The sequence below is a fragment of the Schistocerca piceifrons genome, chromosome 8, assembly GCF_021461385.2.
Source record: "Schistocerca piceifrons isolate TAMUIC-IGC-003096 chromosome 8, iqSchPice1.1, whole genome shotgun sequence".
In the NCBI taxonomy this organism is placed as follows: Eukaryota; Metazoa; Arthropoda; class Insecta; order Orthoptera; family Acrididae; genus Schistocerca; species Schistocerca piceifrons.
In genome coordinates, this window is record NC_060145.1 from 347,222,415 (window position 1) to 347,294,503 (window position 72,089).

Sequence of the window (72,089 nt, forward strand, 5' to 3'; positions counted from 1 at the left end):
CGCTACAATTTGGAGCCCTCTAGTGGCAAAAGCCCGATAATATGTAAACATGAAGAATAAAGATATAGAATGTTAACAATGTTTCTTATATTCAAAAACCTGTAATAGCTTTCACATAAAAGATTCGGAAGCATTACTATTCAGCATACCGTCGTAGAATTATTAATATCAATATCCACGATCCTTGGAAGCCTTGCTTGTATAATACATCTTCTGTTATGTAATGATATAGGTGCTGAGTAAGAAGATGGAATGAAAATGCTAATAGGGAAGTGCATGTGTGAGTTTCGTATTACTACAACTTTTCTCTATATCCTGTACATAATTGTCCTTGCTGAAAAGAACTTCACGGTAACCGCCATCAGTTGTGTAGCAGAGGCTATTATTTTTGTACGCAACAATTAGTCTATGTTACAGAAACGTATGAGAATATTTAGCATTCTTTTATTTGTTTATTTTTATTTATTTTGTTATAAAACTGGATTGCTGAAAAGTTTCCCATCCATATGGCTTTGGGTTACGTGATTGTTAGTTGGGAAGATACTAAACTAAGGAGAGCATACTTAAATATTTCTTCGTCATTTGAAATTCTGCCCCTCCAGACAAGTATTTTGACTAGCAGAGTTGGCAGTCTTCAATTATTTATAAGGTGCCATTATAGCACGAACTGTGTTGATAATAAGTCGGTTACAATCAAGACATTTCACATCACAGCAGAATCAGTGGCTTATGTGATACATCGGAACTCTTTAAGTTACCTCTGTTGACAGTGTTAGAGACTGATGAAAGTCGCGGTGTTCTTTTCGCTGCATTTGGTGAAAAATACCTTACACTGTATGGTTTACTAGCCCAGAGGCACAGTAAGCCTACTCTGAATAATATCGGAAAATGACGACGAAGTAAGTCCAAAGTAAGAAGCGTACTGAATTTTCCGAAGTGTTTCATTCACAGAAACATAAAATCCCACTTCAATGAAATTATGTGATGGTAAAGTACAGAACCAAATTAGCGAGAAAGAATTAGCGATGCTAACATTACTTCAGTCAAGAACAAAGGAAAATGGTATTGAGCGTACTGAATTCTGAGGCATTATGCTATAGAAATTCGGTTACCTTAACTAGTGAAATGGGGCGTACTGAACGACAATTACTTCAGGAGTACGTGGAATGGTGTTACGGCGACAGCATGCTGAAATCATGTTTTTACGTCATCACAACATTTAAGTAATAACAAAACATCTTGGACGTTCAGTCTTAGGGACAACATGGTGGTACTAAACGACGTTCTATCCTCAGACATAGATTTTTGGTCGGAAGGTTGCATCGTAATTCGCAATAACTCTGGCACCGCAATGTCGTATTTATCCGACGACACAGGGCGAGAAAATTGCCTGTTTGGAAATATCCATACTTAAAGTACGAGTGCAGGTTGTATACACAGGCTTGACGACATATGGAAGTTTGGGTGGGCCGTGAACAGTGCTCGGCAGCGCAGGGCATCATCTCGGATTCCCTGTTTACGTTCCTGCAGCCTTAGCGCGCGGTGTTATTGTGATTTGCAGCTGTCTCCGTGTAGCCTGTTCCCATCGACGCACCATGACATTGTTGTTGTTGTGGTCTTCAGTCCTGAGACTGGTTTGATGCAGCTCTCCATGCTACTCTATCCTGTGGCAGCTTCTTCATCTCCCAGTACCTACTGCAGCCTACATCCTACAGAATCTGCTTAATGTATTCATCTCTTGGTCTCCCTCTACGATTTTTACCCTGCACGCTGCCCTCCAATACTAAATTTGTGATCCCTCGATGTCTCAGAATATGTACTACCAACCGGACCCTTCTTCTAGTCAAGTTGTGCCACAAGCTCATCTTCTCCCCAATTCTATTCAATACCTCCTCATTAGTTATGTGATCTACCCATCTAATCTTCATCATTTTTCTGTAGCACCACATTTCGAAAGCTTCTATTCTCTTCTTGTCTAAACTATTTATCGTCCACGTTTCACTTCCATACATGGCTACACTCCATACAAATGCTTGCAGAAATGACTTCCTGACATTTAAATCTATACTCGATGTTAACAAATTTTTCTTCTTCGGAAACGCTTTCCTTGCCATTGCCAGTCTACATTTAATATCCTCTCTATTTCAACCATCATCAGTTATTTTGCTCCCCAAATAGCAAAACTCCTTTACTTATTCAAGTATCTCATTTCCTAATCTATTTTCCTCAGCATCACCCGACTTAATTCCACTACATTCCATTATCCTCGTTTTGCTTTTGTTGATGTTCATCTTATACCCTCCTTTCAAGACACTGTCCATTCCGTTCAACTGCTCTTCCAAGTCCTTGCTGTCCCTGCCAGTATTACAATGTCATCGGCAAACCTCAAAGTTTTTATTTCTTCTCCATGGATTTTAATACGTACTCCGAACTTTTCTTTTGTTTCCTTCGCTGCTTGCTCAATATACAGATTGAATAACATCGGGGATAGGCTACAACCCTGTCTCACTCCCTTCCCAACCACTGCTTCCCTTTCATACCCCTCGATTCTTATAACTGCCATCTGGTTTCTGTAAAAATTGTAAATAGCCTTTCGCTCCCTGTATTTTACCCCTACCACCTTCAGAACTTGAAAGAGAGTATTCCAATCAACATTGTCAAAAGCTTTCTTTAAGTCTGCAAATGCTAGGAACGTAGGTTTGCCTTTCCTTAATCTTTCTTCTAAGATAAGACGTAGGGTCAGTATTGCCGCACGTGTTCCAACATTTCTACGGAATCCAAACTGATCTTCCCCGAGGTCGGCTTCTATCAGGTTTTCTATTCGTCTGTAAAGAATTCGCGTTAGTATTTTGCAGCTGTGACTTATTAAACTGATAGTTCTGTAATTTTCACATCTGTCAACACCTGCTACCTTTGGGATTGGAATTATTAAAAAATGGTTCAAATGGCTCTGAGCACTATGGGATTCAACTGCTGTGGTCATGTCCCCTAGAACTTAGAACTACTTAAACCTTAGGACATCACACACACCCATGCCCGAGGCAGGATTCGAACCTGCGACCGTAGCAGCAGCGCGGCTCCGGGTGGAGCGCCTAGAACCGCACGGACACCGCGGCCGGCTGGAATTATTATATTGTTCTTGAAGTCTGAGGGTATTTCACCTGTCTCATACATCTTGCCACCATGACATATTCACAACGAAAGTCGATATTGAAGTTCAGGTTTTCGACCGCGCATGAGCGACCGAAAGAATTGCAAAATGAACAGTTTTTACGAGATTACGTTCACATCGATTATTACGAACCAGCAGTGGCTCACCTCTCCATCGAGAGCAGCTTGGTCTGCGTCAAAATGGTGGACGACGCAGCTTGTCAAAGAATTCTCAAAAAGATGAGCGAATTCAGAACTTCGGATTGAAACATTAGCCTTTTCAACGTAGAACAGGCAGGTCTGGGACAGAGTAGGGTCCGTGTGTTCGAGCTGCGGTCTGAGGTGCCTGCGTTGAGACATTTTGGCATTGTGACGGGCCATACGCTGAAAGAATGGACACACTTTATCGCGTATGCAGTTCTGAATGGGGTGTGGGACGTGTGCACAGACAATACTACTGTACATCGACGGCCGGCCGGTGTGGCCGAGCGGTTTTAGGCGCTACAGTCTGGAACCACGCGACCACTACCGTCGCAGGTTCGAATCCGGCCTTGGGCATGGATGTGTGTGATGTCCTATGTCCTTAGGTTAGTTAGGTTTAAGTATTTCTAAGTTCTAGGGAACTGATGACCTCAGAAGTTAAGTCCCATAGTGCTCAGAGCCATTTTTTTTTTTTTTTTTTTTTTACATCGACGGATGCCGTGCCATCGTAATTTACGGCGGCCAGCCACAGACCAGTTCGGGATGTAGACAAGAGGGACATCTCAGGTTAACCTGCATGCAACGGCGCATCACACGACTGTCAATGGGGGAGAAGAAGATGTTGCCAGATCTAACGGTGCTTCCACTGACATATGTGGCGTCCCTTCAAACGTTCCTTCTGATCAGCTGTCAACAGAAGCGTCATCTTCAGCCTACGCTGAGCAGCCTCCGATGCGCTGGCATGGAACGACAGACGAACATTTTACACTGCCAGAGCAACCCATGGCATCAGTTTTCCTATGCGAAGGGGGAACGGCCCTGCAGGATAAGCTGGCCACTGCAGATCTGGTGGCGAGAACAGGCGCTTTTGTCCCTGATGGCAACCACCTCCAGTCATATCCGAAAGCACACGAAATGTTGACTGGCTCCATTCGATACTTGAAGAACAGTGCCATTCTTCAGGCGCCACGGCACCAAGGATACTGCCTCCTCGTATCACATCTACCGGATTGGCACCATTAACCTCAATACCATCAGTTCTGAAGTCAAGCTGCAGATATTTCGTGTGGGCGGCATATCTAAACGTCGCCCTCCTCCAGGAAATGCGCCTGGACCACTTCCCGTCTATTTATGGAGACAACGTTTATAAGGTGCCGTGCATGGATAACAGGAGCAGCACTGCCATTCTTGTGAAGGAAGGTATCATGATCGGTGGTGTGACCTACGTTCATCAGCATGAGGACTTGCTGTCACATATCGGGGTGTCAGGACTGTGAATGTGTATGTCCCCTCCCAGATGGAAAGGAGGAGAGACCGTTTGAGATGTGGAGGAGGTCACACTTTATTCAAGGGATGCTACGATCGCATCATCCCGGGGGCGAGTTCTTCTTCTTCTTCTTTCGATTTCGGCCATCTTTGGACCACGTTCAACAATTCACTTGCCCGGCTTTTTGATCTTTTTTTCTCTCTTCCCAATATTTCCTCATCATTTTCGAGTGGTTCCTCCTCCGCTCTTCCGACCATTTCCTGTTATTATTCTTTAGTTTCGTTTCTTCTGGAAAACACTTAATTTCGTTCACTATTTGTCTAAACTTTTCCCTGTCCCTGATTGACTCACGGGTGACATTAAAATAGGCCAAATCCTTTTTCACCATCTGTATCCATTTATTGTTGGTTTTTTCGTTCCTGTTACTATGTTCAAACACTTTTCTTGTTAGTCTGTTTCCATCCATCCTCGACAGGTGACCATAAAACGTTAGTCTGCGTTTACGCATTGCCTCACTCACTTTCTCAATAGTTTTGTATATTTCCTTATTACTCTTTAGCTTGTACTCTTCTCCAATCTTTCTCGGTCCTAATATTTTTCTCAAAATTTTCCTTTCTTTCTTTTCCATGTTTTCTATTTCCCCCTTTTTGTTAAGAGTTAGGCACTCCGATGCATACAGGCATTCTGGTCTAATGACAGTTTTATAATGTCTTAATTTAGCTTGAATCGAAATGTTTTTTTTGTTATATATGTCTTTGGTTTTTTGAAAAGCAAATTCCATTTTCCTTGCTCTCGCCTGGTTTGCACTCTTGTCTAAGCCATTCACTTGAATTATTTCACCTAAATACTTAAATTTTTCTACTCTCTTAATATTGCCGTATTTAGTAATAAGATTTTTCTTGTTATTTCTATGATTAGACATATACACGGTTTTTTCAAATGAAATCTGCAGTCCAGCTCTGGCCGAAACTTCTTGTAGTTTCTCCAGGTAGTTCTGAGCTATTTCTTCGTTTTCTGTAATTATTGCCAGATCGTCTGCAAAAGCTAAACAGTCCACTTCTATTTTTTCTTTTTTTGTTCCAATTCTGATGTCATTCTTGGTGCCTTTGAGTTCTTCTTTCCATATTCTCAATATCTTTTCCAGTACGCAGTTGAAGAGGATTGGGGATAAACCATCACCTTGTCTAACACCTGTTTTAATTTCGAACTTCCTTGAAATTTCACCCATAAATTTAACTTTGGCCTTACTGTTTGTTAGCGTCTGTTTGATAATTTGAATTGTTTTCGTATCGACCCCAAATTCTTCCAATACTTTCAGTAATGTTTCTCTATCTACCGAGTCGTATGCTTTTTTGAAATCTACAAATACTATTGCAAATCTCTGGCCTCTTGAGATTCTGTAACGAATTAGTGTTTTCAGGTTAAATATTTGTTCAACACAGGATCTACCTTGTCTAAAACCTGCTTGATATTCACCTATTTTTTTATCCAGAACTGGCTCCACGATTTGAAGTAATTTCCTTGACAAAATTTTGTATCCTACTGGTAGTAGCGAGATCCCTCTATAATTATTAACATTCATCTTATCCCCCTTTTTGTGTAGTGGGTGTATCAGGGCACACTGCCAGTCTTCAGGAATTCTTTCTTCGTCCCAGATCTTCTTAAACATATGTTCCAAAACTTGTGGGAGGTTGGTATCCATTATTTTTAGGATTTCTGGTACTATGGAGTCTTCACCTGGGGCTTTGTTGTTTTTTAGACTGTGTATTATGTGTTTTATTTCTTCAGCGTCTGGAGGTTTTGACTCGGTACCGGGGGCGACTTCAGTAGTGTATTTTACCACAGGATCGAATAACACACTGTAGCACATGCAACACCTGGTGCAAGGCCTTCGCCTCATCGAAACATGGCGGAGCATCCACCGCATCAGTCAGGGATGCACATACATTACTCGGGAATCGGTGACTCATGTTGCGCAGGTCTATGTCTCCCAGGGACCTGCATCACCGACGCTTGATTCTGAGATACGGCCAGAAGTCTTTATGGATCACGATGCCCAAGATCTCCCTTCCATGACGGAGGGTGTTGCGGAGAAGGAGCACATAGAAGATGAATTTAGCGCTCCTGGAGGGTCCAGGCTGCCGTCAGAGGATAGTGGAGACCTGTAGCAACTGTGAGCAGCGGAATCCGACGTTTCCTTCCACGATCCAATGATGGCTAGATTGTCCAACCTGAACTGGGGTCGAGAGGCAGTGTTCCACATTAAAGTGAACAACTCCATCACGTTGGTCCCATGCTACAGCGCTGACTCCTTGAAATGAGATGAACTCTCAGCGCGAGGGCGCTATTACGTTGAGCGGAGCGGCTTGCCTTCTGAAGCGCCTCTCATACGACGCTGCGGATTGCGGAAAGCTGATGTCTGTGGTATCGATTCGCGCTGTCACTTTTAGTGTGGCAGCACAATCTCTGTACTTTACCACAGGTTGTGAGGATCCTATATTGTCACAAGTCAACATATTTGCTACTACCAGCAACAGTTGAGAGGAAGTTTATCGAACTGGTTAATCACAGTGACTATGTTGCAGCTATACTTGTGGTCGAGATAAAATTTTAAAGTAATCGCTACCTGCTGTCAATGTTTTGAATAAATTCTGCCTGAGGTTGCTGAGCGCTAGCGCTTGGCAGCAGTCGGCAAGCAGAATCGTGTAGTGTGAACTAAGTCCAGCAATGGGTTGAGGCTATGGGTGGGCCACCATTGTTTGGTTGCTAACTCGTTTTCTAATAGAATTATTCGCATCATGATTGTTCATCGACGAGTTTCAATGCGAAAACGTCGATGTTGTATGGTGGCACACAGAATATTAATTAATTTTGAATTTTTAATGTATTTTCTATGAGTTGTGTTTTTGACAATAAATGGTACTGTTCGTGAACTGATAACAATAACTATTCTTAATCGGACCCAACATTATCCACTTCCTTAAATTATCAATCATTTGATGATCTTAGACCAATGGAGTGTTGTTACTGTCTAACTGCTAATTACTTGGTAAACTCATTATGTTCTTCACTGACGAAGCCACTGTCACTCGTTATCAACAACCCTCATAGCTCACACTGATAGTCTGACAAACACTGGCATGACATTGCGGAGGCACATTTTCAAGAACGATTCTTTATTAGTGTGTGGAGTGGTATGATAGGCAACTGGGTTTGTTGTATTCCTACATCATCTTGCAGACCACCTTTATCTTGAATAGTTACCGTAATTATAACTCGCTAAGTTGCAGCCAGGCCAAATCAAATGCCACTTACACGTCAGCCATCGGCCACAGTCTTCGACAGAAAAAAGAAATACACACCGTTCATCCAGACAATTTATCACACCTCGCACTCATGGTCACCAACACCAGCAGCTTGAGCCTGAATGCAACTATTGCGTGGGATGGTAGCAGTAGTCTGTAGGGGGTGTAGAGGAGGAAGACGAAGGGATAGCAGTGCACGCATGGGAGGAGAGAGAAACGCTGTACTGATGGAGGGACTAGAATGCCAACAGGAACAGCGACAGGACGTTGGGGGTCGGAAGGTGGGGAAAAAGAGAGCGAAAATGGAGAGAAGCAGAAGAAGATAGGCGGGTACATTGGCAGACGGTGCCAAACAACGAGTGTAAGAAAATGGAATAGGAAGGAGGTGATAGGACAGAGTGGAAACTGTTGGTTGCAGGTTGTGGGGACAGTATGTTATTGTAGGTTAAGGTCAAAATTATTACGAAAGCAGACAATGTGTTGTAAGGATAGTTCCCATCTATGCAGTTCAAGTCAAATAGCAGTCCCTAGAAGGAAGGCGATGCTCTTCTCGCAAGGCATTATACCGCAAATTTAGAGAACTGGCATTTGAGGTAGACTGCAGAACGATTCCACTGCGACCAAAATACATTTTTCGTAAGGACCATGAACATAAGATGCGAAAAATTAGGGCTCGTTTGGAGGCTTTTAGACAATCGTTCTTCCATCGCTGTATTTGCGAGTTGAACAGAAAACGAAATGACTGGTAGCGGTACAAGTTACCCTCCGACATGGTTTGCGAAACGTTGCAAGTAGATGTAAATCTGAAATTTTTTATTCGCATTATTCTAACCTACCACCTCCTAAAATATTTACATTTTTACTCAAAACATCTTCTATAAATATCGTCGATCGTTTCAGGGCAAAAATCCAACTGGCCGAGGGTTTATGAACATACAGCCACTTTTCATTCACGTTCTCAGTACGCCTATTAATCTAGAATGAGATTTTCACTTTGCAGGGGAGTGTGGGTTGATATGACACTTCCTAGCAAATTAAAACTGTGTACCGGACCAAGACTCGACCTCGGGACCTCTGTATTTCGCGGGCAAGTGCTCTGCCATTTTTTTAAACTACCTTCTCATTTAGACAAGTTTAATGTCCAAAAATAAAAGAAACAGTATCAATTCAACCCCTACTTGGCACCGCCACTTTAACTCTGCCATAAAAAAATAAATTAACTAACCCTTTGCAGGCGTTGCCCCTAACTATTCCCTAACATTTTTATAACTTTTCAATTTTTTTTTACATGATTACATTTAGGAAACGTGTACAAATGATAATTCTAGTAACTGAGTGTTACAACAACAAAGGTGGCATTCAAAGAGAAAACAAAAAATAAAAATGAAAATGTAAATCTCTAATGCAATTCTAACAAAAAACGTTCTTCAATAAACGTAACAGATTCCATTTGGTACTTCGCCATCTTTATGTGATATATCCAACAGCGCTTTTGAAGGGTATCTGCAACGGAGGCATTCTGCTTCGCTAGTGCCTCAAGGTAAACAGCAATCCTTGAAGTAGCTTGTCCATTCCTTCTCTCATCGCTGACGAGGCAGGACGTTCAGCCGATGCGGCACAGAACACGCAGCTTGGCACTCCCCAACTGAGTGGGGTGTTAACGAAAACACTGCGTAAATAACTTGCGAAGAGCGTACGGTATCTCGGTGTGCGTTCGAGGGCATTATGAGCATTTTGTAGGAACCACCAGTAATCAAGCTGCTCTTTCTCTCCGTCGCTAAATATATAGGCTACGGTAATTCCTTTGAATCATGTAAGCACTTGATATTTTGCTGCAGGAAAGTAAGATTCTCTGGACAGAGGAGGATCTGAGGGTCAATCACATCAGGCGTGACCCGGAGGTAACAAGCCAATAGCTTCTGTGTTAGTCGCCAATATACAGACGGCGATACTCATGTAAAACGATGTTCATCAGTATCTAAGAGGTGACAACGTGGGCAATAATGTGAGCCTGCCAGTCCAATAGCGTGAAGTCGCTGTCGTGTCGCATATTTTTTGTTGGCGATCTGATACCACTTCGAACGCACCGCGGACGACAGAAAGATGTGCTGTATCGTTTTCCACGTTCTTGGCCAATGAATCGTAGAGTACTTGTTTTCCACCACGTTATGAGGAACAGCCCTCAGAAGGTTGGTGTATAAACCTTCCGCCTTTGGTGGACGTGTGTCGGGGAGGTTCGAGCTGACATAGCTGTACTCAAGAATGAAGGCAGACACATGGAAGAACTGTGGTGCGATGTGCGCAACCATCACCGATGGGGCGTGAGAGACTGGCATCATAGCCTGTTGTAAACGACGCTTGAGAGAGGTATGTTGACATTTCCATCGTTAGCATCTGCTACCCAAGCACGATTCACGACCGGTCCCCACAGCTCCAATTCTGCCAGTACCTCGTTTCCTGCCTTCCAAACGTCACAGAAGCTCTTCTGCGACCCTTACGCCTATTAGTGTTTACCGTGGTGATTATTGCTCCGTTTAGAGATCTTACCACGGGAGAAAAGCTAGAGAATAAGTCTATCTATCTTTTGTTTTTTTGTATGAAGACGTCGTACATGACGGAGACTGCTCAAACGAGTTCATTACCCCATGGAATCGCGATAAAGGAAGAGCACAGCGCTATACAGACCGCTGCGCCCTTCGTGTGCATTGACCCTCACTTTTACTCAGCTCGGCGGAGTGAAGCGTGTAGCGTGTTCGGGCCTCGCAGTCTCTCTGCGGAGACGTTCGGCGCGGCCTGAATAATGCTTGTTTATAGAGTGCCCCGGGACCGCCGGGGGACAGGAAATGGAATTTTATTATTATCACCGCGCCAGCTCTGTCGCCGCCTCCTCCTTCTACACGTAATCAATATCTACTGCCGCAGTAAACATAATCCGTAAGAGCCGCGAATGTGTGGCCAAGGCAACCAGGACTCTCCCGCTTGGTAATTATCGATGCTTTTGGTGAACGCAGTGAGGAGGAAGAAAGTCTATGGGGAGTGGGTGAGGGGAGGGAGCGATCGTCACAGGTCTTGATCCTGCAATGAGTAATTAAAATGCGTAAGGACTCAAGTTTGTCCGCAGCTCGTGGTCGTGCGGTAGCGTTCTCGCTTCCCGCGCCCGGGTTCCCGGGTTCGATTCCCGGCGGGGTTAGGGATTTTCTCTGCCTCATGATGACTGGGTGTTGTGTCATGTCCTTAGGTTAGGTTTAAGTAGTTCTAAGTTATAGGGGACTGATGACCATAGATGTTAAGTCCCATAATGCTCAGAGCCATTTGCACCATTTGACTCAAGTTTGTTACAACTGAAAGTTCAAACAGATTCATATGGCTTACGGTTTTGTTCAAAACTATTTATAATTCGAACCTGGAAGGCCTGTGTGGCGTAGTCTCCAACGCTAACTGTCAATTGGAACCCATTTCATGCCTCCACCGAATCACGTTAACTCCGGTACGCACGTCGACCAACTTATCTCGAGCGACTTCCCTAGCTGTCAAGTCTTCCGCACGTAACGCGGTGTTGCGGACTGATCATTAGTCTTCGTGGCATGATGCATGTTCATTCCGTTGTTCCACAAACGTCTCTAATGCATCCTTACTGGTGCGTCACTTTCAATTGTAATACTGCGGTCCATTCGAATACGACTCATGTGTAGATTTTCAAACAACGTCAGGGGTGACCTTTCGATCTGAAACAGTCACTTTAGCAACACACCTGCAAGGCTTAACTAAGTAGTGCGAAACTTTTGTTTCTGTATGTATTCGTCGTGTTTTAGAGGGATGTTCGTGTTTCACGCCATGAGGGAATCAATTGCCTTCGTGATAGTAGTAACTACTCGTAGAGTTCTGTCAATTCATTCTGGCTGTGGAGACTTAAAATAACAATTATCTTTCATGTTTAATGTTTAGCGAACACGCTATATTCGATTTAAGTGGGGAAGTGGATCGTCATAACTTAGGACTTACGGGAAAATGGCATCCACTTATCACAGGGGAACACCAGTGTGGCTCTCCATATCTTGAGTGCCTTGCGCAGTTTCCCTACAGAGATTCACGGCATTGTTTTCTTTTTTTTTCATGGAAAATATGATTTCAGGGATCAGGTACCTGGGTATGTCGTACAGCTGGATTTTTACTCAGCTGTGAAAACAAAGGGAGCAACATCGCACTGGTACAAGGAAAAGCATTTTTAACTATCAGCTACCTCAACTATGTATCGGGAGTGAGGGACGTACAGATCTCGCACTGTACCATTGGCTTCCAAGGTTTATGAATGTCTCTTTTTGTTGGAGCCTGTGAAAAACTACATCTACGTGACTTTTCTGCCAACTTCTACGAACTAAAGCATTGCAGTAAAATCGGACATGGTCCCTAAAGTATGGGATGAGTTTGACAATCGTCTGGATGTTTGTCATGGGCCTGGTAGAGAGCACATTGACCATTTGTGAACGGCAAATGAAGACATTGATCCTAAACAACCCTAATAAATAACTCAACGTTGTATGGGCGTGAATGTGAAAGATATACGCTAAAGAGCCAAAACATTATGACCACCTGCTTAATAGCTTGTTTATACGCTTTTGGAACGAAATACATCACTAATCCTGCGTGTCGGGGATCCGGTAGTTTGTTTGTAGACTTTTGGAGGTATGTGTATTTACAAAAATTCAAATAGGTCGAGCACTATGGGACATAACATCTGAGGTTATCAGTCCCCTAGACTTAGAACTGCTTAAACCTAACTAACATAAGGACATCCCACACATCCATGCTCGAGGCAGGATTCGAACCTGCGACCGTAGCAACAGCGCAGTTCCGGACTGAAGCGCCCAGAACCGCTCGGTCACAGAGGCCGGCTGTGTAATTAGATGTTTAGCCACAGTTCATGTAATTCGCGTCAGTAACGCGTCGCTGTTTTGCGTACGTGTTGATGGCGAAGCAGATGGGTTCCATAGGATATACATCACGCGAATTAGGTCGCCGAGACATCAACTTGAGTTCACTATAATGCTCCTCCAACCACTGCAGCATAGTTGTGGCTCCGAGACACGGACAGTTGCACTGCTGATAGCTGACATCGATGTTGGAGAAGATATCGATTGAGAACGGATGTCAGTGTGTCTTAGATTTGTACTACTCGTCAGATGCAAGCGCAAGAGAGTACACTATGTGATCAAAAGTATCGGGACACCTGGATGAAAATGACTTACATTTTCGTGGTGCCCTCCATCGGTAATGCTGGAATTCAGTATGGTGTCGGCCCACCCTTAGCCTTAATGACAGCTTCCACTCTCGCAGGCATACGTTCAGTCAGGTGCTGGAAGATTTCTTGGGGAATGGCAGCCCATTCTTCTTCTGAGGAGAGGTATCGATGTCGGTGCGTGAGGAATCTCAGGAAGTCGTCGTTCCAAGACATCTCAAAGGTATTCTATAGGATTCAGGTCAGGACTCTGCGCAGGCCAATCCATTATAGGGACATAATTGTCGTGTAACCACTCCGCCACAGGCCGTGCACTATGAACAGATGCTCGATCGTGTTGAAAGGTGCAATTGCCATCCTCGAATTGCTCTTCAACAGTGGGAAGCAATAAGATGCTTAAAACATCAATGTAGACCTGTTCTGTGATAGTACCATACCAACCAACAAGGGGTGCAAGCCTCCTCAATGGAAAACACGACCACACCATAACACCATTGCCTCTGATTTTTACCGTTGGCACTACACAGGCTGGCAATGACGTTCATCGGCCATTCGCAATACCTACACCCTTCTATCGGATCGCCACATTGTGTACCGTGATTCGTCGCTCCACACAACGTTTTCCCACTGTTCAGTCGTCCAGTGTTTACTCTCCTTACACGAAGTGAGGCGTCGTTTGCATTTACCGGCGTGATGTGTGGCTCATGAGCAGCCGCTAGACCATGAAATCCAAGTTTTCTCATCTGCCCCCTAGCTGTCATAGTACTTGGAGTGGATCCTGATGCAGTTTGCAATCCCTGTGTGATGATCTAAACAGATGTCTGCCTATTACACATTACGACCCTCTTCGGCTGCCGGCGGTCTCTGTAAGTCAACAGACGAGGTAGGCCTGTGCGCTTTTGTGCTGTACGTGTCCCTTCACGTTTCCACTTCACTATCACATCGGAAACAGTGGACCTAGGGATGTTTAGGAGTGTGGAAACCTCTTTACAGACGTATGAAAAGTGACACCCAATCACCTGACCACGTTCGAAGTCCGTGAGTTCCTCAGAGCGCCCCATTCCGCTCTCTCACGGTTGCTAATGACTGCTGGAGTCGCTGATATGGAGTACCCGGCAGTAGTTGGGGCAAAATGCACCTAACACGAAAATCATGTTTTTGCAGGTATCCGAATACTTTTTATCCCCTGGTATAACAGTGTTCCCGCCAGCCTGCGTCCACCGCGCGCTGAACGTTTCGAGCCGCCGTTCACCTCGATGACGGCGTTTATAGAGACAACCATCGACCCAGTTTAGCAAAAACCTGATTCACTCGAAGGGATGACACGCTTTCATTGATCGACGGTCGAATACAAATTGTCTCGTGCATTCTGGAATCGTAAACACGTAGAGGTGGTCTGCTGCAGAGCCTCATGTTCAACACCGTCGATGAACGGTACTTTCTGAAACAGTTGCCCAAGTACCACCATTCTGCTCTTTCGGCAGAGACGCCACAGACCACCATCTGGCTTATTTTACAGGGCAGGCAAGCCTCCGAACCCTACGTCATGGACGACCAACAGTGTAGCTCCTAGTGGTAATTTCACTGTTCTTCCAACTCTTCCCGTAGATGCTCACAGAAGTACCACGTGAACATTCGACGAGCTTCGCCGTTTTGAAGATACTCGTTCACAGGCTCTGCGTGATAATAATCTGCACTTTGTCAAAGATGCTTATCTCGTTAGATTTCCCCATTTTCAGCCCAAACCTTTGCTAGGCTGATAATCCTCCTGTGTCTGCTCCGTCTGTAACGCCACCAGACGGCATCCGAAGTCACAATGGGCAGTGATCAAATGTGATACCTTATCAGCGTACCTTTCTAGAGTCCAAGAGTTAATATGAAAATAAATCAGCCTAGTCCCAAGTCACCATTTTCATCCACGTAGATATTATACTCTTGTGTATGATAACGACCTTCCTTCAAATATATCCCGTATATTCATAGCATTCATATAAGATCGCAGGAAAATGGGTAGATACTTCATTCATTACATTATTCTCATGAATTTCTAGCAATGATTGTTTGCGACTCTCGGAAATTGCAGAGAGCGACGCGACAGAAATATTTCTTTTAGCTGTTACTGTGTACTGTATGAAGCAGAACTCCACCGACAACCTTTCTGGAGTTGTTCGGAGGTACATTTTGAGTATATTGATATGTTACAGAATTGTATCGTTTGGTTTATTGAACCAGATAGCTTCGTATCTGCATTGCACTAAAAATAGTGCACAACATTGCAGATTTCGACGGTATTTGCTTTGTGGCTTGTTTCCATTCGCTCGCGGTCTCTGCTGTTGACAAGACTAGCACCCACTTTGTTCTTCGCTTTCAAACATGGGCTCATTCGTTCTGTCTCAGATGTGTTATTCCGGCACTTTTAGTTATACGTTAACGGTGACACACAGCTATATGGATAAGTTTACTCATGAAGAATTGGCCGATTGCACTTTGTGTATGTATACACTAAACGCAATGAAAAAGCGGCACAACGACCCCCTGTTGAGGTTTTCTTGCAGAGAGACTACAAACGAGGAAGTCTTTCATCAGCTAAAAACGCAAAAAGAACTATTGTTCAATAGAAAACAGAGGGAAACGCAATATCTAGAACACATTACACATGGCGAAAATTGCGATGTTCTGCAACTCATCATTAAAGGAAAATACAAGGGAAAAGGTCTGTCGGAAGACGAGTAACTCGTGGCTGCAAGGCAGCCAGGGATGGAGCAACTCCACCAGCTGTCGGATTCGACTACCTGTAAACTTCAGGTGGTGGATTGCGGTTCTTATTATACAGTCTATTGCCTGTTTTTCCACCTCAGGAAGAATTAACGTGGCATAAATTTTAGATATAGGCCTCTTGTTTATCGTTAACAGGATTTACTCAAAGAATATTTCCTAGATGTTATTTTAACTTGCTGGATATCAATGCTCTTGCTAACATACGAAAGATATACTTTTGATGTGCTATTGAAATATGCTTTCTGTTTAAGAAGTGACATAATCTGCCTTGTTGTTGTTGTTGTTGTGGTCTTCAGTCCTGAGACTGATTTGACGCAGCTCTCCACGCTACTCCATCCTGTGCAAGCTTCTTCATCTCCCAGTACCTACTGCAACCTACATCCTTCTGAATCTGTTTAGTGTATTCATCTCTTGGTCTCCCTCTACGATTTTTACCCTCCACGCTGCGCTCCAACACTAAATTGGTGATCCCTTGATGCCTCAGAACATGTCCTACCAATCGATCCCTTTTTCTAGTCAAGTTGTGCCACAAACTCTTCTTCTCCACAATTCTATTCAATACCTCCTCATTAGTTATGTGATCTACCCATCTAATCTTCAGCATTCTTCTGTAGCACCACATTTCGAAAGCTTCTGTTCTCTTCTTGTCCAAACTAGTTATCGTCGATGTTTCACTTCCATACGTGGCTACGCTCCATACAAATACTTTCAGAAACGACTTCCTGACACTTAAATCTATACTCGATGTTAACAAATTTCTCTTCTTCAGAAACACTTTCCTTGCCATTGCCAGTCTAGATTTGATATCCTCTCTACTTCGACCATCATCAGTTATTTTGCTCCCCAAATAGCAAAACTCATTTCCTAATCTAATTCCCTCAGCGTCACCCGACTTAATTCGACTACATTTCATTATCCTCGTTTTGCTTTTGTTGTTGTTCATCTTATGTTCTCCTTTCAAGACACTATCCATTCCGTTCAACTGCTCTTCTAAGTCATTTGCTGTCTCTGACAGAATTACAATTTCATCGGCGAACCTCAAAGTTTTTATTTCTTCTCCATGGATTTTAATAGATACTCCGAATTTTTCTTTTGTTTCCTTCAATGCTTGCTCAATATACAGATTGAATAACATCGGGGATAGGCTACAACCCTGTATCACTCCCTTCCCAACCACTGATTCTCTTTCATGCCCCTCGACTCTTATAACTGCCATCTGGTTTCTGTACAAATTGTAAATAGCCCTTCGCTTCCTGTATTTTACCCCTGCCACCTTCAGAATTTGAAAGAGAGTATTCCAGTCAACATTGTCAAGAGCTTTCTCTAAGTCTACAAATGCTAGAAACGTAGGTTTGCCTTTCCTGAATCTAGCTTCTAAGATAAGTCGTAGAATCAGTATTGCCTCACGTGTTCCAATATTTCTACGGAATCCAAACTGATCTTCCCCGAGGTCGGCTTCTACCAGTTTTTCCATTCGCCTGTAAGGAATTCGCGTTAGTATTTTGCATCCGTGACTTATTAAACTGATAGTTCGGTAATTTTCGCATCTATCAGCACCTGCTTTCTTTGGGGTTGGAATTATTATGTTCTTCTTGAAGTCTGACGGTATTTCGCCTGTCTCATACATCTTGCTCAGGACTGGCTCTCCCAAAGCTGTCAGTAGTTCTAACGGAATGTTGTCTACTCCCGTGGCCTTATTTCGACTCAGGTCTTTCAGTGCTCTGTCAAACTCTTCACGCAGTATCGAATCTCCCATTTCGTCTTCCTCTACATCCTCTTCCATTTCCATAATATTGTCTTCAAGTACATCGCCCTTGTATAGACCCTCTATATACTCCCTCCACCTTTCTGCTTTCCCTTCTTTGCTTAGAACTGGGTTACTTTCTGAGCTCTTGATATTCATACAAGTGGTTCTCTTTCCTCCAAAGGTCTCTTTAATTTTCCTGTAGCCAGCATCTATCTTACCCCTATTGAGATAAGCCTCTACCTCCTTAAATTTGTCCTCTAGCTATCCCTGCTTAGCCATTTTGCACTTCCTGCCGATCTCATTTTTCAGAAGTTTGTATTCCTTTTTGCCTGCTTCATTTACCGCATTTTTATATTTTCTTCTTTCATCGATTAAATTCAATATTTCTACTGTTACCCAAGGATTTCTACAAGCCCTCGTCTTTTTTACCTCCTAGATCCTCTGCTGCCTTCACTACTTCATCTCTCAAAGCTACCCATTCTTCTTCTACAGTATTTCTTTCCCCCCTTTGTGTCAATTGTTCCCTTATGCTCTCCCTGAAACTCTGTACAACCTCTGGTTTAGTCATTTTATCCAGGTCCCATCTCCTTAAATTCCCAGCTTTTTGCAGTTTCTTCAGTTTTAATCTACAGTTCATAACCAATAGATTGTGGTCAGAGTCCACATCTGCCCCTGGAAATGTCTCACAATTTAAAACCTGGTTCCTAAATCTCTGTCTTACCATTATATAATCTGTCTGAAACCTGTCAGTATCTCCAGGCTTCTTCCATGTATACAACCTTCTTTTATGATTCTTGAACCAAATGTTGCTATGATTAAGTTGTGCTCTGTGCAAAATTCTACCAGGCGGCTTCCTCTTTCATTTCTTAGCCCCAATCCAAATTCACCTACTACGTTTCCTTCTCTCCCTTTCCCTACTACCGATTTCCAGTCACCCATGACTATTAAATTTTCGTCTCCCTTCACTACCTGAATAATTTCTTTTATTTCATCATAGATTTCTTCAATTTCTTCATCTGCAGAGCTAGTTGGCATATAGACTTGTACTACTGTAGTAGGTGTGGGCTTCGTGTCTATCTTGGCCACAACAATGCGTTCACTATGCTGTTTGTAGTAGCTTACCCGCACTCTTATTTTTCTTTTCATTCTTAAACCGACTCCTGCATTACCCCTATTTGACATTGTATTTATAACCCTGTAGTCACCTGAACAGAAGTCTTGTTCCTCTGCCTTAAAAATACGAAATGGATAACAATTGTTAGAGACAAAGTAAGTTTTATTCTGTTGTGCCAGTATTAGTTCTTGGGCAGGACACGTTTTCAAACTCAGTCAATCAATTACGTACAAAGTATCGGGTTTGTCCCTTCGTGGCTAAATTTCTGCGGTCGTATAGCGTCCCCAGTGAAATAATATGAAAAGACTTTAAAACAGTATTTATAAAGAAGAGACATTTAAAAATTTTTCTCATGTACCCGTAAAATAATAATTTCTCTGTGTAAGTTTCGAGGGCAAAGAAATATAACAAAGGATCTAAAGAAACGACAAGATACGCTATTTTGTTAATTTATTAGTCCTCTTCACTTCTTCTCTTGTCTTGGTTGCGTGTAAACGGACATCTTGCGAGTGCTGGCAAATGTAAGCATATTTGTACTAATTAAGCAGATAATATGTTGATTTAATATTATTGTGCACTTTTAATTTGTAAGAGGTGATCCCTGTTTCATGTCCGCCTTCCTTTGAATTAACCTGCATTCGAGTAATTTACAGTTCAACAATCGCAGCGGCCGATGCAGCCAACGACGCCATTACGTGGCAATATTAATTTATAAAAAACTAGCAGAAGCGAAAAACTCGCAGGCTATTAACGTAATATTCATTTTTCTCCACAGCCGCCCGAAGTTGCAGAAAATACGTAGCTTTAAGGTTCTTATTATCAGTACCACAGCCGAGAGCCAGAGCCAGGACTCCGACTACAATGCAATGGTGAACGGAGGTAAGAAAAAATACTCTCGCGAGTGTGTGGGCCGCAATTGTAATTAATAACTAAAGATTTTTTGCTTTAAAGTGAACTGACTAGCCGAGGAAATTGATATGAAAAGTTTATTCCATTGTTCAACTTATATGTTCATGCTTTAAGATTCAGTGAGTCTAACACGTTCATTAACGAAAAAAATAAATTATACTGAAGATTAAATTGTTAAAAAATGGAGAACTTCACAAAACCATTTAATTGTAAATCAAAATTAAATGAAATATCAGTTTCATTAACGCCCACCACGTAAATCGGCAACAATTAACGTTACCAATAAAATATATATATTAAATTACGACGGCCGACGGACGCGAGAGACGCCATATTAGCAGTCTGTAGTAGGATCAGGAAAACGTATGTCAATAGCAAAGTGAAGCTAGGTAAAATGGATGGCAGTACGCATACACATCACTATACAGTTAAAGCTACATCACCTGTTAAAATAATTTACAAAAACCTCGTGTACAAGCTCGAGCTGGCCTTTCTGGCTTAGTGGTGTCTCGGAGCATGCTCAACCGATCAGTAGCCTGGGCATCCCTTGCTCAATCACAGTAGCGTCATTTCTACACCAACTACGGGTGGTGGAGGTGTAGTGTCATCGTCCCATAGATGATAAAGATGAGAGACAGAACTGAGAGGATCAAAGCAGGTGCCGACATAAAGCTTGCAACTCTCGAATAGCACCAACGGGGCCGCCACTGTTACCGTGAAGGCGAATAAACGTCATCAGATTCCCGTGCTCTCCCTCAGTTAGAAACTACTACAAGACCCCATTTTACCACACCTCCTCCCTTTCCTGTCTAAATCCTCCAGTGAGGGCTCATTCCACACCACCACGTATAGGAACGGCGACGTGCGCGTCGAGATCCTCCACACAATAGTGCGTTAACGGCCTCTGCTACAGAAACAATTGTGTCGAAGACCAACAAAACTGTGTAGTGTACCATACCTGAAGTTAACACCGGAATCTTTGCCATTCGCATGCAATACTGTTACCATGTGAGCTATCCACGCGCGACTTGCGACACACTACCTGCTCCAGTTCTGTCATAACCTCACTCCTGCTTTCCACACTTCCGGCCTCACTGAGTGATACTCGTGGAAATGAACCTGCGGGAGCATGTGCTGGGTCGTGCTTGAGTATCCCACACAGTTAAGCCTAGTTTCCACGGATGCACTAAGTTTCTAAACTCTTTTCGTGAAACGACCGTTGAGAAACTAAATTCGTAAATGGCTGCCTACACTTCGGCATTAGCGTGCTCTTCAATTTCGACATTTTGTAAGTAGCGAACCATCATTTGCTTCTCTGAAATGAAATCTGTGTTGCATTGGTAGGGTAAGAGTCTACTTAAAAATCAATGAAAAGCGCGAGGAACACAAATGTTAGAATTCGTGATTGAATAGAGAGAGAATGACGACATACAACTACGAAATTTCGATAGATTACTCCAGAAGCTAATTCAACCATCTAAAAGTGATGTCAGAGCAGTTCATTGATCTTAACAGAGTTCAGGATATCAAATGAAACAACAAGTTTACTGTTACCAGTCACTGTTTATTTATCCCCGTGAAGTGTTTCGGAGGTTTGAACCCTCATAATCAGGTGGATTAACATTTGTTAGTATGACTTACATATGTGATTTGTTACTATTTGAGGGAACTTGTGGCACTGTCTCCACGTTCCTTTAACTGTCGTAACACATCACGTGTACTCTGTCATATTTTGTAAACAAAATACGACTGTTTACATGTATTGTGTTATGGTTGTGAAAGGAACCTGTGACCACTGGAGACAGTGCTACAAGTTCCCCCACTATCATAACACAGCACATACGTATGTCAGTTTAACAAATGTAAACCCACTTGATTATGAGGGTTTAATCCTCCGAAACGCACTGTGGAGATAAATAAACAGTGACTGGTAATAATAAACTTCTTGTTTCATTCGATATCAATAACAGCCACCGTAAAGTCTAACCTAAAATGCCTGCATGTAGAGTTCAAGATACTAATAAGAAAGAAGATTCACTGATGTCTGAAGTACTATCTTCGGAAATGAAACTGGAGAGCACATAACATTTCTTATTAACAAGTGCAGAGTTTTGTTCCTGGACCCTACAACATCCGCATCATATTCAAATGTCCAGAATTGCCTGGGTGCATACAAGAAAGTATGGTCATGTGAACACTGCAGCTGTTTCTCGTTTCGTCCGATTTCTGCTTAGAAAATGTATCCATAAAGTTAGTGAACCGATCGCAAATATTTAATGAAAGTCGTATTTACGTCCCTCCGAGAGTTTCTGATAACATATACTTTAATTCGATTCTAGACTTTCATAATTTCTGTCACGTTGACTGAAAGGTTACTTATAATTTTATTTTTAACACCACTCCTATCTCCGGCCCTACTCAGTGAAGGTGGTTGTTGTAGTAATAGTTATGTCACATGACGATGTACTCCAGACACAAAAAAACATGCTAAACAAGAGGTAAGTCACTTTTACTTCAGGGCAGATCTCACCTTGCATTCATGAGCAGTGTGTATCGCGATTGTCAGCTGTCGTGCCAGCAAGCAAACTCATTTTCAGTGAACAGTATCCGTGATTTCAAGCAGGTATTTTCCTTCAGTTAGTGCAGTAATTTATTTTGTGGATATTCCAAGTCAAACATGGCGGTTCTTATCACGCAACGTTTATAATGTGCCTCGGTTCTGAATTTTAGTTGCATAGTTTTCAGTGAGCACACAATTAGTTTCTTTTGGAATTGAATTCGATTAATTCTCTTCATTTCAAATTTGGAATTTCATGCCGTTTAAAGTCTTATTTCATGACACTGTCCACATGCGTAAAAAAGGACCAACCAACAATCAGCTTCGCTCAGCAACTGAATACGAAACCGAAGGTACACGTTACATGAGGAGAAAGTTTATGAAATCAATATATTCAGTTTTCTCACATACAGAAATATTTTTGTAAAAAGTTAGTAATCATAGATATCTTGTTATTTCTCACAGAATGTATTTTGGATAGTAAGTTTGTAATCGACACTCTGTCGACATATGTATCATTAAGAATATTCTAAAGTGAAGCAATGCGTCGTACTTTGTTCTTGCAACTCATATCGTTAGCGTCCTACAAGCGCGTATGTATGAGGTCACTCTACAAAAACCAATATTTTTTTCAGTTTCAGCATCTATGTCGCATTTATTAAAACGACATCAAACTGAAAAACACTGGCGACTGACAGCCTCCTCTCATGAAAGTTGTAACCCACGGAAACTCGATAGATTGCCAACAACTTTCGAGCTGTTTGCGGCCAGTGCATAGTTCCCTGCATCATAGTTACGAAACTTAGTTTCGCAGCGTAGTGTCACCGTACAAACTTGGCTTCAGATCATTTCCTGCGAGTTTACGGGCTTCCGTACCGATCCGGCACGCAGTTTCAATCTGACTTGAAGTGTCAGAACAGTACACCCTCGTCTTTAGTGAAAGATTCTTACTTCCAGAACACCAGTGCAGCAAAGCGTGGAGGACAGCGTCTACGAAGTTTAGAATGTAGGACAGAGGGACTTACAGAATACAACATGTAAGGGAATGCCTTGAGCCGTGTCAATCCTCAAGAGCATTTGCTGTGAACGGCAGAGTTCCGATGTCGACTTCCGGTTCAGCACACAGATTTAGTCTCCCAAGAAGTTTCAAAATCGTGTCGCTCCATTGCACAGTGAAAAATACATTCTCGACAACACTGTATTCGCCAAAGTTGTGATGGATGTCAAGTTTCATGAATCTACTCTTGTAAGCTCGTGTCTCTGTTAACTAGTGAATCTCAAAATTTTCTACACAATTGCTATAGTTTTTCGTGCGTTATGCTTACAGTTTTTTAATCTTTAACTTGAATGTGATGCATGGCATTATCTCTAAACACAGAACATTTCGTCTACCTAGATAAGGCTCAACAAATGGCGTGACAAGAGAAATCTGTAAAACTTTCGAGTGAAATATGCGCTGACGAAACTTCATAAGGATCAAGCACTTCTTTTACTGCTAAGCATACATTTAACCGTGCTGGATGCATACAAAAAAGTATGGTAATATGAGCACTGCAGGTGTTTCGCGTTTCGTCCAATTTCTGCTTAGAAAGTGGATCCATAATATTCGTGAACTGATTATAAAAGACCGTTCCATTATCCACGTGATATTCTGAATCTGTAGAAAGCGGTAGGTTCTATTTATGTTATATTAAGAGCTGCAGATAAAACAAACCAATATTCGCTCTTGGCATCGGTCGAAACAATTGTCGTCATGCGGTATAACTATTAATACAACAAACAGATTGGTACCACCTTCACTGAGTAGGGCCGAAGATAGGAGTGGTGTTAAAAATAAAATTATATGTAACCGTTCTGTCAACACGACAGAAATGATGAAAGTCTACAATCCAGTCAAAGTATAGGTTATCAGAAACTCTCGGAGGGACATAAATATGACTTTCATTAAAGATTTATGACCTGTGGAGCACCAGAAGTCTAAAATGGAATGAAACTGTAGACAATTTATATAAATGGATACATAAAATACTGAACGAAATCCTGTACCTCAACAACACCAGTGCACTACGATACACAGGTTGTCCATTTAGCTTGACCATCTCAAATAACTTTTTATCCAGAAGCAAAGGAAAAAGATTTAGACAAACCAATGTACATTAGCTGCCAGGAGAACATCGCCCAACATGAGCGCCATGTATTTCTGTTCATTACAAAGAAATGATTATCAACACTTGTTCTTTTAAATAGCACCCTATGTCTTTATTCCGTAACCCACGTCCTCTCTTCAAGACCTTCTCAAAAGCGTATCACGTATTCACGTAAACACAATAATGAACTTAGTATGGAACAGAAATGGGAATTATACACCACCACGGGCACAAAAAGCGATGAAATATTCAAATCTCTTCAAAGTAGTAACTGTGGACAGTCATGCAACGGTCAACCCCTTGGAATGAAGAACTTATCGGTGCTTCCAGTATTGTCTGCTGAAGTGAATTACAAGTTAGCACGATACGTGTCAACGTGTTCTGTGAAGTTGTCGGAACACCGCGACAGTCAATGTCTTTCATGCATCCCCAACGAGAAAAGTCTAGAGTTGTTCCAAGCAGGCCGAGCAGGCTAATACACCGTACCTCCACGGTCAATCCATCTAATAGGATAAAATGGTTCAAATGGCTCTAAGCACTATGAGACTTAACATCTGAGGTCATCAGTCCCCTACACATAGAAATACTTAAACGTAACTAACCTAAGGACATCATACACATCCATGCCCGAGGCACGATTCGAACCTGCGACCGTAGCAGCAGGGCGGTTCCGGACTGAAGCGCCTAGAACCGTCCGGCCACAGCGGCCGGCTCTAGCAGGATACCTTCGGCTCCGAAGACGAGATGCAGGTAAGCCATGCTGGACGTCCATCGTGCTGGAACTGCTTAGGCATTCTTGGTCTTAGCGTCACATCACTCATAAGATAACGAAGAATTTGGGTGAGCACGTATTGGTATGTGCCCTGTCGTTAAGGCTACCGCTGAGGAAAAAAAGAGCCAATCATTGTAGTACCAAGCATCCCAGACAAAATCCACAATATCTGATGCTGATGGTCCATCTTTCTAACCTTCCGCTGGACCAACAATTCATGCTCTTTGTATTTACCTGAGCTTCCTCTGGGAAGGAATATTCCTCAGCAAAAGAAAGAAGTCGGAGTAGTGGTTCAGGTTAGCAATAATTTGCTGCTGTACACATTGACATAACTGTGCACGGTTCTGGAAATTATTACTGTATAATTTTGGATTCATCACAAAATAATCGAAAACAGAAATATCGGCGGATTCTTGTGTACAAATAATACGGCGACTGCGTTGCCTTGGATTGAAACTACCAGTTTTCTGAGGTGTCACAACAAGACGAAAAAACATCTGTTGACTAGGTAGGTTCTTGATAGGATATCGCTCCTCGTTCAGTTCACTGCTTGAGTGGCATTATGCCTACCTTCAACAAAAATAAAGATAATGATAATTCACTTTTCAATGAATGACTCCCTTTAGTGAACACAACTTACCGTTTAAACGTACTACAGTAGTCTATAACACTGATTAGTCGAATTATTATCACCACTGTCCACCGCGAAGTCGGATGCCGTATGATGGCACGTGATGCGTTTACAGATGTATGTTAGAGCAGCAGACACGGACGGAGAATCACCCTAGATAAGATATGGGCCGCAAACTGGGAATCCATTGAGATAACCGACTTTAACAAAGGGCAGATTGTTATCACGCAGAGCCTGTGAACAAGTATTTCGCAAACGGTGAAATTGGTCAAATGTTCGCGTGCTACTGTCGAAAGCTTTTAAGGAAAGAGGTAGAAGGACAGTGAAACTACCACTAGGTGCTAAATGGTTGGATGTCCGCCACTCTTCACAGAACTTGTTCGGATTTTTGTCTGCTCCGTTAAGTAGAATATACGGTTATCTGTGGCGGACGAACACAATGGTGCTCATCGCACTCTGTTGAAATGGAGCTCCGCAGCAGACCACCCATACACGTTCACAAGTTGACCCAACGAGCCGGTCGCGGTGGTCTCGCGGTTCTAGGCTCTCAAAATGGCTCTGAGTACTATGCGACAACTTCTGAGGTCATCAGTAGCCTAGAACTTAGAACTAATTAAACCTAACTAACCTAAGGACATCACACACATCCATGCCCGAGGCGGGATTAGAACCTGCGACCGTAGCAGCAGGGCGGTTCCAGACTGTAGCGCCCAGAACCGCATGGCCACTCCGGCCGGCTCTAGGCGCTCAGTCCGGAACCGCGCGACTGCTACGGTTGCAGGTTCGAATCCTGTCTCGGGCATAGCTGTGTGTGATGTCCTTAGGTTAGTTAGGTTTAAGTAGTTCTAAGTTCTAGGGGATTGATGACCACAGCTGTTAAGTCCCATAGCGCTCAGAGCCATTTGAACCATTTGACCCAATGACATCATCAGTTAGGACTGCCGTGGACATCGGACAATCATGATTTGACCGTCGATCAAGGGAAACGTGTCTATCCTTCGGAATAATCACATGTTTGGTAAGCTAGGTCGATGGTCGGCTCCACAAACGCTGTCATCGAAGTGAATGGCTGCTCGTAACGTGCAGCGCGCCACGGACACAGGCTGGGAGGAGCAGTGTTATACTATTGGGGACATTCTCCTGCGCTTGCATGCGACGTGTTGTAGTAATAGCATACGCTGACAGCTGCGAACCACCTGTGGGTTTAAGTTTGATGTATTCCCCGACGGCGATGTCATCTTTCAGCAGTATAGTAGTGCGTGTTTCGGAGCCAGGACCGTGCTACAGTTGCTTAAGGAGCGTTATAGTGAACTCGTATTAATGTCTCGGCGGCTAAATTTGCTTTATGTAAATCCCATGGTACCCACCTGGGTCGCTATCAGGTGTCATCATCGCGTACGCAAATTAGCGGCCCGTTATTTACACAAATTACATGACCTGTGGATAGCATCTAATGCCACATACTTCCACTAGGCTACAAGCAGACTGTAGGATCCATGATACGCAGAATCAATGATCTCGTTCTAAAGACGGACAAACAAGTTTTTCAACAGATGGTTATACTGTTTTAGCTGCCGGCCGCTGTGACCGACCGGAACCACGCTGCGGTTACGGTCGCAGGTTCGAATCCTGCCTCGGGCATGGTTGTGTGTGGTTTCATTAGGTTAGTTATGTTTAAGTAGTTTTAAGTCTAGGGGACTGATGACCTCAGATGTTAAGTCTCATAATGCCATTTGGACCACTATTTGTTTTTTGGTTTTAGCTCATCAGTGTACGCTAATCAACCAGAACATTACGGACACCAGCCCCCTAGCGATATAAACTCATCCAGTACGTCTTCGCCAGCATACCGGTCGGCCGTAGGAAACATTGTGTACCATGCGCTAAACTAAGCGTGCCTATGATAAGAGAAGACCAAGACACTCCCGCAGGCTACGCGCTGATAACGCTCCTTGTGCAGCGTTTATATAGGCTGCCGCCGCCGACCGGGCCGTCTCAATCTCACTACCTCAGTACGTTGCTTCGGGACACAGTTGGCATTGCACCTTAATACGTCGTACTGTGCTCTAGTCTTCCGCAGTGATAGTCATCGCCTCGCACCTTAGCCAGCTGTGAGGGAATGTTATTGTACACTACTGGCCATAAAAATTACACCACGAAGATGACTGGCTACAGACGCGAAATTTAACTGACAGGAACAAGATGCTGTGATATGCAAATGATTAGCTTTTCAGAGAATTCACACAAGGTCGGCAGCGGTCGCAACACCTAAAACTTGCTGACATGAGGAAAGTTTCCAACCGATTTCTCATACACATACAGCAGTTGACCGGCGTTGCCTGGTGAAACGTTGTTGTGATGGCTCGTGTAAGGAGGAAGAATGCGTGCTATCACGTTTCCAACTTTGATAAAGGTCGCATTGTAGCCTATCATTGCGGTTCATCGTATCGCGACATTGCTGCTCTCGTTGGTCGAGATCCAATGACTGTTAGCAGAATATGGAATCGGTGGGTTCAGTAGGGTAATACGGACGCCGTGCTGGATCCCAAAGGCCTCGTATCACTAGCAGTCGAGATGACAGGCATCTTATCCGCATGGCTGTAACGGATCGTGCAGCCGCGTCTCGATCCCTGAGTCAACAGATAGGGACGTTTGCAAGACAACATCCATCTGCACGAACAGTTGGACGACGTTTGCAGCAACATGGACTATCAGCTCGGAGACGATGGCTACGGTTACCCTTGACGCTGCATCACAGACAGGAGCGCCTGCGATGGTGTACTCAACGACGAACCTAGGAACACGAATGGCAACACGTCATTTTTTCGGATGAATCCAGGTTTTGTTTACAGCATCATGATGGTCGCATCCGTGTTTGGTGACATCGTGGTGAACGCACATTGGAAGCGTGTATTCGTCATCGCCATACTGGCGTATCACCCGTCGTGATGGTATGGGGTGCCATTGGTTAGAAGTCTCGGTTATCACTTGTTCGCATTGACGGAACTTTGAACAGTGGACGTTGCATTTCAGATGTGTTACGACCCATGGCTCAACCCTTCATTCGATCCCTGCGAAACCCTACATTTCAGCAAGATAATGCATGACCGCATGTTGCAGGTCCTGTACGGGCCTTTCTGGATTCAGAAAATGTTCGACTGCTGCCCTGGCCAGCACATTCTCCAGATCTCTCACCAATTGAAAACGTCTGGTCAATGGTAGCCAAGCAACTGGCTCGTCACAATACGCCAGTCACTACTGTTGAACTGTGGTATCGTGTAGATGTTGCAAGGGTGGCTCTACATGGACACGCCATGCAAGCTCTGTTTGACTCAATGCCGAGGCGTATTGAGGCCGTTATTACGGCCAGAGGTGGCTGTTCTGGGTACTGATTTCTCAGGATCTATGCACCCAAATTGGGCGAAAATGTAATCACATGTCAGCTCTAGTACAATATATTTGTCCATTGAATACCCGTTTATCATCTGCATTTCTTCTTGGTGTAGCAATTTTGATGGCCAGTAGTGTATATAGTTGTTATAAGGACAAGATTCAAGAATTCGCAGATGTTATTTTATTGCTGTTAACCACAGAACTTAAAACTGGACGCCATTGAAGTTAAGATCTCAGTTGGTTCCTGTAATCAAGAGTATTTTAACCACGTGTGCATTTTGTACTGTAGTGAGAGGAAACCGGCCAGCCACCTATCATACCACCCTCTCCTCATCCAGCCAGGAATCACAAAACGTTGCAAGTGTGCACAGCCGCAGCAAGTGGCGACGAGTCCGATCAACAAGTTTTGTTTACTTTTCATGTGTTCTAGGTTGCTGCAGGGGAGATGTCGTTACGGCTCTGAGCACTATGGGACTTAACATCTTAGGTCATCAGTCCCCTAGAACTTAGAACTACTTAAACCTAACTGACCTAAAATCACACATATCCATGCCCGAGGGAGGATTCGAACCTGCGACCGTAGCAGTCCCGCGGTTCCGGACTGCAGCGCCTAGAACCGCACGGCCACCGCGGTCGGCTTCATTTGTGCTTTCTGTTGCATGTTTTACGGGAGGGGAGCTTCAGAACTTTGCACATTGCTTTCCTCTTTGTCTTTTCAAGTTTTTCTGCAGTTTGTTAGTGTTAGAATGGCTACCACGCCCCCTCCACCCCCTGCTCTTGCGCCTCAGCCGCAGACTGCTCCTCCTCTGGAACTAAACCAGATTTTATCAGTTTCAGAAACTAGCAAATTTCCATATTGCTGTTTACTGCAGCAATTGCTAGCCGCACAAGCGGCGTCAGCAGCCCATCCGACCAACCAACTGATCCAACAAGTGCCAGCAAACAACCTTCCACCGTTCCGGCACTTCGTTGACAAAGAAGACGAATGGGTCGAATATCTCACCCAGTTCCAGGCCCACTGTCAAGTAAATCGAATTCAACGTACTGTGAAATCTCATTATTTCCTGTCCGTTATGGAAACTCTTGTGTTCCGCTTAATTTAAAAAAAAAAAACTTTCCTACGTTGTCTCGCGACGCAATCTCCTGTGATGGAGTAGTAGGGGCCTTATGTCGATATTACGAGCAGCAGATTCAGGTAGCGGAAGAAAGATTTCAGTTCTTTCGCCTTAAGAAAAAGCCGGAACAGACGTACCGTCAGTGGCATATCGACTTGGTCTCATTAGGCAGTGTAAATTCTGGTGTCGTTGTGGGAACTTTTATAGTGACACGATGATCCATGACGCGATCACATACAATGTCCCTGATAGCAGACTTAGAGAACAGATTCTCAAGTGCCCAGATCCCTTGCTCCATCAAGTGTTACAAGTATTAGAACAATTCGATTCCGGCGCCATAGCCGCTGATAAATTTGATCAGGTCCCGGTTTATAGGATCTAGCCGCCACTTGCAAGCGACCGCCCCACTCATCCGCCGTAACGAGCGCGCGCACACACACGCATACAGCCTAGTAAACAAGTAGCAAGGTCTGTAAATCTAGTGAAGTCCTGCCCTTGCTGTTTGGCTCGCCATAAGCGGCAACACTGCCCGTAGTGCAATGCGATATTTTACTCATGTGGAAACAAAGACCATGTCCAGGCAGTTTGCCTGTAACGGCAGAAGAACCCCATTTCCGCCCGTTCTCGCAACAAAAGGTCTCATGCACATTCTGTGAATGCAGTGTTTTCAGAACTGACTACAGTTTCTCACAGTAATTTAAGGTTGTGTCCTCATCTCGCCCAAGAGCAGTGTGCCGCCATTCCAACAAATCATTTGTAACACTAAATATTGCTGGCCGTGTGTTGACTTTTAATTGGACACAGGTGCTCCTGTAACTTTGCGTAATCGTGAGACGTACGAACAGTTAGGCTCACCACACCTGTCAAAATCTAACCTGCACCTCAGCCTCAGCACCTCAGCCTTTCAGTTGGCGATACTCTCTCAGTGCAACACTGTAATTGTTACCGTTCACATAAAAGAGTTTCATTAACAGCTCACGGTCTCTCTTCTCGATATCCATACTCTTCACTCACGTTATGGCTTGCCAAGTGACAGTTCCATCAAACCGTCATCCATACAGTGTACAGCGCCATATTTGCGCCTGGTGGCCAAAATTGGGACTAATTTTTGCAGCATAGGTTGGTTACAGCTCAACACATTAGCATATTTTCCAAGTTTTCACTCCCATAGGATAAATATAGCTTACATTGGACCTCTGTCAGTATGTGCGCTTTAGTAATAACCAATTGACAGGATTAGCACCGTTAAAAAGTAACGTCCTCATTTCACAGTAGCGCACTGTTCTAGATTTTATAAGGCTACAGCTGTTCGTCGTGTCTTATTATCTTAGTGTGGACATATGATTTGAAGTAGTGGAAGATTTGATTTGACGCGTGTCAGAAGGCAAATGACTAGAAACTTTAATATACTGGCATGAGTACCTTGGGCACGATTCTTTCCTACTGTGCTATCAGACTTCTATTTCATTAATTCGTGCTAATATTTTAGGAAAATACAACGAACTAAATATGATTTTTTTTAAAAAAATCAGTCTTCATAGCAAAACATGTTTTATGGTGACCGCTCTCAGATTTGACAAGATACCTCGTATTGAGGAAGAACCAATTGCATTTTGGGGTGAGTATGGTCCCTATGAATGAATCCATTGTGCCTTCCAGATCTCCGAGATCACTTAAGAAACGCCACGAAAACTTTCCCCAGACCGTAACGTCCACGCCTTCGGCTATTTTTGTTTACTTTCAGACGCTTCACGCCATACATGCGAACGGCCTTCTGTCCGAAGGAGCATAACACGTGATTAATCTGTCGCCATTCGTGGAAGTTCAGTTACGGTATTACCGTACAAATTCCATCCTTCGTCGCCAATATACAGCAGTCAGCATGGATGCATGCGTCTGCTGCAGATACCCACACGCACCAACGCTGAACTGTTTTTCAGGAGGCACTGTTGATAACTGCTTGGTTCAGTTACTCAACAGTTGCATTTCTATTCCCTAGTATACATCTCCACAGCCCCCGTTCACTCCTGCCATCTATATTCCATTGTGCACCACAGATGCCTCGACACCTGTTTTGGATCGCGCCGTTTTGTCGTGCACGATATACTACAACCACGTCGGCACGTCAACTGCTTACAGACATAGTCCTTTCGGTTGTGATTCCACTGTTGTTGTGCCGGCCGGAGTGGCCGAGCGGTTCTAGGCGCTTCACTCTGGAACCGCGTGAACGCTACGGGCGTAGGTCGAATCCTGCCTCGGGCATGGATGTGTGTAATGACCTTGGGTTAGTTAGGTTTAAGTAGTTCTAAGTTCTAGGGGACTGATGACCCTTTTGGAAGTCAGAAAAATCACTCCGTTTCCGCATTACTCGAACGAATGCATTTTTTTCCGCGTCCATGCCGCTTCACCCACGATGCACGCTTTATATATCCTCCACTGGCAGTACTGTCGAGTGCCGTCTGTGAGTGGTTACTGCATGTTGATGGTAAACATAAGCAGCGCCAGCCTGGGTGGCCGAGCGGTTCTAGGCGCTACAGTCTGGAATCGCGCGACCGCTACGGTCGCAGCTCGAATCCTGCCTCGGGCATGGATGTGTGATGTTCTTAGGTTAGTTAGGTTTAAGTAGTTCTAAGTTCTAGGGGACTGATGACCTCAGAAATTAAGTCTCATAGTGCTCGGAGCCATTTGAACCATAAGCAGCGGTCATATTAATGCGACGTGGCCGCGTACAATTCCTTACGTCAGTCACGGGAATATATGTTAAATTTCGTTAATTCCCTACGGTATGAAGATGGTCTTTCAATAATAAAACCGGTGACCTCAGATAAAAAATCTTCTTTGCGATCAAACCTGATTATTTTATTGTAATGTCAATTTAATGCCTACGAACTCGGACAGCATGATGATGCAAACTTTTCTTGAACCAAAAGGAGGGCGACTTAAAATGTACATCTATAACTTTTCCCCACATCGCAGAAAAATCTCTCTGTGGGCTCCTTGGGGTAAGATTAATGTCATGAACAACTTCATTTGAATGCAAGTGTAGAACTGATAAGCAAAAGACTACGAAAGTGTGCTATGGAACCGATCTGTTGTCGAACAATACTTGGTTCCTTCCACTACGTTTTACAAATAGATCTGCGACAGCACTCACACACACACACACACACACACACACGATCTTTCCGGCGATGATAGGTCGATCTGTCGGGTAACGTGATGGAAGCGAAATTAATGAGGAAAAACATGTAAAACGAACCGTCCTGATGAGATATAGATGGCAAGAAGGATGTTAAAGACTGCGACAGAAGAGGGAGTCTCGCAGGCTGGCGCCGCAGAGGTTGGACAGTAACCAGGCGTTGGTAGGCCATTACTGAGCTGGTGTCCGGGATCTGGAACAGCCTCATTAAATTTCATATCCATCGCGCTGCGCCGGGCTCTCTGTCCACGTAATACCAGGGCTCGCAGTAAACTGGCGGACAGACAGCGCAACAAGTACGAAGCACTCGGGAATTTTTTTGCAAAAAAACGGTGTAAAACTAGCCATCACAGAACGAATGGTAGAACAATGATACCATTAGCAGCGAACGGTGTCATTAGTTGCTTAACAGCACTTGGCGATGTTACACGCTCATTCCTGGGATACTGCCTTGGTGTAATGCATTGATTTCAGCTATCCTTCGAAGTGGTAGTGAGCTTACGGTTGTTCCAACCTGGAAGACGGGTGTAACAATCATATCGGTGGTTCAAAGGAGTCAAACTGACTTTTGCGCATTGTAATGGGACACTAACGTCACCTTGCTTTAATAGAAACAGCCGATGCCAGGAATAATTTCGTATCTTGTAGAGATGAACATTATCTCAGCTGTTTAACTCAATGAATTTCATTTGATTGTCTATATGATGTATTACATTTCGGTCTAAAACGTATAAAAGGAAATTAATTTGTTATAATCGATATGCATTAACTCTGTATGTACAGTTAAAATTACTCTTCTTTTAGAAATATTTGAAATTACGAAATATGTGGCATACTTAAAATACCTATTATTAATTACTGAATGTGACACAATCCATTAAATTTATTTCTGGATTCATTTATAAAATAAGGATATAACTTGGTGTAAACTCCTATTTTGTCAAGAATGTTTGCAAACTCTTTTGTTTTGTAAACTCTTTGGAATATTTTTAGTACAGCAGAATGTGGTAGTAGTGGGCATGGCTCTGATGGAAACGGATGGGTTTTTATGTTTGGCAATAACAATGTAAATTTATGTTTTATGGAAGTGGAGATTGTAAAGCCAGTGTAACATAAAATAATGGGATGAAATAAAAAAAAGTCATAGAAACAGAAATAACGAAACAGCATTACTTAATATTTATTGTATCATCTGGAACCCACAAAGTTAAAATAATTCTGCCACATGAATCTACCCCTAGACGTAACGAGCTGCAGCCAACGACGATAAAATGAAGATAATTTAAAAGTTATTTGTACATCTTACGCCTCTCGAAGCTTTTGAAAAGAATTAATCTTTATGAAGAGAATGAAAAACTATTGGTGATGTGTGGGACGGTAAAATTACAGCATGAAAAGAGGGCATGCATGCTGTTAAAAGAGGATCATCTAAGAGACACGAACATGAAATTAACCGACAGATCCATAAAGAGAAAGTCCGACCCAGATACTTGGGAGTCTTCTTGGACGAATAACAAAGTTATGGTGAACACATTGAAGAAATGAGCGAGGGAGTCAGAAACACAATGAACGAAATTATTATTCTCGCCAGTTACATTAAAAGCTGCCAACGGAAACAATAAAAACGTATCATTACGCTGTCATATGCTACTGTACGAGTGAATGGGCCCGCAGACTTGTATTAGTAACACGAGAACGGATAGTTAACAGGATGTAACATGGAATGCCTCTTCAGCTGACTGGAGCGTTTGCCCCTGTGTCAGGTGAGGCGTCGGGGGTAATAGTTGGAATGTGACCATCCGATCTCGAGATACAGAAAATGCGGCAATGTAGTGACCGAAAAAACAAGAATATCTTAATGTGCTGAAACTTATAGGAAGACGAGCCACAAGAAAGCCGCAAAATCAAAATAAGATCTTCTACCTATGTCAGAAACGATGGGATTACGCCAAAACAGCGAAGCGCACCAATGATATTTTGAAAAAATGAAAGAGAGACTGGGACTGAAGCATCTGAATCCGTCAAGAGGCTGGAAGCATCTTTCGACTGGTCGTGGGCCTTAGGCTGCCTGCTGACATCGGAAATGGTAGGAAACATATCTCCGAGTGTGTCTGTGGTGAAAAAGATGCACTAGAACATACTTTGTGGGGATTAAGACACAAAAGAATTACAGACATTGGCTGTGAGCGCTCTTTGTTTGAAATCAACGGGAAAAGCTGAAAATTTCTGCTTACCCGGCAATTGCTCAGACCTCTTTTTTCTATTTTCTTTTTTCTTTTTCGTTTTTCAAATTTCGCGGACAAGTGCTATACCGACCTTTGTATGTGTGTGTGGTGGTGGTGTTTAGTGTTTAACGTCCCGTCGACAACGAGGTCATTAGAGACGGAGCGCGAGCTCGGGTTAGGGAAGGATTGGGAAGGAAATCGGCCGTGCCCTTTCAAAGGAACCATCCCGGCATTTGCCTGAAACGATTTAGGGAAATCACGGGAAACCTAAATCAGGATGGCTGGAGACGGGATTGAACCGTCGTCCTCCCGAATGCGAGTCCAGTGTGCTAACCACTGCGCCACCTCGCTCGGTGCGTGTGTGGACCGGCCGCTGTGGCCAAGCGGTTCTAAGCGCTTCAGTCTGGAACCACGCGACCTCTATGGTCGCAAGTTTGAATCGAGCCTCGGGCATGGATGTGTGTGATGTGCTTAGGTTAGTTAGGTTTAAGTAGTTCTAAGTTCTGGGCGACTGATGACCTCAGATGTTAAGTCCCATTGTGCTCAGAGCCATTTGAACCATTTTGTGTGTGTGTGTGTGTGTGTGTGTGTGTATGTAGCGGATCCTACTACCTCCATCAGAAGCTTCCAAGTCGTGCAAATTAATGTAGGGGGCACTCCCTCTAAATTGTTTCCTCAGAGGGTCAATCGTATTGGATGAGTCATCTTCAAGTGTGGCTTCTAGTATTCTAGTATTCGGAACGCCCCAGTGGGCAGGAGGATCGCCGAATATTGCGCCTAAATAACTCTCTAGTCGTGCCCGGCACAATGCATGGAACCAGAACGCCTCGTGAGTGGTCGTCAGATGAAACCACAAGTCGAGAGCGCTTTCCGGGAGTGCTTGTAAAACGTAATACAGCACCATGCCCTTCAGCCAGTTGATGGCGTTCGTTCTGGCGGTGGGAAAGTAAACAATATCTGGGCGTAGGAACTAGTTCGGTAGGATAAGACTCCGGCTGGCGCTGCAACAGGAGCGTCAACATACGTTGTGCAAGGTCCCGGCAGTTGTCCGTCGCAGCACTCGTCAAGTGGTGAGCGTCGGAATCGACGACTGTGCAGTGTAGGCGCAAAGGGTCGTCCGTAAGATGCATGGAATGGAGGCGCTGGCGTGCGGTTAATTTCCTGTTCACCACCACGTACAACAAGGAGCGAGCGTATGTGGGGAGGTATGGGGGATGGTTGGTCCTCCACACTCTGGTACAGCGCATTGTCAGATGCTCCTGTTCGACTTTGTTGCGGGGTTCTCGTGTTTGATAGAGGCAGTAATAGTTTCTCGTGCTCAGCGCTCTCGTCGCCGGTAGATCCTAGGTCATGCAGCTCAGTTCGACCAGAAAATGTTGGATGTAGGTGAGAGACGGTGCTATGTGGTCCACAGCGACCGGTAGTCGAAGATCTTGGGGCGCGGCGATCTCAAGCAGCATCCCTGTCAAGCTGGTGCTGACATCTGTCCGTGCGAGTCGCATTGTCCATAGGTATAGCACCCGCGCGCGATTGTGCACGTGAGTCAACTCCAGACCTCCCGCCAGTCGTGGCTTCGTTAAAGTGATGTAGCGGACGTTGAATATTTGACCTGCACTCACAAAATGTCCGTGCGCCGCCTGGACCATGGTGTCGGTTAACGTAAGAGCCTTTGTAAAATAATTAAGTTTTGAAGCTAGGTAAGTGTTGACGTAGCGCGTCCGGGGAATCACAAGCATTTGGCGGAATATTCTGTAATGGAAAAGGTCACGTGTCCGTTGTAACAGCTGGAGTAACGTAGCCGTCGCAGTTCGGCGATCTGTATTGGAGAACTGCACTCCAAATGCGTTCAGTGTAATTTATGCATACGATAATAACAGTAATAATAATAAGTGTGGGAGCAATATAGTGAACTGTGGAATGTGACTGACAAAAATTGAAGTTATCATAAGAGTAGACATAGATTTGATGCTAGTTGTAGTTTTTATCCATTGTATAAATGGCTCTTCTTTTTCTTCTTCTTCTTATTATTATTATTAATAGTAGAATTAGTTATGACAATGGGAGGTACTATTTTTTGGCATAAAATAATTATTAATGTATATTTCATAATTTCTGTAGCGATTAATGTAGCCTGTGTTTAAATTTTAAATAACGGGCTAGAGTGGCATAGAATAAATAAATAAACAACTGTATAACTCAATAAAATAAATGTTCAGCCGAGCTGTTGTTTCAGTTTTCTGCACATTATTTCGAAGAGCGAGTTCTGATACAGAGCACGAACTGATAGTCAAATGCAAATTCCCTCAGCGTTTTCCAAGTTTGAAGGGTGTGATGGTCAGCGAGATTTTAGTAAGTTGAGTGGTCGATTCCCAAATTTTATTTAAACTGAATCGTCCATTCCGGTGCATTACATTTTCAGACGTCTTTATTTCGACAGACTCCTTAATTATTCTCTCCCAAAACTGAGCGCTTGCGCCACGATAGCTGACTCAGTGTATTTCATTTCACAAATATATTCGAGGCAGTACTCGGTGACAGATAATCTCCGGGGTTGCTTTAATCGGCTGTGTCACTGATAGTCACTGAATCACTCTCTGGCATCACACAATTTTCCCCCATATCCAGACAATAAATTCTAAATGACAGCGTCTAGTACGCTCAAATCAAACGACATTAAATTTCACTGTTTAAAACATCTATGTAAGGCAACGATTCGTGAACCTTGTAAGTAGTACAGAAATAAAAATTGCACAAAGATAAACTGACTCTCTGATTGGAAACAGGAAGGAAGTCCATTTTTTTTCGAAAATAAACTGAAATATAAATTTAATTTTGGAGCTATCCACTCATCGATGAGTGGAAACAGGAAGAAAAAAACCAATAATAACACGCAAAGTACAGCCTTTTAAAGTTTTGTAATTAGTGGAATAGAGAAGAATGTCCCGACATTCTTTTGTTTTCCACTCACTAGGGTAAGCAACATCACCAGATGTCAGGCAAAAAATGTTACAACAATGCTGCTAAATGGCATTTAAACACATTGTTTCAATTGTACTGTCCAAGTTATTGTCAGTGCTTTTAAGTTTCTGTTTGTAGTGAATGAGTGAAAGGGACTCTGAAATTGAAAAAGTGCACGGGAGAAGAAAAGTTGTAAGAAATCTAGATGACTATGTCAAAGAAAGACGCAAGAGAGCTAAATCACTAGGACAGGAATACATAACCTCTAAAGGATTAGTTGTGCTAGCGAAACGGTCTCGTCCACCATGCCAGTAAGTTTCACATAAATGTTTTCATGTGATATTTGTCTACATCATACTGCTAAATATTTAAGTGAAGTATATTGTATCTTGCTTCAACATTCTGTTTTATTGCAGTTGTTCAAAAATGTGTTTTGAACATTTCAAAGATGAGGATGGAATGGAAATACTTAGGATACTGTACGATCGTAAAACTAAGAGAGAGAAAGATCTGTATTTAATGGGTCTGATAGAATATTCACCTGTACAAGGCAGAAGGAGCAGAAAAGAAAATTCGACATTTGTGAAGAAAGGTACACACAGATTCTTTGTTATGAAACAAAGCGAAAGGATACTGGTATGTCGCAAAGCAGTTTGTAAGCTGTGAGTGATAAGGCTGTTGTACGCTTAACATCGCTCATTGTTAATGGTCTGACTCGAGATGACCGTAGAGGAAAGCATATTAACAGGAGAAATACAGTTGGATCTGATATCATTGCTAAGATTAATGCTCATATTTGATCTTTCCCAACCCACTAGTCACACTACAGTGGCCAAGTATTATATATTTGGATTCCAACTTAAATTTCAAAAAGATGCACCACTTGTTTTGTGATAAAAATCCAGAACTGACAGTGAAGTATGAATATTATCTCAAATACTTCAATGAAAATTTTCATAATATATTCGGTCGCCCACAAGTGAGTTGCTTCTAGCCAAAATTCTCTGTTCCTGAATGAAGTTTCAAAACGAGTGGCTGTCGCAGAATTGATGGTTTACAAGCGACGAGCGTCTAAGATTTATAAAAAACAACAGGCGGTGATAAAACTGTGTGCTTAAACAAGTGATGTAGTCGGCCAGGTTTTTGGCAATAAGCAAAATGTTCCCCTTCCTTGTCTTCCTGTACAGGAATGTTCTACTTACAAAGACTGTGGTTTTTTTGTATTTGTCATCCATAACCTGAAAAGCAATGCAACACAGTTTTACTGCTACTATGAACGACAAAGCAATTGAGGTCCCAATGAAGTGTGCACATTTCTCAGTGACTACGTAAGTGGACTACCTGACTCAGTGAAAGAACTACATGTGTTCAGTGATTCTTGTATCGGGCAAAATAAAAACGACACCGTAGTACAGTACCTTACGTATCTCACAATGACTGAGAAATTTCAAGTAATTCAGCATTAGTTTCCTGTTGGAGGTCACTCCTTCCTCCCAAGTGATAGTGATTTTGGCGTAGTGAAGAGAGCCATACGACAAGATAGAGTTTACTCTGCTAAACAGTATGTTGAAATGATAGTTAATTCAAGGAAAACACTGAAGTCTTTTCAGGTCAAGATTATTGAAAACAAAGATACTATTGACTTTAAGCAATAGCCGCAGCTGTTTGTAAGCTTTAGCATTTGATGATGATTTTGAGTCTCTATTTTAGTAAATTATACCTCCTGCCATTACGAAATTTCTTCCTGGTACATCAAACTGAAAATGTTCGCAATAAATAAACATCGAATGTGGAACTATTGCAAAAGAAATTCGAAACACTCGAGCAGTACGCAGGAATGAACTATTGTTCTCTACACTGTATCTTTTATACACGAGCTATACTCTTTTAAAAATTCTCCAAATAAACCGAAGTTGAGCGTCGCATTCCTTACTATCGTCCTCATGTGCTTCTCCATTTCACATCACTTAGCAACGTAACGACTGTGTATTTAATCTTCGTGACTGTGTCAAGCGATACACTCCTAAAGTAGTATTCCAGCTTACTGGATTGTTTTCCCAACTGATCTGAATCAAGTTATATTTTTCTAAGTCTGAACAAGCTTCGATTTTTAACACCAACTAAAAATTTCGTCTATCTTCCTACAGTAACTCAATGACGACACCATCCTGTACACCACAGCGCCATCAGCAGACAGGCGTAGTCCGCTGATCACCCTGTTCGTCAGATTATTTATGTATACAAACATTAATGATGGTTCTATCACACTTCCGTGAGGCGTTCCTGACGATACCTTTGTCTCTGATGAACACTCACCATAAAGGCCAGCGTACTGTGTTCCATTACTTAAGAAGTCTTCGAGACACTCACATATTTTGGAACCTAATCGGTATGCTTGGACCTTCGTTAGAAGTCTGCAGTGGAACACCGTATCAAACGCTTTACGGATATCTAGGGATGTAAAATCGCTCTGTTGTCCTTCGTCCACGGTTCACAACACATGTGAGAAAAGGGCAAGCTGAGTTTTGCACGATCGATGCTTTATAAATCCGTGGACAGAAGCATTTCCGCGTCATATTCAGCATATATTCCAACATTCTGCAGCACGCCAAAGTACAGGATATTCGCTGATCTGTTCTAGCACCCTTCACACACACGAGTCACCTGCGCTTTTTCCAGTCGTTAGGGACTTCGCTCTGTGCGAGAGATCCACGATAAATGCTAAGTAAGCTAAGTAAGGGGCCAATATCCTAGAGCACTTCCTGTGAAACTAAAGGCTATAAGACTCCAAGATCATACTATCATTAATAAATAAGTATGCTTCCACTGATTTCTTAGTAGCCATTTCCTTTTAACAAATTAAAATATAGAAAATCAATTAATTAACCTGCAAGACTAGGCGTCGTGCACTTTTATAATGAACGATATATTATTATTTCTTAAAATTATTCGTTATGGTCTATTTTTCATTAAACGTTGGTCAACGTAGTAAAATATCTCAACCAACGTGTCTCTGTATGATAATTAAAAAAGTTCAAATCACTAGAAATCTATATTTTCAAAGTCCCAAGGCCCAAAAATGCCAATGTTGGTCACTTTAAACGTCTTCTATAGTCAGATTTTTTTAAATGGAATAACGCCAAATGAGATTAACAAGCTAAAAGTTGGGTAAATTAGAATGTCAGTGGTGTTTGTTGCAGGACTCTAGTGCGAGTCGTTTACAAGGTATCGTATTTTGGAAAACGTTCGCACACCGACACTTCTAAAAATATCTTTGGTAGCACACACTAAAGAACAACACAAGTACATACAATAGTTACTTGTATTCTAACCAGTAACGAGAAAATTTACCATGACAGTCTGTGTCAAGATGATCACTGCCAGTAGCAATACGTGCTTCCAAAGTGGTACGAAATGACGTGCTAGAATTTCAGCGGAGATGTCCAAGCAGGCAGCAGTAATACATCGTTGCATATCGCTAGTTGTAGCTGGTATGTCCTTGTAGACAGCATCTTCCAGCTTTCGTCATAGAAAAAAACGTCTAGAGACGTCAAACCCGTGGAACGCGCCGGGAAAGTACAGGTCGGTCCTCTGTGTCCAATCCAACAATATGGAAACAATTCGTGAAGACATGCTGTAGAACTTAGCGCACGTTGGGCTGGTCAGCCTCATGTTGGTACCACAGGTTACTTCTAGTCCGCAAAGGGACGTGTTGAGGCATCCATGGAAGGCGGTTTGTTAGGAGGCTGTGATACTAAAGCACGTTCAGAGACCCGTCTAAAAAAAAGGGCCTATGAGCTGATGGTCACTATCCCACCCGACACCATTACATCCCAATGGTTGATAGTCCCACTTCACGAAGCCAACCGGAAATGTCAACAGGCCAATGGTGCACGTTTCGTTGGTTTACGTGATCGTCATTGGGAAATGTGGTTTCATCACAAAACAAGGTAGATGATACATCTGGAGTACACTGTCTTAATGCCCACATACAGAAGTTAGCACCATTCCCATAATCGTTTCGATGCAGCTCTTTAGGGAGATGTGATACAGATGGAACCTATTCCAATGGAGAATGCATAGGACAATTGCCTGACTCTTGTCACTTCTTCGTGCAATGGTGCGGGAGCTATCATGCGGATCAACTGCACCCTCCCTTCTATAGTTACTTGTTCCATTCTGTTACGTTGTCGAGGTGTTACACTTACATATTCACGTAACTGGCTGAAAAGGTTGAAAACTAACTGCCAAGCTGGTTGACGTTTATTGGGATATTAGTCCACGTACACCAGTAGCAGGGAGATGCGGATGCTCGCGTGATTTTGATATCAAATTGATATTAAACTGATATGCAAATTAAGTAAATTGATCAATCAAATACTCCCATACTCCTCAACCTGGATGACGTTATGTGTTTTCCTCAGCAGGCATCTCCCTCCCCCACATACCGTATTGGTGGGAATTTCGAATTCTGGCGGGAATTTCGAATTTTGGTGGGAATTTCAAATTGGTTGGGAATTTGTTTCTCCAAGGGCTGTGCTGACGTCCCACTCCACCCTAGAATAGCTGCTACCGAGAAGGGGAAGCAGCATAAAAAGAAAAGTGGATGTATAAAGCTTCACGCTGCACTGATGTCCGGTTAGTATGCTGTGGTGTCGACAAAGCATAAAGTCGTCGAGTAATGGAAGGCCGTTCGAGAAACGTTACAATTACTGAGGTTAGGACATTTGAAGCGGGAGCAGATTCTGTGAGAAACCTTTAGACCAGTTACTGAACATATCGATGAACTCTCATCGAAATTTCACAACGACCACAATGACGCTATTGCGATTTCGTAAACCGTCACAGAAATGCTAGAATACACGAAGCATTCGCTCTGAGTGGTGAAAAACCATACATGTTGGGCATGCAGCCTACAACTTTAAATGAAAAAACAATACAGGTCGACGATATACAGTTTCTGGGAACACGGGGTCTGCTGAACCTTATTTTCCTAAGACCCACAAAAACTGTAAATTATCGACATAAAGATCTGAAAATATATTGCGAAATATTGCTTTTGACTGATCTGCATAAGAATGCAAAATGTCTAAGCAATATGAAATACAAACCCAATATAAAACCTATATAGAGTGGTGAAAAAAACAGCAGCAGTGATGGTATTTACAGTCAGCATTGAGACGGGTGTTACGCTTAATCAAAGGAAACCCCCCAGTTGGGAAACGGTGCCAAAATTTGTTGGTTACTGTCGTTGCAATTTACAATTTCTTTATTGATTACTTTAACCATTAAAAGACGTTTCTTTACCACTTGACCAGGAACAGATCCAAAAAAGCTAGCAGGCATGAGTGCCTTTTCAAAACAACTTACTTTACCGTTAACGGCCAAGCCATTTTACTTAAAACCAGCTTTGATAACACATTTGATAACAAATCAAAATTTTCCAAGTAATGAAATTAAAAACTTTACTTTACCGTTAATAGCTAAGCCAGTTTATTTAAAACAGACTTCGATAAAGCACTTAATAACAAATTTAAAACTTTCCAAGTAATGAAACAAAGCACAAATTTTCATACAACTTCTCTACCGAACATGTAGGAAGCCACTTCTTCTAAATTTTGGTACAACGAGATATTAAATTAGAAGGGCTCGCTAACAGGGAGGCAGAACTAGCATTTTCAAAGGATGCCAAGTAGATTAAAACAATCATAGTAAAGATACAGTCATTCAACTTTTGCAATAACTAACAATTTTAAAGCAACGTAATTTTAAAAAACCCACCAATGAAAGGCAAACTTAACCTTTTTAAACAGTGGCCAAAAACAATCAGAATAAAATACAACTTTTAACATTTTACGATAACTAACAACTTTAATACCATGTCCTGCCTCCAAAATGTTATGGGAGAAATAATTAACCGACCGGGTGTAAGAGCGGCTACAATTGTCTCCCGAAGGATGCTCAGGCTAGAAGCGGACTAACAGACCCACAACGCCTCACATTCAGCAATGACATCGACCTCACACGAAGCCAGGGGAGAAGGAGGAATCAAATCAGGAACCATAATCCCTGGCCAAAAATACATTTCCTCCCAGGCAGTGCCAATAAGAAGTCACAAGATCACTGGCTATAATTACACCGGCGACAGGTACAGGAAACCCGAACGCAGGAGGCCACAAGGCAGAAAAGACACTGGTTGCACAAACCAAAATTCTTCAATTAACATCTAAACCTTTAACCAACTTAACTTGCAGTTTATCAGAGAAACAGCAGGTGAACTCCGATGCAGAGGTTGCTCACACCCGACCGTGTCCACGTCGCCGGCGTACCCAACTGGGCACAGTCACGCAGCCACGCGCTCTGTCACCGGAGCCCTCGTCTTCTCTGCACCCTCGGAGGCGAAATACCACTCCTCAGGTAAGGCGAGTTACTAGTTCATCATTCCCGCCTCCAGACGGACAATTTAAAGACATCCGTTGCCGCTCGCACCAAGTAGTGACTCGGAACCACCGCCGTGGCCACCGGGTGTTCACAGCAAGGGCTTAGAGCCTTGTCCCGTCAACTCGTCCCACACGTCTCGCACCGCCAGGATAGACCACGCGGCTTCTCGAAACAACAGCCGGCTCTCCACCGCGACGCCACGCCGCAGTGTAATCGTACGACATTCTCAAATTTCCGATTTTAAAAACGACCGACCGACTCGTCACAGCTAGGCAACCAACCGCCCCCCCCCCCCCCCCCCCCCACAAAGATCTTATTCCCTTACACAAGGCTAACAGGAAGCAACGAACATCGATAAGGCCAGACACGTCGCCAGAGGGGAATCTCAACAGAATCGTACGCAGCATAACGATAAATATGAAAGAATCAATTAACGATGGAATGGAAGGACTCAGAACCATCTTAACAGCGCGATATATGTTGAGAGCCGACACGCGGGTCAAGCATAAAAGAGAGAGTAATTGACTCTTGCGGTATCTACAAAACGACGACCACAGTGAGCTAATACACTCCTGGAAATTGAAATAAGAACACCGTGAATTCATTGTCCCAGGAAGGGGAAACTTTATTGACACATTCCTGGGGTCAGATACATCACATGATCACACTGACAGAACCACAGGCACATAGACACAGGCAACTGAGCATGCACAATGTCGGCACTAGTACAGTGTATATCCACCTTTCGCAGCAATGCAGGCTGCTATTCTCCCATGGAGACGATCGTAGAGATGCTGGATGTAGTCCTGTGAAACGGCTTGCCATGCCATTTCCACCTGGCGCCTCAGTTGGACCAGCGTTCGTGCTGGACGTGCAGACCGCGTGAGACGATGCTTCATCCAGTCCCAAACATGCTCAATGGGGGACAGATCCGGAGATCTTGCTGGCCAGGGTAGTTGACTTACACCTTCTAGAGCACGTTGGGTGGCACGGGATACATGCGGACGTGCACTGTCCTGTTGGAACAGCAAGTTCCCTTGCCGGTCTAGGAATGGTAGAACGATGGGTTCGATGACGGTTTGGATGTACCGTGCACTATTCAGTGTCCCCTCGACGATCACCAGTGGTGTACGGCCAATGTAGGAGATCGCTCCCCACACCATGATGCCGGGTGTTGGCCCTGTGTGCCTCGGTCGTATGCAGCCCTGATTGGGGCGCTCACCTGCACGGCGCCAAACACGCATACGACCATCATTGGCACCAAGGCAGAAGCGACTCTCATCGCTGAAGACGTCACGTCTCCATTCGTCCCTCCATTCACGCCTGTCGCGACACCACTGGAGGCGGGCTGCACGATGTTGGGGCGTGAGCGGAAGACGGCCTAACGGTGTGCGGGACCGTAGCCCAGCTTCATGGAGACGGTTGCGAATGGTCCTCGCCGATACCCCAGGAGCAACAGTGTCCCTAATTTGCTGGGAAGTGGCGGTGCGGTCCCCTACGGCACTGCGTAGGATCCTACGGTCTTGGCGTGCATCCGTGCGTCGCTGCGGTCCGGTCCCAGGTCGACGGGCACGTGCACCTTCCGCCGACCACTGGCGACAACATCGATGTACTGTGGAGACCTCACGCCCCACGTGTTGAGCAATTCGGCGGTACGTCCACTCGGCCTCCCGCATGCCCACTATACGCCCTCGCTCAAAGTCCGTCAACTGCACATACGGTTCACGTCCACGCTGTCGCGGCATGCTACCAGTGTTAAAGACTGCGATGGAACTCCGTATGCCACGGCAAACTGGCTGACACTGACGGCGGCGGTGCACAAATGCTGCGCAGCTAGCGCCATTCGACGGCCAACACCGCGGTTCCTGGTGTGTCCGCTGTGCCGTGCGTGTGATCATTGCTTGTACAGCCCTCTCGCAGTGTCCGGAGCAAGTATGGTGGGTCTGACACACCGGTGTCAATGTGTTCTTTTTTCCATTTCCAGGAGTGTAGATCGGCTGTGACTGTTCATGGCGCCGGCCGGTGTGGCAGAGCGATTCTAGGCGTTTCAGCCTGGTATCGTGCGACCGCTACGGTGTCTCGGGCATGGATGTGTGTGATGTCCGTAGGTTAGTTAGGTTTAAATAGTTCTAAGTCTAGGGGACTGATGACCTCAGATGTGCTCAGAGCCATTTGAACCATTTGAACTGTTCATGGCATCAGCTGCCGCTGGCAACACAACTCATTCGAGTGGTTTCAATAATTTCTGAGTTTAGAGAGAGGCGTATCATCGAAGAGACTGTAGTTTGAAAACTGTAAAAACCAGCACGCACAACATACCCTCGAAGATATGTTATAATTAAAAGATTGGACGACCGTCGACATGCGGGAATATTCACGTGTGAATAACTGAGCCAATTATATTTTAATGGTCATTGGTACTTATTCTAAATTTGCCTGGACATTACTCATGGAAGCGAAAACAGGGATGGGTGTTGTACATGTGTTTGAGCGATTGTTGCAGACTGGGACGAATCGGAGCACAGACAGCCTTCAAACAGATCGCGGCACCGATTCTTACAATAGATATTTCAAGACGGTGATATAGCAGTATGGAATACATTACTACTCGACATTCACGCACCTGAAGGCGAACCCCTGAACAGAACAGTGAAAGCCCAAATGTGGACACGATACAATCTTCATTGCTCACACAAATGAACCAATATCCTCCCGAAATTAACTGCAAAGTATAATCGAACCAAATATCACACACACACACACACACACACACACACACACACACACACACACAAACGAGACCAGTCAATGCGAGGTGGCGCAGTGGCTAGCACACTGGACTCACATTCGGGAGGACGACGCTTCAGTCCCGCGTCCGGCCATCCTAATTTAGGTTTTCCGTGATTTCCCTAAATCACTCCAGGCAAATGCCGGCCGACTTCCTTCCCCGTCCTTCCCTAATCCGATGAGACGGGTGACCTCGCTGTTTGGTCTCTTACCCCAAACAACCGCAACCAATCAACGTTCGTGATAATAGACTTCTAGTTACAGTACACAATCGTATTAAAATGTTAGATCCACGTAAACAGCAATTTAATGTAGGTGACGTAGTACGTACTTCAAAGCACAAGATATCATTCGAGAAGTCATACATCCCACATTGATCAACCGAGTTATTCACAGTTTCCAAAGTGTAGAAAACAAATCCTAGAGCCTCCCTCTTAAAGGAAAGCGGTACTGAATTTGAAAAAAAATGAGTCAAATGGCTCTGAGCACTATGGGGCCTAACATCTGAGGTCATCAGCCCCTAGACTTACAACTACGTAAACCTAACTAGCCTAAGGACATCACACACATCCATGCCCGAGGCAGGATTCGAACCTGCGACCGTAGCAGCCTCGTGGTTCCGCACTGAAGAGTCTAGAACCGCTCGGCAACACTGAAATTGCAGGATACTTTTACACAGAAGAGTTACAGAAGAGCTCGGAACCAGATATGTGTTTTGTATAGAGGGTCATACGGCGTCAAGGGCATAGATCGTTAATTAAATGGCTTGCCTTTACTGAATCACAAAACAGCTGGATCGATGCTGACGATTTTTTGTATAACAAGGTTCGCAGACCACAACCACCTCAGTAGCACAACATGCGTGATAGGAAACGCACTAGAGGGATCGGCGGTATTCTTGACAAACTAGCAGTCTAATTAAACATTCGTGATATAGCTACCGAGGGCATGGAATAAAACTTCAAAAATGACTGCCACGCAACGATGTGGGGATAAATCTGCTCGATGTAGGGCGTATGGAACACGATATTGCGTATGAAGGAAATAAATATCGTCACACCTCCGATTGAATTGTAGCTAATAAAGCTAAGGCAATACATACTAGATGGAATATTGAGATAGGTCAACGCATAGCAGCATTTACAGTTGAGAAAACTATGCATGGTACAGCTAAGTTGGGCTTGGATGTGAAGATGTTCAGCCCGGTTATGCCGCACGTAAGACGCTACGGAAGAAGTTGACAACCAAAGGCTGTGTGAAAAACTATATCCCGACAGCGTTGTATGCAGCTAAAACTGCCCTGAGACAGAAGGGAGTGAGAAAAAACAAATTGATTAAACTCCCCAAGGCAAGGTTCTATCAATGACCAAGAAGTCAGGGAAGTAGCCATCGGAAAAGGGCTATACTTAAAACCATACAAGACAGGAACTTGTCTCTCTAATATATAATTTCAAAAGAAGAAATTCAAATAACGTCTGCTATTTAGACTCATTTGGCGACCTGCAACCCCCAGAAGAATTACGATATTTCACAGGCAGAAGGCATGTGTTCTACAATTTTCGATGCTACCAAGGCTGTAATACATTTCTGTTTGGTCATCTATGCATCATGTTACTTTTTACATTTACGAATGATATGTAAGTACGGGTATTAAGCGGGTTCATCGGTTGATATTTAGATGCAATGTCGTACAATCTGACTTTAAAAGGTCGCTCAACTATATTACATGTGAATTGCACCCTGCCAGTTGATTTAAGCATTAGATGTTGGAGTACCATGCTGATTGGACTGGAGACCTACAACACTATCCCAAATATTACAGAGGCTAACAATAAACTGCATATGGAAATTAATGGTAAAAACGAAATTGCGGAAATGGAACCTGGTGCACACGATATTGACGATTCAAACGAAGTTTTAGAAGAGTCTGGGAAAGGGACTAAACTCCAGGCAAGCATCAGTACATGTAAATCTAAAATAAGGGCGCTGAATGCTTCGATTGACTTAAAGCAGAAAAGTTGAATAGTCCCACTACTGGGTTTCCGAAACGGATAGGTTTTGAAAATGAATTCCAGTAAATTTTACAAATCTGATCAGACAACGGATATTCTCCTTCTCAGTATAATCCGTGTTCAGTGAAACATTGCAACGAACTCCTGTCAACGAAAGATTGGTTCATTCAGTTTACGGATTCTTTTCATCATTTGGAACAGAGTGTAAGATTATTGAGACTCCTACCAACGCTATATATCTTCCTGTAACAGTTCAGACATTGGACTGTCTGGACCTGCGTATTGTAGACCAAAATAACCAACTTATTGACTTTCGTGGTGAGGAAATCATTGTACGACTACTTATAAGACAGGATGGGCGTAAGGTATAAAGTCAGAGCACAGAGCGCACAGCACAGCACTTCACAGCAGAACCTCAAGGTGATAACACGTGCGAACCACGATTTTCTTGAATTAGTAGTCTTGAAACCTCTCAATGACCTCGTCGATCAATATATCTCACCCAGTGGAATACGTCGAAGTGATCATACGCCAGGAATACTTCTCTTGTAATCCTTATACTTCAACGACATTTAACAAGAACGATAAAGTTAGGGTTGTTATCCAGCATCAAGACGCTTTAACTCTTCCATGCAAGAGTTTCATACATTGGGATGGATCCTTTAAGAAAAAAGATGTCATACCGTGTGATAAGCCTTACACATAATACTTTGGCATTCCCGTGCGGAAAATACGTTATGAACTTAAAGGGGTAGAGACTGATCGTACACGTAATGTCGGCATAGCATCAACCCTTAAAACAATTGCCTTATCGTCACTCTCGGATCTGAATGGCTTAGAAAATGCAGGATGGTTCATAGACGAACCTGTGTGCCGATTTAGTGCATCCATACCTCTAGAAATAGTCATGGGGTACTTCGAGGACATGCAGCGAATTATTATGAATGCTGAACAGGAGCATATTCTGGTACAGAGTGCAACGGATAACAACTCATAAATTGGAGGAGCTCAAGAGGGGAATCAGATCATCATGAATAAAATTGTATTGAAGATGCCGCACATCAATGTGACAGACGAGGAGGGTTTGAAGCTTTTAAAGTTTCTGAATACCGATACGTATCTGCCATTAACTTCCTGCTCATGGCAGGTTTTTGAGTATCTGGTGCTACCGACAGCGACCAGACAATCGTGGGATATTAAAACCTCCGTGCATCTGAAAACAGCGAATTCAACATACTTGCATTTCAGACCAATAGAAGGGGGAATTTAGCATATGATTCCACTGTATTTGACAACTGTAATTTGATTAATGCCAGAGTCTACTTGAATTCATAATTCTATCCGTGTGGCAATTTACTGCTATAATGGGATCAGGATGTATACCGTCTAGCGTTTGACATGAGTGCAAGGTTTTGTGCTTCTTACTATGAAGGTGTTGATGAGGAAGGCTGCCTATTCAGTCCACGGATATTCAAGGAGCTGGCGCCAGTCATCGTAATAGACTGTCCTAAGCAGACTGAGAGAATTAAGTCAGGACCAATAGATGTATGAATCGAATCTGAATCCCCATCAAATTTCCCAGAACACACTGCAGCGTATGCTATAGTTGTACGTGACCATGTGATTAACCATTGCCCACTTTCTGTTGGGCAGTGTGCTTTACAAATGACCAAGTGCTGTGTCATACCCAGGGCATTTCACAATGACAACTTGGAGTGTGAACATCGTTGGTGACATTCAAGGTTTCCATGATGATGAGTGTAGACAATTCATATTTTAAGATGTTGCAGTCATAGCGTACCCAGAAGATGCTAGTATAATAGACATTCTCAGCAAGAATTACATCACTGAGGTTGTGAACTGTGCTCGTAAAACACGCAGGAGTGCGAAGTGGTTGACAGTTTTCATTCATGGACTCCACTGGGACGATCCTGGCATACCTTATAAAGAAATGACGACGTCACTCCGAGTATTTGATCATTCTGAGACAATCAGCTACGTCAAAGGCTAGGAGAAGATCACATGGATGTAGCGAATCTTCAAGTTTGCATCTATTTACGACCTGGAATTCCACGGGTGCCCTGCTATCCATCAGCTCAACAAGAAGTGTTGTGTCTGCTTATGGAAACGTAAAATTACTTTTAAGTTCGATTAATGAAAACAAGTGAATTTTGTACCTCACATTTTCTGTTTCTCTTTGTTCCTACCTAGCTCCTACTTAGATAGTATGTAACTTTGCTCAGATACTACACCTGAGGCTTCGTTCAAGCGCAGTAGATAGAATTTCAGAAGTATTTGCTACATGTCTTTGGAAGCGGACATGATCACGCACCGCCTGTTCCCAAAAACCTATACATGTAGCATGGTAGGCGAAATCCTATGCAAACATTAATTATATATTTTGTTTTCCTCCATCTTAGACGTCACCGCACTCATGCTTCAAACTGGTACTTTGCGCATCTTGCAAAACCTTTACATACATTTGTAAGAATAGGGATTTATGGAATAACAACAAAGACGTATGATAACGAATAACAGTTTCTCATTCAGTCATAAATATTTCAATAGTAATAAAGCTTTACATATACACATCTTGTTGTTTTTTAATACACGAAGTAATACTTCATTTAAATTCACAGTTCTTGTTAATGTTCGAAATGTTTTTTTGCTCACAGTTCTCGTTTTTACAAATAATAGGAGTGGTTGAACAAATTTTTTACTTTACATCGCAGTACTGGTTACAGCTATTGCAGAGGTACAGCTTCTCGTACACTAACACCATTACCACTCTACTGAAATTCCACCCAAACGGAAGATTTAATTTGTACGTTGAGCTGGGTGGCTCTAAACATTTTCCACCTCAGGTAGCTGAAATAATGTAATAATACAATGATGCGGATGGCCCTAATATGTTCATCCCAAACAGCTACACTAAAATGAACTGGCTGGAACTCACACACAAAATTAGTATGACTTGGACCACTAGCGGTAGGTGAAACTTAAAAACTAATCTATTTAAATTTGCACTCACACAATCACACACGCACATGAAAGGCAAAAGAGAGAAATACGGTAAACCATTTCTCCTTCATTTACAATTTTTGAACTTTGCATGATGATGTTAACTTTTTCTAAAGTTTTTATAATTTTTCCAGTACATGCTGCTTATATATTTATGCGCACATATTACGCTACTTATTTATAAAAAAATAGAATATCTTTACACACAGGCATACACACTTACACAGGCATCTACACTCAAAGGTACTCACAAGAATACACTGATACACAAACGTTCACACATGCAAACACACCATATATCACAAACACATAATATTGACACTATGATAAAAAGAGAACCACTATTTGGTACAAGCTCTCACTCAGCTAGTCACTCACTCTCTCTCTCCCTCATTCACATTATCAGAATCCCCCACTCCTTCTCGTGCTTCAAGTAAATAGTATGAGTATGGGAGGGTTTCGATCCCTTCATCACAAATCGCCTTTTTTGTCGGCATAAGGTGACAATCCGATTTTAGATTGCAGCACAGTGTACATCACGTAACCTGGCTATCGAATACTAGTGTGCTGCACCTATTAATGCGGAGGTTGTGTCACAGCACCATAAACACCACTATACAGTCACTGCAAGTAGTCTTCGAGCATGAAGACATGTGATGCCGCACGTCGCACACCTTCAGCCCACATGTGGGTGGCTCCATCTAGTGTACTATATGTATATATATTGGATCTTACCCATAAGCATCAAAATCGGCAATCCAAGCGTCTCATCTTTAACTAAGCCGATAACATTCTTGTTCTGAGAAATAATACCCTAAGGATAATCGGCTGCGTGTCAGGTCCCGTGGTCTAGGGGTAGTTCGGTGCTAGCGGCCGTGCGAAACGGAGGTCCGATACTTCCGCCTGTGCGGCGTGTGCGAGTGTTTGTTTACTTGTGGACTTAGTCTGCGCGCGAGCTAGTAACAACGATCATGGCGAACAAGTACAGGAAAACTACACTACGATTCAATTTCTGCAAAGATTACGAACGACCAAAGGCTTTAGCAGTGGAACGATTCATTCGAGTGGAAGTCAAGATACCGCCAAACGATATTGTCGGAATTCACCTGCCCATCATTAGTCCCACGGTGTATGTTAAGATGGTAAATGACGCGGTGTGTGAAAGAATTCTACAGGCGACAAAAGCAGGTCTCCGATTTTGCCATAGTGACAGGAATGTCGGTACGGTAACTGTAGACCATGCTGGTCTTGGTGTAGGGACAATACGTGTTTTTGAGCTGCCATTTGAGCTCCCGGCTGAAGAAGTTATCGAGGCTTTTAAGCCATACGGCACGGTACATGGTCACACGGCAGAACGCTGGACACAATTCGCCACGTACCCCGTTCTTAACGGAGTGCGACAATTCACTATTGATCTTCAGAAGCATGTACCGTCCTATCTCACAATTGGTGGTTGTCGGGCGGTGGTGATTTACGATGGTCAACCACGTACATGTTCTGGCTGTGGCCAGGAGGGACACCTCAGGTCGAACTGTATGCAACGCGGATTACGCAACTGCCTTCAGATGTGTGGGAGCCGTCGCCGGCGTTGACAGTACTACCGATCACCTATGCAAAAGCCCTCACTGCGTCCGTTGATGACCGGAAGGACACAGCCCCGGTGGAAGATCAAGATGGCACTCTCCAAAACCTTGTCGCAGACGTCGGGATGACAGAGGATGCTGCTCCATCGAGCATACAATCTACGGCGACAACATCAGATGAGACCGAACTCCCACCAAGCACACTGATAGTACAAGAAGCAGTTCCAGCCACTACGGTTGCTGTTCCATCTGGAACGCACTCTGAGACGACAACATTAGTTTCGACCGAACTCCCGCCAAGTTCAACGATAGGACTCGAAACACTTCCCGTTCCTACGGATGCTTTTCTGTCGGGCAGCCGTGATTCCCTACAATCTGAAGACACGGACGGAAGATCACGCAAACAACGTTACCCGAAAAGGAGGAAACGGCGGTGTCGCACGACATCTCCTCGGGATGACTCCCCTTGCCCCGACGACGATGTGCCTCTGGACCAAGACGACACAACAGCCTCTACGAAACAGGATGAGGCACTGGGAACTGTTCGATCAGACCCACAGCGGTCTGTCACATTGATGGTACCGGGACGTGGTGATGCTGAAGAGAAATCACAGCCAGTTGGCTCTCCAGACGCAGATGCTGTGGCTATGGACACGAATATATCACAACCTGAAAAGATGTGGTATGACGATATTGAGAAGGCGCCGGACGTCATACAGAGGCAGCCGGCACTCACGAAGACGGCCTAATAATTGCTGACGGTGAAGGGAGAGGGGCGAGAGAACGTCTTCTAACTCAGCCCCCAGCGCCGATGCAGGGAGATGTTGTTGCGCCTCGACAGATTGGGATTCAACGCCATGCGAACCGTATTGCGACATTAAATATCAATGACGTGCGTTCACCGGCCAAAATACACCTACTGAAGGAAACGATTTGGGCATCTGATGTGGATATTGCTTTGCTGCAGGACGTCCACATAGCTGCACTCCCATACATCGCAGGCTACCGAGCCTATTCGTCACATCGAGATCACAATGGGAGTGGGGTGGCAATTTACGTGCGAGATGGCTTCCCAGTGGAAAACGCGTGTTATCTTCCGTCGGCCAGGGGAATGGCTTTCACGACGTTTGGGACACGCATCATCAATCTTTATGCACTGTCGGGAAACAATCGGCGGCGGAAGCGGCACGATTTTATGCAGAAGACATTGCTCCACTATTCCATGGACGTTATGAGTGTGTAATAGTTGGTGGAGATTTCAACTGTGTTCTCAGCCAGAAAGACCAATGGCCGCAAGCAAACATCAGCCAGGAGTTGCGAATCGTTGTCAACGATCTTGTACTTAGTGACACGTGGGAATTACGACATGGAGCTGCACCGGGATACACCTATGTGACAAGTCATTCGGCGAACAGATTAGATCGCATTTATATCTCACGGGCTCATGCAAATGATGTCCAGGACGCGGAACGCTGGCCATTGGCATTTTCCGATCACAGCGCTTACATCTGTACGGTGCTTCTTCCCCGTAGAGAGGTGTGGAACAGTAAGGCCCCCTGGAAACTAAACATTCAACATCTATATGATCCTGAATGCCGTCAACGGATCCTTGTGACATGGACTATGTGCGAGCGAAGGGTTGGAAGGTATACGACGATGCTTGATTGGTGGCTGACTTGTGCTAAACCGGCGCTTCGCCGTACGTTCATCTCGTATAGCAGGGAGATGGCAGAATGGCGCCGCCGTACCACCGACTTTTATTTTGCAGCACTGCGCGACCTGGATGATGGTCCGCCGGGACAGGACATCTGGATCGAACGCAAAAGGATAAAAGCTAAACTAGTGGCTTTAGCTCGAAAACATCTTCAGGGAACCATGGTGCGCGCCAGATGTCACGATACGATAAGGCACGAGATTCCTTCCATGCACCACGTCGTGAATGAACGAAAGCACCGACGACGCGTTTTGGCACGGGAATTAATTACCTGCGAAGATCGAAGAGTGACGTGTCAAGCGGACATTGTCTCTGCATTCGTCGACCATTACCAACACATCTATCGGGAAGAAGCAGCCTCTGTCGATGACCTCGACCGTATAGCCACGTCCGTCTCCCGTACACTGACGGTGGAAGCCGCGGCAACCTTACTGGAAGCCATTAGCTGTGAGGAAGTACATGATGCGATCGCACAAGGTGCGTTGAATCGGTCCCCAGGCATTGATGGGCTTCCTGCTGAATTCTATCGAGAATTTCGCAACGAAATGGCACCGCGATGGACAGAAATGTACAACGAGATGTTAAATTTCGATTCACCTATTCCACCGGCTTTTATGGAAGGCCTCCTGGTGCCAGTACATAAACCGAAGCCAAGAATTACGGTCACACATTATCGCCCCATCACCCTGCTTAATGCCGACTATAAGATCTTTGCACGGTTGCTAGCGTCCCGATGTCGTATGTTAATTCGTAGCGTTCTCTCTCCAGAACAGACCACACCGAGTGGATCAGTGAATGTGCAAACAGCTACTGGCGAATGCCGTGATGTGATAGCGCTGGCGGAGGAGTGCCTTCTTAAGGCGGCGATGGTGGCGGTTGATTTTGACAGTGCTTTTGATAAGGTGCGCCACAACTATCTGTATGCTGTACTGGAACAAATGGGTTTTCCAGAACGTTTTACTGGTCTCATTAGAAGGTTTTATGGGGGCGCACAATCCATGGTACAGGTTAATGGGCGTATAGCAGGGAACATTCAAATTCGACGCTCCATTCGCCAGGGCTGCCCTCTTTCGATGCTGCTGTTCGCGATAGCGTTGGAACCATTAATTGGGAGGCTCACCAATTCTCTTTCTGGGATGGAACTACGGGGCTACACCTTCAAATGTCGTGCCTATGCGTACGACCTCCTGCTGCTCGTTCGTTCTGAGGAAGAAGTGAAGACGGTTCTTGAACTGTTGTTGGGCCACAGTGTGACGGCGGGTAGTGCTGTGAACATGTACAAATCGGCGGCAATGCCGGTTGGAAGGGGCCTTACGCCGGAAGAAATCAGTCCGTTTCCTTATGTGCAACGATTCCGCTATCTCGGCATAGACTTTTCCTCGTCTGTAAAACATACTGCGGCAGTTAACTACCGACGCATTTTACAGACAACACGTACCATGGTCCGACAACATCTCCTACGGCGCTTTGATCCTTTACAGCGAGTCGAGTATCTGAACACTTATGTGGTTTCTCGAATGGTGCATATTTCTCAGATCCTGCCCCTACCACTCACGCTCGGACGTCGACTTCAATCAGCACTAGGCTATTTTGTGATGATTGGATCGCCCCTCAAGGTGCGATACGAAACGCTCACTCTCCCTACGGACAAGAGGGGACTCGGACTTACGGATGTTCACTGCCGAGCGACGGCGCTCCTTCTAGCCACGATGTACAAGCAATGGCGTAGCGGACGTGATTCCCTTACATCCCGCCTACTCGATCTCCTGGTTCCAGCGTCCCTCACACCTCCGGTGGCGGTGGGCAACATTACGCCACATTTTGCGCATGTTTCAACATTTATCGTGGAACTTAGTTATACCAGAGACAAGCTTCCGCGCACGAGACCGCCATGCGCGAAGGATTTTTATGTTTGGCTGCTACGACGGATAAGTCGTAATGTCATTGAACTCAAACACCCCAGGTTGCATTGGCCGAAGATTTGGAGACATGTGCACCAAAAATTCCTTCCTACCTTCGTTCGGGCACTGTGGTTCTCTGTCGCCTGTGGCAAGTTCAACACCAACCAACGGCTCCATGCAATTGGACTAGTGGACACTCCACTATGCCCGAAATGTCACCAAGTGGATGACGACCATCACCGTTTAACTTGTATCGCAGTGGAGGACGTCTGGCGCCTAGGAAGACAGATGGTGGCTTGCTACCTCCGTGTGACCCCGCAACATATTACCCCTGCTTCCTTCTTACATCCGGAGAGTGACTACTTTACGGCGACTAAATCACAGTCGATCATCTGGATCAAGGGTTGGACGATCGCGTACCTCTATGGGGATGCTGCCAAGTCGCGACTTGACTTTTGGTATTTCTTGCAGCAAGCCCACAATGAGGTTCATAGATGGTCACACTATCGGAAAACCCTTGCCAATTATTTTCAGGCAGTCTTCCTTGACCCCCCACGCAGTTGGGAAGTGCCGGGTGCAGCCGGTGTGCACATTTGACAGCTGATAATGAACCTCACGCTTCTCTCACCACTCAATATGTAATAAACATAAAATGATCTACATGTTCCTTTTAACAGAGTGATCTTTATTGAAAATAAATAAATAAATTAAAAAAACATCCCTGTTCCTTTAAATTTGTGATTTGATTTAAAATGATTTTTTTTTTTTTTTTTTTTTTTTTTTGCAGAGGATGCATTTCAAAAAAAAAAAAGAGTGTGGTCAGCGTCACAGACTGTCAATAAAAAAAGGGGGGTCGCGTCTTTGATTCATAATCAAAACGTCTTCGGTCCCGGGTTCGATCCCCGCCACTGCCTAAATTTTGATAAATAATCAGCACTGGCGGCCGAAGACTTCCGGCATAAGAAGTCAGCCTCATTCTGCCAACGGCCTTGTCAAAAAGGGCGGAGGAGCGGATAGAGGTTCAGGGCACTCTCTTGTCCTAGGGGTGGGAAATTGCTCCTAAAGGAGGAAAAATCAGCAAGCAATGATCAACGACATGATGATGCAGAAGGCAATGGAAACCACTGCATTAAAGACACGTAACGTGTATCCACAGGACATGTGGCCTGTAATTGAAGAAGTGTCATGATGATCTCTCCATAGGCAAAAGATTCCGGAATAGTCCCCCATTCGGATCTCCGGGAGGGGACTGCCAAGGGGGAGGTTACCATGAGAAAAAGATTGAATAATCAACGAAAGGAAACGTTCTACGAGTCGGGGCGTGGAATGTCAGAATCTTGAACGTGGTAGGGAAACCAGAAAATCTGAAAACGGAAATGCAAAGGCTGAATCTAGATATAGTAGGAGTCACTGATGTGAAGTGGAAGGAAGACAAGGATTTCTGGTCAGATGAGTATCGGGTAATGTCAAAGCAGCAGAAAATGGTATAACAGGTGTAGGATTCGCTATGAATAGGAAGGTAGGGCAGAGGGTGTGTTACTGTGAACAGTTCAGTGACCGGGTTGTTCTAATCAGAATCGACAGCAGACCAACACCGACAACGATAGTTCAGGCATACATGCCGACGTCGCAAGCTGAAGATGAACAGATAGAGAAATTGTATGAGGATATTGAAAGGGTAATTCAGTATGTAAAAGGGGACGAAAATCTAATAGTCATGGGCGACTGGAATGCAGTTGTAGGAGAAGGAGTAGAAGAAAAGGTTACAGGAGAATATGGGCTTGGGACAAGGAATGAAAGAGGAGAAAGACTAATTGAGTTCTGTAACAAGTTTCATCTAGCGAATACCCTGTTCAAGAATCACAAGAGGAGGAGGTATACTTGGAAAAGGCCGGGAGATACGGGAAGATTTCAATTAGATTACATCATGGTTAGACAGAGATTCCGAAATCAGATACTGGTCTGTAATGCGTACCCAGGAGCAGATATAGACTCCGATCACTATATAGTAGTGATGAAGAGTAGGCTGAAGCTCAAGACATTAATCAGGGAGAATCAATACCCAAAGAAGTGGGATACGGAATGACGAGATACGTTTGAAGTTCTCTAACGCTATAGATACAGCAACAAGGAATAGCGCAGTAGACAGTACAGTTGAAGAGGAATGGACATCTCTAAAAAGGGCCATCACAAAGTTGGGAAGGAAAACATAGGTACAAAGAAGGTAGCTGCGAAGAAACCATGGGTGACAGAAATACTTCAGTTGATTGATGAAAGGACGAAGTACAAAAATGTTCCGGGAAAATCAGGAATACAGAAATAAAAGGCGCTGAGGAATGAAATAAATAGGAAGTGCAAGGAAGCTAAGATGAAATGGCTCCAGGAAAAATGTGAAGACATCGAAAAAGATATGAATGTCGGAAGGACAGACTCAGCATACAGGAAAGTCAAAACAACCTTTGGTGACATTAAAAGCAACGGTGGTAACATTAAGAGTGCAACGGGAATTCCACTGTTAAATGCAGAGGAGAGAGCAGATAGGTGGAAAGACTACATTGAAAGCCTCTATGAGGGTGAAGATTTGTCTGATGTGATAGAAGAAGAAACAGGAGTCGATTTAGAAGAGATAGGGGATCCAGTATTAGAATCGGAATTTAAAAGAGCTTTGGCGGACTTACGGTCAAATAAGGCAGAAGAGATAGATAACATTCCATCAGAATTTCTAAAATCATTGGGGGAAGTGGCAACAAAACGACTATTCACGCTGGTGTGTAGGATATATGGATCTGGCGACATACCATCTGACTTTCGGAAAAGCATCATCCACACAATTCCGAAGACGGCAAGAGCTGACAAGTGCGAGAATTATCGCACAATCAGCTTAACAGCTCATGCATCGAAGCTGCTTACAAGAATAATATACAGAAGAATGGAAAAGAAAATTGAGAATGCGCTAGGTGACGATCAGTTTGGCTTTAGGAAAAGTAAAGGGACGAGAGAGGCAATTCTGACGTTACGGCTAATAATGGAAGCAAGGCTAAAGAAAAATCAAGACACTTTCATAGGATTTGTCGACTTGGAAAAAGCGTTCGACAATATAAAATGGTGCATGCGGTTCGAGATTCTGAAAAAAGTAGGGGTAAGCTATAGGGAGAGACGGGTCATATACAATATGTACAACAACCAAGAGGGAATAATAAGAGTGGAGGATCAAGAACGAAGTGCTCGTATTAAGAAAGGTGTAAGACAAGGCTGTAGCCTTTCGCCCTTACTCTTCAATCTGTACATCGAGGAAGCAATGATGGAAATAAAAGAAAGGTTCAGGAGTGGAATTAAAACACAAGGATATCAATGATACGATTCGCTGATGACATTGCTATCCTGAGTGAAAGTGAAGAAGAATTAAATGATCTGCTGAACGGAATGAACAGTCTAATGAGTACACAGTATGGTTTGAGAGTAAATCAGAGAAAGACGAAGGTAATGAGAAGTAGTAGAAATGAGAACAGCGAGAAACTTAACATCAGGATTGAAGGTCACGAAGTCAATGAAGTTACGGAATTCTGCTACCTAGGCAGTAAAATAACCAATGACGGACGGAGCAAGGAGGACATCAAAAGCAGACTCGCAGACTCGCTATGGCAAAAAAGACATTTCTGGCTAAGAGAAGTCTACTAATATCAAATACCGGTCTTAATTTGAGGAGGAAATTTCTGAGGATGTACGTCTGAAGTACAGCAATGTATGGTAGTGAAACATGGACTGTGGGAAAACCGGAACAGAAGAGAATCGAAGCATTTGAGATGTGGTGCTATAGACGAATGTTGAAAATTAGGTGGACTGATAAGGTAAGGAATGAGGAGGTTCTATGGAGAATCGGAGAGGAAAGGAATATGTGGAAAACACTGGTAAGGAGAAGGGACAGGATGATAGGACATCTGCTAAGACATGAGGGTATGACTTCCATGGTACTAGAGGGAGCTGTAGAGGGCAAAAACTGTAGAGGTAGATTGGAATACGTCAAGCAAATAATTGAGGATTTAGGTTGCAAGTGCTACTCTGAGATGAAGAGGTTAGCACAGAAAGGAATTCGTGGCGGGGCGCATCAAACCAGTCAGTAGACTGATGGCCAAAAAAAAAAAAAAAAAAAAAAACCACCGATGTGTCGAATTAAGGTGGCAATTGAGGCTGAGGGATTCCCTTCACAGCGGGTGATAGGGGAAAGGAGCCATTCAAAGTCTGCTTGTACAACAAACTGACATTGTTCCTGGTGGTAAGCATTCTTGAATTTAATGAACTTCTGTAGATGGATGCACAGTCCTCCAGATGTCTTATTAAATAATTTTCAGAAGAAAAGGTATTATGCGCCTGAGACAAATGTGTTTCTTATATTTATATATTAACAACTGGCCGTAAAGGAGGTGTTATATGTCTTTGATACAAACATAATGCTGATTATCACCCTCAGAGGTGAGCAGCATGTTCATATGAACATCATACTCTGCTGCTTATTTCTAAAATTGGAGTGGTCCAACTACAGTATGCTTGTCCTGCTCATCTGACTTGCTCTTCTGCTTCTTCTACAGGCTATAAATATGAACCACTCTTCTGGGATTTTGTGCCTCAGATTTTGGTATTCCTGAATCTTTATGGGGAGCTTAGTATCACCACAGTTATAACACTCCCGAATGTTAAGACGTATACCATTTCAAGATGAATGCTGCAGATATTTTGTAAAATTTCTTTTCAAGCCAGTAAGGCCATGCAAAACAAATATTGTCTTTTTCATTTTGGACATTAATAAATGTCCTCTTATCAGCTATATCCTTAGAGAGAGATTGATATAATTGGACCCACAGACATGAACACGGAATTCGATGCGTGGTATTTGGCTGAGTGCTTTAGCTGATTCTCTTACTTCCATCTAGGCAAAGTGGGCCAGTATAGCACCGAAGATGTATTCACAATACCACCCGACGATTGATGTACTCTGAGATATAACGGCATTATCATCTCAGATGTAGTGCAGAATTTTCTCCTCAGCAGCGCACTGCTGTTTGGGGGTGTTAGTCGAGTACTGTGTTGCATTTAATTTAACTTTACCTCAGATCATACAGGGCACTAATATTCAGGGCTCCAGCACCGGGCGGCATACTTATAGAAACCTGAATGGGTCATTCCCCCGCCTGGCTTTATTCTCAATTCTAATAAATGATAGACACCCCTCAAAAGCCCTAGCAACTGCTGAGTGTTCTAGAGAAGTCATGACACTGTTAACCTGACGCCCTTCACTATCAAGACAGGAGAGAGGACTACACTAGCCACAAGTTCTGTGGTGTCACCGCAAGACACCACACTTGCTAGGTTGTAGGCTTCAAATCGACCGCGGTCCGTCAGTACACATCGGACACGCGAGTCGCCACTGTCGACGCTAGCAGACCGAGCGCGGCCACTCGACTGGTCTTACAAGCTAGCCCACTGGCCATTTATGCATCCGACTTTAATAGGAATGGTTCACTTGTTATAGCCTCAGAGATATCATTTGCAGAGACGCTAGTTAGCATAGCCTTCAATTAAGTCTGTAGCTACGACCTAGCCACGCGCCACATACAGTTTATATAGCACTCCGTCTTCAGGCCTCGAGTGGCTTACCGGGAACATCCGACCGCCGTGTCATCCTCAGTGAAGGATGCGGATAGGAGGGGTGTGGGGTCAGCACACCGCTCTCCGGTCGTTATGATGGTATTTTTGACCGAAGCCGCTATTATTCGGTCGAGTACCTCCTCAATTGGCATCACGAGGCTGAGTGCAGGCCGAAAAACGGCAACAGCGCATGGCGGCCTGGATGCATTGATAATTGATCTATATGTGTGAAACTATCAGAGTTGTAAAGAAGTATTCGCTGTTCAATCTATAACTGCACTTGTAAATATTATTGTACAAAAGTTCGACGTTCACCGCTGATACTGAATTAAAGCTAAGTATTTAATTGTATTCCTATCTACTAACTTTCTAATAACCTAAGATGTTCGAGATACATCACGTGTAGTTCCGCCTCATGCATAACAGTTCACTATCATCAATACTACAACTAAGAGACGACTGCCTCCATCCAGTCCATGACGGCGTTGAGAAGGGGACACATTCAGGGGGGAGGGATATGCACTGAGGCACACATACCTCTTGCTTCCGGCGACTGCGAAATTCCAGAGCCGAAGTTGGAGGAGGAGGCGGTGATGAGCTTCTGTGGGAGCACGAAGGCTGAGGAGTGCTGGGCCGAATACACCCGAAGGGGTGAATACCAATTGCTGTTTGTTTATGTTGTTGATTGGATGTGCGAATGATCAGCATTGCTATAATTATCAGCGAAATACATAGATAGATTCAGACTACCAGAGTGGAAGTAAACGACTAACATGAGTAGTAGGTAAGAAAGATTACATACACTAGGTGATCAAAAGTATCCGGACACCCCCACAAACATACTATCTCACCTACTGCCAGGTACTTCGTATCAGTGACCTCAGTAGTCATTACACATTATGAGAGAGGAGAACGGAGCGCTTCGCGGAACTCACGGACTTCGAGCGTGGTCAGCTGATTGGGTGTCACTTGTGTCATACGTCTGCACGCGAGATTTCCACATTCATAAACATCCCTAGATCCGCTCTTTCCTTTGTGATAGTGAAGTGGAAACTTGTAGGGGACACGTACGGTACAAAAGCGTACAGGCCCTCCTTGTCTGTTGACTGACAGAGACTGCCGACAGTTGAAGAGGATCATAATGTGTAATAGGCAGACATTTACCCAGACCATCTCACAGGAAGTCCAAACTGCATCAGGATCCACTGCAAGTAGTATGACAGTTAGGCGGGAGGGGAGAAAACTTGGATTTCAGTTGCTCATAAGCCACACATCACGCCAGTAAAAGTAAAACGACGCCTCGCTTGGTGTAAGGAGTGTAAACACTGGACGATTGAACAGTAGAAAAATGTTGTGTGGAGCGACGAAGCATGGTGCACAATGTGTCGATCAGGATGTGAAAGCGGTCCACTGGCTAGAATATTGGTATTCACTATTATTATATTCGGTCCTTGTTTCCCTTCAGTAAACACGACGATGCTGCTGTCACGACCAGGTCTACGTTAGCTTCTCTTGGTAACGCTTGATCTATGTGCCTACTCGCATTCGGCAAAACAGTGACGAAGTTTGTCTGATAACTTTTACTGAGAGTTGACTTGTAAGGCTCTTTCCACTATCACAGAAACTAGTGTCTCGGACGATGCGTGAGTTAACCAAAGGAGAAATCTCGTTAATGGCGTGTAACGGCATGTATTCTATTGATAATGTCCTAAATTTCGCTAGGAAGGGAGACCACAAGTTTCTTCAGGTAGCTATTGATTGCTCCATTTGTCCCACTGTCCCAGTCATTTCAGGTTGTCTGTGGATCAATTAGTAAATATGATACAGATTTTTGTTTTTGACCAATGTAACTTCAGTTGCCAAATGTTTCTGAAAAACGAAACTTAACTTGCAATAGAAACAAATCAAAAAAAGTCTTGCATCACACCGGTTCCCAGAACTCCTGAATTGACGTTGATTGTGGATATTGTATCAGAGACACAGTCCCTTTGACTGTTCAGGGATGTCACTAAACCCGCCCAAAGACGTAAACAACCACGCATGAGCAGCTGCTATTAGACGGAGTAGGCCTGACAGTTCCAGTCATTCCACCAGGAAGGAGGTACACGGCTCATGTTGTCTGCAGTTCAACCATGCCTATACGGTCAATACCGCGTCTCGAAGTGAAACAAAGCGATGTTTTTCGGACATGGAGGAGATACAGAGAGACAAGAATTGTCGATGACATGCCTCGCGTAGACCGCCCAAGGGCTACTACTGCAGTGGATGAGCGCTACCTACGGATTGTGGCTCGGAGGAACCCTGACAGCAACACCATCACGTTGAATAAAGCTTTTCGTGCAACCACAGGATGTCATGTTACGACTCAAACTCTTACGACTCAAACTGTGCTCCATAGGCTCCACGATGCGCAACTTCACTGTCGACGTCCATGGCGAGGTCCATCTTTGCAACCACGACACCATGCAGCGCGCTACAGATGGGCCCAACAACATGCCTAATGGACCGCTCAGGATTGGCATCACGTTCTCTTCACCGATGAGTGTCGCATATGCCTTCAACCAGACAATCGCCGGATATGTGTTTGGAGGCAACTCGATCAGGCTCAGCGCCTTAGACACACTGTCCAGCGAGTGCAGCAAGGTGGACGTTCCCCGATGTTTTGGGATGGCATTATGTGGGGCCGACGAACTCCGTTGGTGGTTATGGAAGGCGCCGTAAAGGCTGTGCGGTACATGAATGCCATCCTCCGAACGACAGTGAAACCATAACTTCAGCGTAATGGCCAGGCATTGTTCTTCAGGGACGACATTTCGCGCCCCCATCGTGCACATCTTGTGTATGACTTCCTTCACGATAACGACATCGCTCGACTACAGGGGCCGGCATGTTCCCCAGGCATGAACCTTATCGAACATGTTTGGGATGGAATGAAGAGGGCTGTTTATGGACGGCGTGACCCACCAACCACTCTGTAGGATCTGCTCCGAATCGCCATTGAGGAGTGGGACAATCTGGACTAACAGTGCCTTGATGAACATGTGGATAGTGTGACACGACGAATACAGGCATGCATCAATGCAAGAGGTAGTACTATTGAGTGTTAGAGCTACCGGTGTCTACAGCAATCTGGACCGTCACCTCTGGAGGTCTCGCTGTATCGTGGTACAATATGCAATGTGTGGTTTTCATAAGCAATAAAAATGGCGGAAATGATGTTTATGTTGATCCCTATTCCAATTTTCTGTACAGATTCCGGAACTCTCGTAACCAAGGTGGTGCAAAACTTCTTTCCGTGTATGTAATTTCACAAAAGAAGACAAGTCAGTAATTCGCCACAACTAGTACCGCCTCCCTATCCAGGTCATATAATTTTCAAAAAAAAGCTGGATTTTTCTTATATGTGTTCGTTTATCAGCCAAATGAAATTCATGTACATTTCAAAGCATTATGGTCAGCATTGCACACTGCTGAGCCTGTAGCTAGCATACTTACATTTTTTATGAGAAACAATATCGCGTTCCACTATTGCTGCTTTAGAGGTAAGACAATATAAATATTTTCATGCACAGGCGTTCATCCACTGTATTAAAAAAAAAAGAAGAAAATATACCCACTTTTCATAAAACTGATCAGATTGCCATTAGTATGGCAGAGGACACGTTAGTGCAAAGTACTCAGTCTGTTTTAAAAAAGTCCGTCGGATTCCATTAGCAGTAATTATGCACATAAAGCAACAAACGAGACATGATTGTAGATGATGTCTCCACACCACAACACAGGTGAAACCCGACGCATCTGTTGGAAAGAATATGGAAGCGATGCTTCAAACGCTTATGCATATTATGTCTGAACAGAATACTCTGTTCAATGAATGGTTTAATATAACGGAAGAACCGCTCGCCATCATACGAGAAATATAAGAAAAACAAGATGCATTCACTGCTCAGATCAATAAACAATTTAATAAAACTGATGAACAATTCGTCAGCATACGAGAACTACTCAGTTCAATGAACAATTTTCCAACATACGTGACGAGCTTAAATCGTAGATTGAAACGACTAATAACCTTTTCAAATAGGTAAATATGGATACTAAGGTCACTGGAAGTAATTCCGTACAGCCAGTTACAGACGTTGCCACATCGCAAACTTCACTACCTATTAAAAAAAACCATCGACGATACAAAGCAAAATTTTCTTGAGAAATTAACGATGACCTCTATTAAGCAGCATGAAATTGTCAGTTTTTCCTGCAACGCTATCGTCAGCAACAGCAGTTTGATAATCTCGGACAACATTGACGAACCATTTGCGCCTACTACATGTAATAACAAAGCTAAGTTTCCCACATCAGGGGCCATGAACGAAGTGTGATATCTGCAACAGGAATGTGCCATGCCGTCTTTGAAAACAGCAGCGGCGCGTCCAACAATACCGTCTTGTCGCATGACTGTAATCCACAGCTTACTTCAAAGTAATGTCACGCCACGCCGACCAAAACAAAACTGTCTTCCACAAACATCAAGCCCACCGAAGTCAAAGTTACTTCCTTCTACTAGCAATGCCCATCTGATTTAACAGCGGCGCACAGATCCTATGAAATTAATCGGCAGTTACCAGCAGCAAACCAGATCACAATAAAATAACCAGGGTTCAATATCACCAGCAGCAAACTGTCAAGCAAAATTATTTGAAAAAAATGGATTTCCAAAAACTAATCACATTGACATTCGTCCTGAAATATTATGTCAAGCCTGCAACAGAGTTGGATCAATTATATTGTGCTATGTAAATACAACATAGCGGATTCTGCCGTCACATAAATTACTTTTTATGCGATTTTGCTTTCTCGAACTGCGATATCACACACGATTTTGACATTGGTACACTGAATTTGTCCATTTTTTACGTCTTTTGTAGCTATGCATCATCTGATTGATATGTACTAAATTTCAATTCCCGTCGTATAGCAATAATGAGAAATTACTAAAATACCAATAAAGTAGGTTTTGGCGCCAAAAATATGGTTGCGATTATGAACGAAATTACAAGCACGCTTATTTAGCAGCAAGAATATAAATAGAAAATTTTCCGACATTTATTATACGAAATTTATGTATCGAGCTACTTTATTTACACTACTGATCTGCACCAATCTTGACGACATAAATTATTTCTTCAGTTTGACAACTTGCATTCTGAAGGCATAACACTACTGCTATTTATTTATATTTTTTAACACTTTTCAGCTTTGTATGAAGTTTTTTGGGCTGCTTGTCAGGAAATATGATGTTTGGCATTTGTCTTGCAGAAATCGTTTTTGCATTACAAGCGAATCTCAGCTTTTGCTTATTTGGTTCTACATGCGAGTCCACATACATGAGCTGCTCCAATTTGTTTTGGAATAGTGATGGAATGTTGATGTTTAATGAGTGTTCATGTCCTGAGCTGCACTCAGCCCTGGTCTCATGTCCAACCATCCTGTCTCTTGAAACTTGGTAGAGCACTTGCCCACGAATGGTAAAGGTCCCGAGTTCGAGTCTCGGTCCGGCACACAGTTTTAATCTGCCAGGAAGTTTCATATCAGCGCACACTCCGCTGCAGAGTGAAAATATCATTCTGGCATCCTGTCTCTTTTTATTTCCAGTGTTTACGGTATTCCCATTCGTCGCCTATAATGCATTATCAGTCTGCTTAATTTTAAACATCATTTTAAAGTATCTTACCACAAACGCTTCGATTCTCTTCTTGTCTAGTTTTACGGCAGTCCATGATTCATTACCTTAAAATGCTGTGTTCGAAACGGACATAGTCAGAAATTTCTTCCTCAGATTAAGGCCGATGTTGGATTCAATACATTTCTCTGCCCAGGAATGTCCTCTTTGCTTACGCTGGTTTGCCTTTTAAGTCCTCCTTGCTTTGACCGTCAAGTGTTATCTGGCTACCAAGTAGTAATATTTCTTCATTTCGTTTACTTCCTGATCACCTATTTGATGGGTTTATTGATAATCTTATTTCTGATACACTTCATTGCTTCCGTCTTTCTTTAGTTTGCAGTCAGTACATATTCTGTGCTGACTGGACTATTCATTGCATTCAACAGATCCCGTGATGCTTCTCTACTAAGGGCAGCAATATCATCATCATATATTATCACTGATATCCTTTCACCCTGCGTTTTAATCCCACTCTTGATAGTTTCTTTTATTCTTTTCATAACTTCTTCCATGTGTACCCTGAACAGTAGAAGTAAGGGACTATAGCCCTGTTTTACATGTTTTCTAATCGTAACACTAGATTCTTGGTCTTCCATTATAATTGATTCTTGCACATACTCTATATTACCCGTCTTTCAGACTACACGGATTTTTCCTACAATTTGAAACATCTTTCACCATTATATACTATCGAACGATTTTTTACGGGGTGACAAATCCTATGAATGTGTCTTGATTTTTCTTAAGTCTTGCCGCCATTACCAGTCGCGTTAGAACTGCCTTTACCTTTCCGAAAGCCAAACTGACCGTCATCTAACAGTTCCTCAATTTTCTTTTCCATTTATACGCATATTATTCATGTCAGCAACTTAGATGCATAAAATGTTGAGCTGTTTATGCAGTTTCATAGGTTCTAAACACCAACTGGCACAGTTTGTCGGTTGCCACTTCTCCAAATCATTTCAGAAATTCCGAAAGAATTTTATCTTTGCTTTCTGCCTTATTCCAGTCTTCAAAAAATCTATTAAACTCCAACTCTAATGCAGGATCCTCTACTTCTTCCTTATCGGTTCCTGTTTCTTCCTCGTTCACGTCATCAGACAAGTCCTTCCCCTTTTAGACGCCTTCAGTGCACTCTTTCTGCCAATCCGTTCTTTCTTCTGCGTGTAGCTGTGGAATATCCATTGCACTCTCCTGGGTACGTTCACTTTTCATTTCGGAAGCCTGTCTGTCCATCACGTAATTCAACAGGAATATGAGAGATATCTAGGCTTCTCGAAAGTAAGCTTCATCATGTTTTGATTCCTGAACAGTATATTCACTGTTACTAGCAGACATTCTCCTCTCTCATTTCTTCTTCCAAGCCCAGATCATCCAGTAACTATTTTTTCTACTCCTTCCCCTATAACTGCGTTTCATTTCGCCATGACTATGAGTTTCTTCTATATAGTGAGTTACTCTCAATATGCTAATACACTTTGCCGGCCGGTGTGGCCAAGTGGTTAAAGGCGCTTCAGTCTGGAACCGCGCGACCGCTACGGTCGCAGGTTCGAATCCTGCCTCGGGCATGGATGCGTGTGATGTCCTTAGGTTAGTTAGGTTTAAGTAGTTCTAAGTTCTAGGGGACTGATGACCTTAGATGTTAAGTCCCATAGTGCTCAGAGCCATTTTGCTAATACACTTTCTCTATCATTTCATTTTTGCTTGAAATGTCGGCATGGATACCTGAACTATTGTCATTGGCATTGGTTTGTTGTCGATTCTGATGAGAACTTGTATACCACTGCAGTGTTCACAGTACCTTGTTGCCCTGCTTTCCGATTCATAACGAGTCCTACACCGGCCGTTGTAGCCGAGCAGTTCTAGGCTCTTCAGACCGGAACCGCGCTGCTGCTACGGTTGCAGGTTCGAATCCTCTGATGTCCTTAGGTTAGTTAGGTTTAAGTAGTTCTAAGTCCAGGGGACTAATTACCTCGTATGTTGTCCCATAGTGCTTAGAGCCAGTTGAACCATTTTGAACGAATCCTACTCATGGTACACCATTTTCTGCTGCTGTTGATATTATCCTATATGGCTCTGATCAGATATCCATATCTTCTTTCCACTGCACTTCTCCATCACTACATGTAGATTGAGACTTTTGATTTCCCTTTTCAGATTTTATCCGTTCCTTACCACGTTAAAACTCCTGACATCTCACGCTGCCACGAGTAATATGTCACCCTTTTTCGTTGTTCAGCCTTTTCTCATGTTTACCTCCCCCTTGGCAGTCCCCTCACGTGGGTCCGAATGTGGAACAAATCGGGAATCTTTTCCCAATGGATAGAGCATCATGAAATTTTATCAGTTACAGATCACATGTCCTGTGGATGAATATTAAGGTTTCCATGCCGTTGATCATTTCTTATTGCTCCGCCTTTCACGAGCAGTTTCCCACACAAACGGCAAGATCTTGCTCTGAAACTTCGCATTTCATGGCTTCCTTTGACAAGGCCGTTGCAGAACAAGGGCGACATCTTATGCAGCGAGGAATCCGTCGTCATTTATGATGATTTTCATTC